The 72089-nt window shown below is 32.7% G+C and overlaps 4 protein-coding genes across 5 annotated transcripts; 2 read left to right on the top strand and 2 right to left on the bottom strand.

Moving 5' to 3' along the window:
• Positions 1 to 5602: 5602 nt before the first annotated feature.
• Positions 5603 to 9078, top strand: LOC131076084 (UPF0481 protein At3g47200-like). The gene is made up of 3 exons (XM_058013129.2): positions 5603 to 5687; positions 6057 to 6174; positions 7197 to 9078. The coding sequence occupies exon 3, from the start codon at positions 7308 to 7310 to the stop codon at positions 8898 to 8900; it is 1593 nt and encodes a 530-aa protein (XP_057869112.2). The 5' UTR covers positions 5603 to 5687; positions 6057 to 6174; positions 7197 to 7307; the 3' UTR covers positions 8901 to 9078.
• Positions 9079 to 22402: 13324 nt separating this feature from the next.
• On the top strand, positions 22403 to 27021 carry LOC131076086 (UPF0481 protein At3g47200-like). Of its 2 annotated transcripts, none has more exons than XM_058013131.2 (2): positions 22403 to 22469; positions 25044 to 27021. In XM_058013131.2, exon 2 carries the CDS (start codon positions 25811 to 25813, stop codon positions 26696 to 26698), a length of 888 nt encoding a protein of 295 aa, XP_057869114.1. In that variant the 5' UTR covers positions 22403 to 22469; positions 25044 to 25810; the 3' UTR covers positions 26699 to 27021. Both variants share the same exon structure in this region, with proteins under 2 accessions (XP_057869114.1, XP_057869116.2).
• Positions 27022 to 35354: 8333 nt separating this feature from the next.
• Positions 35355 to 39432, bottom strand: LOC131076087 (putative UPF0481 protein At3g02645). The gene is made up of 2 exons (XM_058013134.2): positions 39399 to 39432; positions 35355 to 36929 (listed from the first exon to the last, which is right to left on the bottom strand). Exon 2 carries the CDS (start codon positions 36896 to 36898, stop codon positions 35426 to 35428), a length of 1473 nt encoding a protein of 490 aa, XP_057869117.1. The 5' UTR covers positions 36899 to 36929; positions 39399 to 39432; the 3' UTR covers positions 35355 to 35425.
• Positions 39433 to 51208: 11776 nt separating this feature from the next.
• On the bottom strand, positions 51209 to 52639 carry LOC131076048 (UPF0481 protein At3g47200-like). Its single transcript, XM_058013073.2, has one exon. It carries the CDS (start codon positions 52637 to 52639, stop codon positions 51209 to 51211), a length of 1431 nt encoding a protein of 476 aa, XP_057869056.2.
• Positions 52640 to 72089: the final 19450 nt, after the last annotated feature.

Raw genomic sequence — 72089 nt, forward strand, 5'->3', positions numbered from 1 at the left:
TTAACATTTTGGTTCAATTTTATCTTCAAAGGATCCCACAAGTTTGTATTCATCAGTCCCCTACCTATGGGGATGCCCAACTAGATGCAAGGTAGATCACCCTTTTTACAATTGAGGATTCTTAAGATCTTGTTCTCCAAAGGTAGTGGCATGGAGAAGAAGAAAATATTTGAATTATCTTTGTTGACTATTTGGCCTAAAGCTTTGCCATAGGAATCCATAAGTGTTTTGAATTGACGTGCTTCTTTGGCTTTAGCTATTCCAAGCAGAAGATTATCATTAATGAATTGTTGATGCGTAGCTATAAAGTCAGAAGTAATCTTGATTCCTTCTAGCTCCCTATTAGAATGCTTTTCTTTAATGGCTCTTCCCAAGGTTTCAACCATAATTATGAAAAGTTACAAAGAAATTGGATATTATACCTGGTCTTTTCATGTTTTCAACTGTGTGAATTGCTTCTTGAGCCATTATCACTCCATCTAGAATTAACTACCCTAGAATGAAACCTGTCTACTCTTCTGAGATTTTACTTTCTAATAGAGGTTTCAATATATTTTTCATCACCTTGGAAAGGATTTTGTAGATAGTATTGAACAGAGAGATTGGTTTGAATTCTCCTAGACGGATGGCTTTCTCCTTTTTTGGAATTAGCACTATGGAGGTGTTGTTAATTTCCTTGAGGAGGTTGCCAGATCTTCTAGTGTACTCCAACGCCTCCACTAATTCTAACCCAAAAATATGTCAGCATTTCTTGAAGAAACTAGTTGGAAAACCATATGGACCTAGAGCCTTATCAGAAGGGAGTTGATTAAGAGCATTTGTTATCTCCTCTAGTGAAAAGCTTTCATTAAGCTTCGTATTTTGCTCTTCCGAAATAATTTTTGGGATGCAAGATAAAAGCTTTCTCTACTCCTTTAAATTTAAACCTTCCTCATTATTGAGGAGCTTTTAAAATTTGCTAAAAATTTCTATTCTCATGGCCTTAGGTTATTTAGTAAAGCTATTTCCTTGGAGTTCTAGCGCAGTGATTTTGTTGATGCTTCTCCAGAATTTTATAATATTTTGGAATTACTTAGTGTTCTTGTCCCCATATTGCAACCAGTTCTCTCTAGATTTATGCTTCCAAAATATTTCTTCTTTGGATAGAATATCCTCATACTCTACCAACAACTACTTTTCTTCTAAGAAGCTAGCGTGCGACATACCTTCCTTAATGATCCTATCATTCATTGCTTCAAGCTGAGATTCTAGGTTCTTTTTGGCAAATAATATATTTTTAAAATGTGAACCATTCCACTGTAAAAGCTTCTTTTTGATATATTTAAGCTTGGACAAAAAACAAAAAAGCCTCGATCCCTCAAAGTTGATCTCTTTCCACCATTTTTCAATCAAAGATATAAAATTAGGATCTTCCATCCACATGTACTCAAACATGAAGAGTGGCTTCAAGCAACTTGTGTACCCTTGTAGAGAAAGGAGGGGGAAGTGGTCAGAGCTTGAGCACGGTAGAATAGAGCACTCCAAGATGAAAGGGAAGAAAGAGAGATCCCCCAAACAAAAAATTATATTTTCTCTCTCCATAATATTACTAAAGCCTTGCCTCCGGTTATTCTAGGTAAGAATGATATCTTCTGATTCAATTTCAAGAAGCCCATTTCTATCTATCCAATCATTAAAATCATGTTGTGATCTACCAAGTCTTGTGATACCACCCCTTTTATCTCCCAAGCCTCTAATGGCATTAAAATCCCCTCCAATAAAAATATTTTTATCTTGAAGTTGGGAGATCACCCCATCTAGAGCGATCCAAAGATTACATCTACAGGAAGGGAATGGAGGTCCATAGACATTGAGCAAGAAGAAGGAAACATTAGATTAGAGGAGAAAAACTTGCACAAGTAACCAGTTTTTAGCAAAAGCTCTTCCCTCTATCTAGATAAAGGAAGGTTTCCAAACTATCAAAAGACCTCTCGAGGCACCATCTGTTGACACCACAACCTACTGCGAAGCTTGAAATTGGTATCCTAATCCTGTACCAAAAGACTTTGCTTGTTGGTAGTCTACTTTTTGATTCTTGAAGCAAAGTGATATCGACATTGATCAAGAGAATTCTTCTCTTTACCATTAGGGGTATTGAGGCCCCTAACATTCCATGATAATATTTTCATTGACGTTCCAGAAGGGGAAATCCCTTCCCTACTTTCCACATGTCAGTGAGCTTGGTCTAACTCTCATTCTCTCCATCTTTAACTAACTTCTCATTGAGTGATTTACTGCTTCTCTTAGGAGAAGTAAAGCCATAATCCAAATTTTCCTTTCCATCTATCATTTGCTTAATTCCCATCTTCCTTTTCTCTTTGATTTTGGAATACATGGAAGCAAGCGAGGTCTCCATGGCCAACTCTAGGTCCTCTTCTTCATTCATAAAGTAATTAAGAAGATGTTGAGGGTTAGCATCTAGGTTCACAAAAACACAAGGAACCTATAGGGGCAGAGACCATAAAGGGATTTGGAGATTCTAAAGAAAGACTAACAAGATTTTGTAGTTTAGGGGAGGTATGACATGAGTTAAAATGAGAAGCATTGTACTCCCCCTGCTGAACCTCCAGAATAGGGAAGCCTCTAGATTTTGGAAAGAAGAATCTTTGGCTGCATTCAACTCTTGAAAAATGTATTTTTTGAGAATATCTGCCTCTAATAGTAGATTGGATAATGATAATGATAAGAGTTCCCCTCATACTTTTGATTTTTGACTCGATTCCTTTTTTTGGAAACCTTTTTGGGTTTCGAAATAAAGACATTAAATGCTCCTTGCTTTAAGATAGTGTTTTTTTTTCTGACCAAAAAGTCTTCTTGAAGTGTTTTTGGTCATTAACTTCATTTTAGGAGAGATAATTAGATGAGGATCCTCAAAGAACACGTGAAGATCAAAGGGAGAAGAAGTAGCCAACCTACTTATCTTTCGGATTTCCCCAATAGGGTTTTGAAATTCGCTCTTCTCTGATACATCTTTCCCTTGCAAATCCTGTGGAACCAAGGCAATGTCCTGTATCTAGGATTCCACAAAAGGAACCTGTTGTGAGTTGCCATGAAGGGCAAAATGTTGCATTTACTCCCTTGACTGGAATAATGTGCCCCTTAAACCTTGCACATAATTCTCATTAACTATCTGATTTCTTAGAATGTATGTACCTAGAATTTCTCCAACCAATCTCTTAACTCTCTATTTTCATCTTCCAACCTCTGAGACTATTTCCAACTCTCCATAGAAGCCTCATTCCAAATTCATTTCAACATAGATGTTACCAACATCCCCTTTCAACCCATTCAAGCCATCCTCTTCAATACCCACTAGGAAGCCTAGTGCATCACCAATTTTAAAGAGCATTTCCGGACACCAGAACTCCAAGGGAAGTCTCTCTAAGGAGAGCTAAACCGGGGATTTTTCAATCTTATGAGAAATAAGGTCAAAACCCAGCTTCCAGTCAATAAAGTAGAAGGTTGAACCAAGATAGAAGATGGGGCTACCATTGAGAATACCATCCTTCAGACTAGAATCATTGCATTCAATGAAGAAGAAGTCATTTTGCATGGGATTAATACAGACCATACCAAAGAAGGAAGAAGATGACCATTCCATGATGTCTTGGCTACTACCTCCAATCCCACACCACTTAGCAAAAAGGGCATTCTCTTTGAAATGCCCTATCTTGGGGTTCAACATAGATGATGACATAACAAAGAGTTTACTTCTTAAGCCATTCCTCTTCCAGTCAGTGTGAAGAGGCATTGAGCTTATAAGAGTAGAATTCAAAGGAGGAAAACTTTTCCAACCTACCTTCAATCCTATCTTTCTAGATCCTACCGATACTTGCTTGTCTATGAAAGATTTTTGCAGGGGTATTGCAAAGTCCTTCAAAGAGTTTTGTGTTGCTGAGGGAAAGGCCCCAATATTTCTATCAAACCTTTTGGTTGACCATGTGTAGCCCTTAACTGGAAGTGGGATTTTGTTTCGTCTGGTTGCCACCCTACTTGTCCAAGAAGCAAGATCATTGAAGCTCTTCTAAGAGACTGCATTATGCAGGTGACCATTAGGTCCAGGGAGATTTACTCCAAGAAGCCGACCAATATTGCTCAGATGATTTTGGTTATGGAAACTCTTACCAGTTCACCAAGGGTTCAAAAATCTACTGTGTTGCCTCCAAGAGTGTTTAGAATCCCCCCCCGCAACGCCATGAATGCTGATAGCCTCTGGAAGCCATTCTACTTTGGAAGATCTCTCTTTTTATCCCGTAAAAATAACAACATTTAAAAATACATAAATAGAAAATAAAATGGGATCATACATTATTCTTATTTAAGAGGAATAATGTCTGATCCCATTTTATTTTCTATTTATGTATTTTTCTTATTTTTATCATATCATGTCTAGCATGGAAGTGATTTGTGGGGGATATGGTATATGTCTTATTTTGTCATAACTATAAGATTTCAAAAAAAAAGAAACAAATTTAAGTGAGAAATTCATGTTCTTAAATACATATCAAGTTTAGTAGATTCATACATTGCTTCATGATACAATTTGAAGTTAATCCTTTCTAAAAATTATATTACTTTTGCTAATGTCCTTCAATTTTATTTTTTATTATATGTTTGTTGATTTACCATCATTACTTTATGTTTTATTCATTTTAATTTAAAAATGAATATTAACAAACAAACTTTTAATAAGAATTAAAGATCTTCTAATGTATTTTTCTGGATTCGATTGTGTGTATTTTTTTCCATCAACGTTTTGAATCACACTCCGTGATTCATCATCTTTCATGTCTTTGGAATTCTTTTCATCCTGATGATGAATCACGGAGTGTGATTCGAAACATTGATGGAAAAAAATACACACAATCAAATCCAGAAAAATACATTAGAATACAAAATGGATTGTGGAAATCTCATAGCTTTAATTAAAGATCTGTCATAATTAAATTCATCAAAAATACTGTCAAAACAATACAAAAGATTAAAAATTAAATATATTAGAATTTATGGATCTCTATTTTTCAATGAAATTAAATAATTCAAAAAACTTTTTAAAAAACCATCTTAAAATCATACCCTTCGATGTAAAAGGAACAAATTCAAATATAAATCTTTATTACGAATTTACATTTAAAGCACTTTTTCTTTTCTCCTTCATGGTCTCAATCGTCTCCTTTATAAATTTGAGTAAGTTTCGCCATGATTATTGCCTCGCCACATTTATTTATTTTCATTTTGTCCAGAAAATACAGATTTAATAAGTTTTGTTCCAGAATATTTTTTCACATTAAAGAAAATATGGAAATAAAGTATCCAGTTCTCCAATGCTTCGTGGAAAAATCCTCAGAATTCCACCGTCGATTTAGCATAATCTTTGATTGAAGAAAAAGGCTTAACAGGTGTAGATTTCCTTGGGCATAATCTTTAATCAAAGTAGTTTGTGGGGATCAAAATAAATAAGTAAAAGATGGTATGTGGGGATTGCTTGTACGTGTGACGTGTAATTCTGCCTTCAAATCATATAAATTGATTGCGTGTCTTTCCATTGCTAATCGATGGGCGTCTCCTGCACCAAAAATTTGGGAGAAGTAAACGTGGGATTCACAGTTTTTCTCTTCATATTTTTTCTAAGCATTTCATTACTTCTGGTATTATTTTTATTTCCTCCATAAGACTATACCATACTATAACATTTACTTTCATTGTGTGATAATCAATATTTACAACCATTAGTTTTTGAAATATCCATAGATTTTTTTAACACTGTGTGATATCTTGTTAAATTGTGCTCCCAGCAATCACAAGATCAGTATTAATGGTTTAAAGACATAATTAATTTACATTTTTACAAATTCATCTTCAAAAAGATAGATTATTATATGAATTTATATGGTTGGTATGGTTTTATATTATATAGCGGCAGTGATTTTTTGGGATTTTGAAAGCATGATCTATGATTTTAGATAGAATTATGTTTATTAATTCCTTTCTGGCTGATTTCAACTGATCCCACGCAGGGCTGTTTATAGCAAAAATACCGATTTGAGGCATTGCCCACAAAGTGCAGCGAAATGTTTTGATACAAACTCCATTGCAAAATCAACTCTAAATGGACAGCTTTCGCCAATGAAATAGGTTGGTAGCTTCGCCTTCGTGATTTTATTTTTTATTTCAGTTGTGATTATCTTCTTTAAGCATCGACTTGCTTCTAGAATTCAAAGTTGTTGGATGTAGCATATATTTGTTTTGTTTATGTATTGAGAATGTCTGCATTGCTATGATCTCTATTTATGAGATAGCAAACCAAAACGGTTTCTGATTGAAGTAGGTTCATTGAATTGAATTTCACTACCCAAATTTTGGAATTTTGTTGAATTCATTTCATATCAAAAATAACAAATCAATTTTGTTTTCTTTTTTGTTCAAAAGGAAAATTAGTTTTTAATGATGTTTCAAAATAAAATTATTATAAAGGGTCATAGTTCAATTGAATGAGTACAACTGGTGAGAATGATGGTATGTGATATAAGACCATTTATCAAATTCAAACCTTGAAACGCGTTAGCTTAAAGTGAATTGTGGTTTATATATGCTTACTCAAAATATTTTAAACTGTTGTATAAAAACAGAGATACCGACATTTCTATATTCAGACTTATTTCCCTGCAAAAATAAAAGATTATTAGATAACGTAATTTTTACAGATTTAATAAGACTAACAAATGAATTTTAGACCATCTTAAAATCTTGACATCGTATAGAAAGGTGTGGACAAGACCGTGAGATACAGTTATTTTTTATTTTTTAAAAATGAACAGAACCGCTATTATAATTTACCTAAGGTTAGTTTAAACAAAAATAACTAAGGTGACATTCCATCAACACTCTAGACTTGGTTAATATATGGGGTAACTCAAGTATTGGGATCCTTCTCCCTGCCTCTCTTGCTACTGTTTTACCTGTCCAGGACGTTCTATACATTTCTGTGCTTTTATGCTCCAGAGTTTAGCCCCGTAAGATTTCTTTCCAACTATTTTCTTAAAACATTTATAATATTGCTTTACAAATGATATTTTATTCTTAATCATTTAAAAAATATCATATATTACTACATTTAATGGTGTTTTAACTTGTTGAAACTCGTTAATTTTCCACAGAAAGAGATCAGAGGAAATTCTACACGTTTCAAGAAACAGGGCAAGTCAGAGAAAGGGAAGAAGGATTTTCACATCGGGTATTGAGATTCAGCAATTGTGAAGGAGACAACGATGAGCGAGAAAGGAGGTGAGTCAGCAACTCTGAAAGAGACAAGCATGAGGGACAAAGGAAGTGAATCAGCATGGGTGGAAGAAGTGAAGTACAGATACACAGAGGGAGCTTGGAGTAGAAAAAAGATGAGAGAGTCTTTCGGAACTGTTTGCATTTACAGAATTCCCATGTTTCTCAGGGATTTAAATACTGCAGCCTATACACCTCGTGTTGTATCCTTGGGCCTTTTCAATCATCAACCCACTAAGGAGTTGTCTGAAATGGACCGTCCCAAAGTGGACGCCCTTCTGAAAATGTGGCAAAGGCTTCCACCACAAAAGCAAACCTCCTTATTCGATGTGTTTAATAAAGAATCCTCCATCTCTCGCATAACAAGCTGCTACGAAGAAGAAACAGATGCCGCGGATGATACTGTTGTTTGGAATTGCCTTCTGGATGGCTGCTTTATTCTTGAAATTCTTAGAGTTCTGACACGGCCAGAAGAGAAAAAAGATCAGCCTGGCTTTCCTCCTCCTTCAGATGCTGAGGAGGATTCTGATCCCATTTACAACAAGAACAGAATCAGATCTTGCCAATTTGATATCCTGGGTGATCTTTTCATGATGGAAAATCAGATCCCCGTTGTGGTTCTGGTAAAGCTATTGCAATTGGAGATGGATCCACCTCAGAATGCTGCGAAAGAATTGCACAGAATGCTTCGTGAAATAACTTTAATAGTTCACCCTTTCCTAGCCAGGGGGTTTCGCAAGGAAACACCAGATTGGATTGAAGAAGATAAAGATCTGGAGAAATACAATCACATGCTAGGACTGTTCCACAGCTTTGTGACAGAAGAACACCTAATTCGGGGTCAAAAAGATAAACCCCAACAAGAAGCTAAAAATGATTCTTCTACTATTTGCATTTCAATAAAAAATTGTATGGGCAAACCTCAGGAAGGAGATCAACTGCAAACTCAGGGTGATAAAAAACAAAAAGAGACCGAGGAAAAACATGATGATGAGCGGTTCCTCAAAGCATTTATAAAGTCTTCGGCTTCTGAGCTGTTTAATTCAGGTATGAAGTTCGTGCCTTACTATGGAGTCCCATCAAAGGAAAAACTATCTTTTGATAAGAATAAGAGGGCTCTTTCTCTGCCCACGGTTTTTATCACAGATTCTTCCGAGATGATCTTCAGGAATCTGATGGCCATGGAGGCATGCCGGCCAGAAAGTGCCAAACATATTTCATACTATGTATTGCTGATGAATACCTTAATTGAAGGAGAGGAGGACGTTGCCGTGCTGAGGAGAACAGGGGTTATTCAGAGCTCCATGGGGACCGATGATGAAGTGACCGATCTGTTCAATGAGCTTTGCAAAGGACTGGACTTGCAGGATATTGATGAAGACCCATTTGTGAAGGTAAAATTTGATCTGAATGGCTGGTATAATGACCGGCACATGGTAAAATTGAAAAAGTGGATGAAGAAAAATCCCAAGTTTGTCAAGAACGTATCTATGTTTTGGGCAATCCTACTTGTTTTAGCTGCTGGTCTACACACTCTTTTCCCAATATTCCAAAAATATATAAAAAGTCAAAACAATTCTTGAATGAAGCTCACCCTGCCAGCTCTAGTTTAGTTTTTTCTCCACCCTGTGATGTAGGGTGGACTCTTTTAGGTTCCACGCTAGCACGAGTGCACTGAATAAGTCTGTTTGGTTTTCCGCACTACTATTATGTATATTGACGACTTTAAACAAATTTCAAATCAATCTCGGTTGCTACATATATTTTATCATGTCTATTTACTGCATTGGGTGTTTGCTTCGAAGTCAATGTTATATGCATATGAAGAATATAGGGAACTTTTAAAACATTGTATAAAAAAATAATATTATATAGTGATATATATTGTGATTTGGTAAAAGTAGTTGAAAAGAAGGCATGTAATTGATGTGGTTAAAGAAAACCACTCTTAGAAAATAGAGGAATGAAATTATACTTTGAAAAGTTAATGCAAAATATCACAAATATAAGTAAAGTACTCATGTTATTATGGAGCTAAAACTATTTGAATGGGAGGAGGAGGAGGGTTATGGTAAGTGGATTCACTTGACAATTTGGAAAATCCAAACAATCAAGGATAGACTTATAACCTTTGATCATGTCCTATTTATCTTATTCTATTTCATGATCAATTGGAGTTGGGAAAATAAGAGAAAGTGTTACATTGAACCAAGCAAACTTCCTACTTTCATAATAGTCAAAAGGATGCCACTATCACACTAAGAAGTAGAATAACCACATGGTGGAGACTAGCCATGACATCTATGCTTAGGGGACATATGGGATCCACATCTGAAGGAAATAGTATGGTTATAGTCATGACAATGCCTATGTAGAGAGAAGGCATATGTGCTAGTACGTGAAAGTGACACATGGGAAATAGTACACAAAACACTAGCCTAATGCCCAATAAGAATCTACAATTGGGAAACTTTCAAAGCAATTCTATCAAATTTGACCTGAATCTATAACATATCATTATGTAACATATGATGATTGAATGATATAGATGAAAAAATGAACATTCATTACAACAGTTAAAAACAAAGTAGTATTCCTTCTTTCCATAAAGTAGATATAAGCTCTACTTTGAAAGCATGCCAAATTTGGAGAAATTGCAAAGGCATTCTAGGTTAGTGAGCTAAAATAATCATAGGATAGGATAAAATGTTTGGCAAAAAGTGTTTGAAGAAACTCATTAATCTAGGTCCACATACCTCTCCAACATGGATAGCACTAGCATGTTATGTTTGATAATATATAAACATCCACACAAAGGATAGAGTTGGTTAGAGACAATCAAGTGTATAATCTAAGATTCAATAAGTGGAATTTAGTAAGGGAGATGCCAAGAAAAATGAACTAGTTTGGGCTTCACATGATAGCCCAAATTATTTGAAACATACTTGATGTCATTGAGTATCAATTGATTTGAGACTCCACTTTGCAATGAGTTTTAAAACCGTTGGTAGGTCAAGAAAGAGCCATGAGTAGCCTTAAAAATGATTTTCATTTTATAAAGGAGTGTTTGTATACCATTCCCAATATTTCAACCAAAACCTTGTACAACTTCGAATATTATGGCTCATCTAGAGAGGATTAGATTTCATAATGGTTTAGAAGGGTCTTCAAACTCTTGATTTCTATATTTATATTTAGCTTTAAATTTTGGCCACTGTGACCAACAATTAATGGATTTGGAAAAGAGGTCTTATTTATATGAAACGGATCTTTTGAAAAAAATTTAAGTGTAAACATAAAATAATTTAGAAAGGGTTCTATCATGGAATGCAACCATATGAGACCACCAAAGAAAATACTAGTTTATGAAAATATTAATCTTGGAATCACTATCAGTCTATGTATGCGAAGGCTTAATGGCTTCTCAAGAGTTTTAGATACTTATGAAAAAAATTCCTTGAGCTTGCATAGGATCCTTTTATATTGAGAATGTAGTGAAAGCCTAGACCTTTCTAGGCCTATCTGCCATGTATAGTTTCAAATTAATACAATGTTAAAGAGGAATTTTCTAGGCTCAATTTCTCTTTAAGGATTTAATAATGTAACTTCCACACAAGTCCAAACCTTTTTGTGAGTATCAATAAGGCCAGGTTTAATGAATTTATGTTAAAGATAACAAAATTACAAGTAACTCCACACAACCATTATCCCTAATTAGAAGAGGCCTAAACAAAATGATTGATTAATATATGTAAATTTTAAAGGAACCAAGTAGGAAGACTATTACACATTGGTGGCAACAAGAAATTTGAAACATAATTTAAACTTAACCATAAGGATAAGAGGATTTAAAATCTAGAATTACAATTTATTTTTAATGTAAGATGAAGTAGACTATCAAAATGTTGAAGATGAGTATTAACAATCAAAATGAATACAAACAAAATGAATATTTTTTTTGATTAATTAATTTCTAGGAAAAATAGTCAAGTTAGGGAGGATTTGGTAAGTGTAATTGATGATAGCATTGATACATTTATCATTGTATCCTAGAGCCAAAGGCAAGGCAAAAGATATTTAGAAACTACAAGGATTTCACTACATTATCTCTCTACTCTAGGAGATTGCGAAATGAATCATCAATAAAGTTTCTAATAAAAAGATAGAGATTTGTGTTATGAAGGAAAATATCTTGTCCTCTATTGGGAAAGTACATTGTTAAACAAAAAGATAAAACCTTTTTCTACAAGAACATAAATAGCTAGAGTAAGAGACAATCTTAGGTTGATGAATCTAAATAACCCAAATGAAGAGGATTGTTTATCATTGGAGACGAGATAAGTTGTAGAATTCATAAATAACATTCGATTTGTGTAAAGGAATTAATGGTTAAGTACAAAAGCATAAGAATTTTTTTAAATGAACGTCCATTCAATACAATAATAAGCTCTGGGAAATTCAACTTTGATGATAATGGCTCCATCCTTTAGTCAAAATGTGGAAGCATTTTCTAGGAAAATCAAGGTTTGTTATATTTGGGATAAACCAATGAAGCACTTACACATAGAATATCAATATAGTGTAAAAATATGAAATATAGAATATTATTTATACTTTTAAAATATGAATTTACTATGATACCTACATGAAAACTTTCAATTTGGATACATAGTATATACAAAAGTGACCTTCTAAAAAATGTGTATTGACAACCAAAATATGCATGTGTATCATTGAAGTTCAATCAAGATATTTTTTTCACTTTTTTGATAAAGTTTTGTCAATCATTTTTTACTATGATTAAATTTTTTTTATAAATCCCTTATGTACAACCAACATAGTTTAACCTAATACAATTGTAACATATTTTTTCAATGTGTAAATATTGATAACTAGATTTGTTAGACATAATTTAAAGAAAAAAAATCTCATTGGCAACTTACATATGGCCTATATCAAATAATGGAGAGTGAGAGCCGAGGAGGATGGGATAGGATTTTTATGGATTGTGATGCCACAAGAGAGGATGGGGATGTAGATGATGATAGAGATCTTGTGCTTTGCATGTTGTAGGGAAAGACATGTGTTCTAGGTCTCTAGACTTCAGAGGATTGTTAAGGAAAATAGATGGAAAGAGATATCTATAATTGTATTTTGAGGGGTATGAATATGATGGAACAACCATTATACCATCTCAAATCATTCATAAATTACTTTGATATAACATGGAGAACAAGGAGCCGTATATTGAATTCCTATTGATTGTTTGTCATAATAACTAAGCTGGAATTGATAATTTAACTATCATTGTATTTTCCATTTGAATCTAGAAAGATCCAACTTGTCACAAAAGATATAAATTCCCTTTTTATATATGTGCATTCCTTTAAATTTGTTACAAATACCAAGAGGTTTGTGATCTCATTGGATGTGATTGTTTCAATAAATCAAGGAGGTGAAATTTTTTGGACAATAACTTAACGTTTGATTAGACCAAATCAACCTTTATGAGATGTAGATTGTCATGCTTTCTAGAAGCTATTGAAGAGGACCAAGACATGAGCTTTAAATAGTAATGCTAAAATAATCTTGTCATTCTATTTTAATGGTCTAATGGTTACCAACATTAGCAAAATGGATGTAAAAACAAGCTAGGTTTTCATATTGTGCCTCAACATCCGAAGATGTAACTATTTATTTATCTATTAAACACACCCTTGTTAGAAAGAGTATATTATTTTGAGTCTCCTTTATTTTTTTATTGAATATATTGAAGATATAAAGTGGTTGGTATACCCAATTTATTCCTCCACTTAGCCCACATAAGCTTCTTATAAGTGGATTTAATTGATCGTACTAGTTTTTAAGGGAAGAGAACATGATGAGATATTCACATGGTTTCCGATTATCTAATTTTGTTGGAAATCTAATTGTGATTAACCATAGATAAAATTCAATTAGTCTAGTTCATGATTTTTCTTTCAATATTTCGAGAAACCACCTCAATGTGTCTTTCAAAGAAACATCATCATTGAATAAGAAATGAAGATACCTAGTAATGGGGCCATGTTTAACCTCTTTCTATTCACCAACAATCCATGGGGGGGACAACATGAAAAGGTCTAATATATCCAATGTGTGAGTTACTTCATCTAATGAATTTTAAGCAAACATTGCCACCACCAATGAAGTGGGGTTGAGGAACTTAACATAGAGGAGAGAGGGGTAAGGTTGTACATGTTGGAAGAGGTATCCAAGAGCATCAATTGCAAGCACATATAGAAAGGGAATAATGGGAAGAGCTTGATTGATGGATTTTACATAGTTAATTTAGATAAGAGAGTCAATTATTGCCCACCTTGCACTAGCATCTATGAAAAACATTCAAATTTAACTAAAGAACGATAAGACAAAATCCCAACTAATGTAACATGTTAAAAATAAAAGACCATATAATGCAATAGTATGACTTTTAAAAGTCTAACTTGATAATATACACATATTCAAATATTTACTCTACCCACTCAACCATTTCAAAGCTGGAATCAAGTTTTTTAAAAAATCTCTCTCCGAGAGAGTGATCCTGTATAACATCACCTACTTCCTATGTATTGTTTATTTTCCTATGCATTGTTTATTCTGCATCTTCTTTTTCATTAAATTTAACATTAAAGAAAGAATGAAAGTGATGGAGAATTATCCCATTCGGCCTAATCATAGTAGTACTCAAGGATGAAAGAAAGCTAACAAGTATTTCAGTGGTAGGTTAATGGGAAGCACGGGTTGTACAAGTTGCGAATTTGTTTGAACAACCCATGGAAAAACCATTGAAGGAGAATGAATTGCTTTTATCTTTTCTTGATGACTTTGGTATAATCTTTAGTTAAAGTAGTCAAAAGAGAAAGCAAAATAGGCCTGAGAATTCAGAATTTCCTATTAAAGTAAAATTGAGCAACTACAGAGAATAAAAGGAAGGTATGACGTGTAATTCTACTGCAAATTACATAAATTGGATGTGCATATTTTCACTACCAATCGGTGGGCATTTGCCTCTGCAAACGTTTGAGGCGTCTGAGCAAAATATTGTATGATTGACTTACAATTTTTCATTATTAAATGTGAGGTGGGAAGATGCATATAAAAATAGAATAATAAACCAGAACAGAAAGAAAAACTATGCAAATGTTATATGACACTAACAAGATAAACTGATTTTTTCTCTATTGCATTACATAAAACATATTTACATTGCCTCTTTTTATAGAGAAACTTAGAAATATATGGAAAATTCTAGAAAGGTGTCGACTCACACAAATTTAGGAGATACATACAGATTTCATATACGAAAACTGAAGATTGCATAAATACATTACATGAAATAACTATGCATGAAATAACTAAGAGTTCAACTGCTGATTTTATGGTGATAGAAATTATCGGAAATTTTTAGAACCTTCTAACACTCCCTCTTAATTTATAGCACTAACTACATAAATATTTACAATACTCAAAAGATTTCTCAAATATTCAAATTGTTTTTGTGCCAAGGCCCTTGTGAATATGTTTGCAAGTTGTTCCTTTGATCTGCAATGTTGTAGGATGATTTGTCCATTATTGACCAACTCTCGAATGAAGTGATATCTAGTGTCAATGTGCTTTGTCCTCTTGTGAAAAAATGGTTCTTTGATAATGCACTGGTGGACTTGTTGTCACAATAGATTGTAGTAGGCTCCTCTTGCTCATGCATTAGATCCTTCAAGATTCTCCGCATCCATTCTGCTTGACATGATGCTGATGTACCTACTACATACTTTGCTTTTGTTGATGAAATCATGACTATTGGTTGCTTCTTTGATGCCCATGGTACAACACCTGTTCCAAGATGAAATGCATATCCAGATGTACTTTTTCTATCATCAATACTTCCTACAAAATCACTATTAGTATATCCAATCAACTGAAAATTATCTGAGGTAGAATACAATATTCCGTGATTCATATTTATTGAAATGTACCTCAATAACCTTTTTCCTGCTTGCCAATGTGAGATCTTTGGTGTGTCCATGAATCTAGAAATCAAACTAGCTCCATACATTATATCCGTCCTAGTTGCTATGAGATACATCAAACTACAAAGCGATTTTCAGAATATAGTTGAATCAAAATCTGTCTCATTATCTTCTCTACTTAGTTTTGTCCCTATTGCCATAGGTGTAGAAACTGGACTGCAATTTATCATTCTAAATCTTTTCAAAACATCTTTTTCATATTTACTTTGACAAATGAAAATGCCCTTATCATTTTGTGTGACTTCAATACCAAGAAAATATTTCATTAAACTCAAATCGGTCATCTCAAATTATTTCTTCATTGTAGATTTAAAAATGTCTATAGAAAGATTTCTAGTAAAAATCAAGTCATCAACATACAAACAAACAATTAAAATCTGACCTTGCTCATTGACTTTGATGTAAAGAGTGGGCTCACTAGTACTTCTGCTGAATTCATTTTTTATCATGTATGAATCTATCCTGCTATACCATGCTCTTGGTGCCTGCTTCAACCCATAAAGTGCCCTCTTCAACCTGTATACCTTGTCTTCATGTCCTTTTATTTCATATCTTGGTGGTTGTTGAACATAGACTTCTTATTCTAAATATCCATTCAAAAAAGCTGATTTCACGTCCATTTGGTAGACTTTCCAATTTTTTTGAGCTGCAATAGCTAGTACCATTTTAATAGTATCAAGTCTAGCTAGAGGTGCAAATGTTTCATTATAATCAACTCCATATTCTTGTGCAAATCTCTTAGCTACTAACCTTGCCTTATATTTATCAACTTCACCATTTGCATTATACTTAGTTTTATAAACCCATTTCACACCTATGCATTCTTTGTTCTTAGGCAAATCAACTAATTCCCATGTATCATTTTTCACAATAGACTTTATTTCATCATTCATTTCATTAGTCCAATGTTATTCTTTAATTGCATCTTCAAAATATATGGGATCTTGATCAAATAAAGATAAATTTGATTGCATATCTATCCTATCTCCTTCATCATAAATTTCTTGCAAACTTCTAATCTTCTTTCCTTTTAGTCTTGGTTTTAAAGATGCAATTGTAGGACATGAATCATTACTTACTTGTGGACTTGATGATTTTCCTTGCTCAACTTGCCTTGATGAGTTTTCTCCTTGTGGGCTTCTTGATGGACTTCCTCCTTGTTCATGTGATTGTTCTCCTTGTTCTCCTTGATCTTTTTCTCCTTGTTCATCATATGGTATTGTTATTGCACCTATAATTGTCTTGTCTATATTGTCATCCCAAGATTCTTCTTCTTTGAATACAACATCTCTACTTACAATGACTTTCTTGGTTATAGGATTAAACAACTTATATTCCTTACAGTATTCATCATAGCCAATAAAGATGCATTTTTCATTCTTATCATCTAATTTGCTTCTTGTTTCCTTAGGTAAATGTGCATATGTAATAAAACCAAATATTCTTAAATGAGAAACACTATGATGCTTACCACTCCATGCATGTTGAGGAATCATGTCCCTAACAATCTTTGTTCGACTCTTATTAAAGATATAAACTGCATGAGCTATTGCTTCAGCCCAATACTCATTGGGTAGATTCTTACCTTTCAACATGCTCCTTGCCATCTCCATTATTATCTAGTTCTTCTGTTCTGCAGCACCATTTTGCTGAGGTGTGTAATTTGTAGTAAATTGCTTCCTTATTCCATGATACCTTCAATAATCCAAAAACTCATTTGACTTGTATTCACCTCCTCTATCTGATCTCAATGTTTTGATGGATAGGCTATTTTGTTTCTCAACCAATGCTTTGAACTCCTTAAAATTTCCAAATGTCTCATATTTATATTTAAGAAAATAAACCCATGTTTCCTACTAAAATCATCAATGAATGTTAGAAAATAAATGCTCCTCCCTAATGATGGTGTTTTCATTGGACCACATAAATGTGTATGCACAATTTCTAAAGGTTCCCAAGCTCTATATGACACTCCTTTTGGAAAACTGTTTCTATGTTGCCTAGCCAAAATACAACTTTCACATGAACTTATTCGTGATTCAATAGGGGGTAAACCTCTTACCATTTCCTTTCTTTACAAAAAATGCAATCCTTTGAAATTTAGATGGTCATACCTCAAATGCCATACCCATGCTTGCTCTAGACTTGTTGCCTTGAAACTTGCTTCCATCTCCTCCATCATTTCACTTTCCCTGCGAAGTGGGAACATTTTGTTATTTGTCATCTCAACCTTTGCAATCACCATGTTACTTGTAGAAATATCAAATATAGTACAAACATTATTCTCAAAAACAAATCGATAGCCCTTTTGAATAGCTTGTCCAACACTTATAAGATTATTCTTCAAACTAGGTACAAAATAAACATTAGGAATATTTTTCTTAGCAAGTTTAGTTATCACATTAATTTCACCTTTGCCCATGACTTCAACAATATTATCATTACCCAATTTGATTTCAAATTTGATTGAAGTATCCAAATTCTCAAACAAATCCTCATTTCCAGTCATATGATTACTACAACCACTGTCTAGAAACCAAATATTATTTGAACTTTCTTGAGCTACATGGCATGTAATGAATAATGTTTCAGAACTACTTAGAAAAATATGCATTTTGCTTATTCATATCAACTTGTTTTTTTTGACATTCATTTACTTAATGACCATACTTCTTGCAGTAATAACATTGCACATTTGATTTTTCAAACCTTTGTGATACCTAATTGTTATTACGTCCCCCTGAGCTAAAATTTTGATTTCTCCTTCCTCCTAGATCTGGACTCCTTTCTTCTCTTTGATAATTGTTTTTTCCTCTTCCTCTGAATTTTGGATTTCCTCTTCCTTCGCCTCTACCAAAGGTCACTTGTGTTTCCAATTAATTCTCCAATGAGGTGCCAACATTCTTATTCAACCTATCTTCATGATTTTTTAAAGAACCAACCAACTCATCTATAGAAAATATAGTTAAATCCTTGGATTCCTCAATTACCACAACAATAGCATCAATTTTTTTAGGCAAACTCCTTAAAATATTTTCTACAACCTTTTGATATGTTAATTCATCACCATTTTGCCTTATTTGATTAACCAAATCCCTAACAAGATATGTAAATTGTTCTATTGTCTCAGAATCTTTCATTTGCAAATTTTCAAATTCTCTTCCAAGTGCTTGTAGTTTGACAATTTTTTCCTTGCTAGTACCTTGATATGTTGTTTCAAGGATGTCCTAAGCTTGTTTGGTTGTAGTGGTTGTCTTGATCCTTCCAGCAATTGTATCATCCAATCCTTGTGCAAGTATCTGATGCCCTTTCTATTCTTTTGCCTATTTTCATTAAGCTTTTTCTTATCATCTGGACTCAAAATATACTCATCTTGTGGTTCAATATAACCATTTATAACAATGTCTAATAATTCATGTGAATCAAATGTTAATTTCATTCTAAAAGCCCAATTATCATAATGTTTACAAAAAAATATTGGAATAGGTTGAAAATTACCAGTACCAGATGCCATAGCTTTAAAAAGTACACTTTTTCACTTCTTTCTCTTCAAACAACTATGTTTGCCTTCAATAATTTCCTTCACAATGCTTCGAAACACTAATTCAATTTTCACAAACCTCATATACAGTCTGATTGTAACTTGGATCTACAAAACAAAATTCACACGATGTCTTTTTTTGGCTTTGATACCACATGTGAGGGGGTAGATGCATAGAAAAATAGAATAATAAACCAGAATAGAAAAAAATAATGCAAATGTGCTACGACACTAACAAGATAAACTGATTTTTTTCTGTATTGCATTACATAAACATATTTACATTGCCTCTTTTTATAAAAAAACTTATAAATATATGGAAAATTCTAGAAAGGTGTCGACTCACACAAATTCCAGAGATACATACAGATTTCATATATGAAAACTGAAGATTGCACGAATGCATTGAATGAAATAACTATGCATGAAATAACTAAGAGTTCAACTACTAATTTTGCATGGGTCTTCCAAGGCTTGAAGCTAGTTTTGGAGATGGTGTACATGTAGTTCACTAAATTTATTTGGTCACTGTCAATTATTCCTTAATAATTATAGATAAGTTATTCATCTAGAGAAAAAAATCAAGACTAATTATTTGAACTTTGATCTCTTAAGAGAATTTAGAATAATAATGAAGTTTCTAAAGCAATTTGATAATGACATTATGTAATGCTAATAAACCTAAAAGAGTAGATTTCCAAGAACAAAAATATGAGATAATACTAAAGCTTATGGGTAAGTGATAAAAACTAGTAGCAAAGCTTTATAGATTTAGGTGAAATACAAAAACAAGGAGGTTTGTGATGGGTAGACAAATTTAAAATTGGTGTAAAATGGCACTTTATGATGAAGTGGTTGTCATGTGATGGTTTGTAATCATACATTACCTTTGGATTACCAAACGCGTTGCCATACCTTATTCTAAATGAACCTAAAATACTTGCACATCCACTTGGAGTTGAGAGGATGGTCAACAAAAATAGATGGATGAAGAAATATACAATGGGCTTTGGGGGGGTAAAATTGTTGCAAGGTGTGCGCCCTTGGTCTCCTTGTGTTATGTAGTGCAGCACTCAGATTTGTGACATGGCTTAACCACCTCCTATGGATTCTATAAGTCTAGTGGTTCTAATGAGCATTAACAAGCCGGTCTTTTGGTGCGATGACAACCACACTTGTAACAAGTGGTATCAGAGCTTGGTCACATGTTCAAACCCTTTTCTTCTGCTAGGGGGGATTTTCGGAAGGTGTGCACCCTTGGTCTCCTTGTGGTGTGCAGCATAGCGCTCGAGTTTTTGACATGGCTCAACCACCTCCTATGGATTCTATAAGTCTAGTGGTTGTATCGGGCATTAACATGTCAATCTTTTGGTGCAATGGCAACCACATTTGTAACAAAAATATGGTGCTATAATGATCGGCAATGCTAGATCATTCATAAGACTAATATAACATGAAGACCAAGATAGTAAAGAAATAAGGAGCCATATATTGAGTGCCTAATGATTTCTTATTGTAATAACTAAGATGTATCTGATAATTTAACTTATGTTTTCCATTTGAAGATAGAAATGTCACACCTATCATAATAGAGTCGAATGCTTTATTTTTTATATAAGCATGTACCTTTAAACTTGTTACTAATACCAAGAGGTTTTGTGATCCTATTGGATGTGATTGTTTCAATCGATGGAGGTGGTGGCTAAGCTTAGGCAATGGCTTAATATTTGATTAAAGCAAGTCAACTAATATGATATATGTATTTTTTATGTCTTTTAGAAGATATTAAAGGAGACCAAGCCATGAGTTTGGAAGAGTGGTGCTAAAATAATATTGCCATACTAGTTTAGTGGTCCAATGGTGACCAACATTAACAAAATACATGCAAAAATAAGTTGTGTATATTTTGTGCTTCACCATCTAAAGATCTCACTATTTATTATCTATTAAACACACCCCTATTGGAAGGGGTTTTTTCTTTGAAACCTCCTTAATTTCTTAGTTGAATATAATGTAGTGATAAAGTGGTCCGAATACCCCTTTTTTCCCCAATAATCCAATCAAAGGTTTTTTATAAATTGATTCAATTTATTGTAATAGGTTTTAAGGGAACCTAACATGATAAGATCTATATACATGGTTTCAATAATAATTTTGTTGGGCATCTACATGTGCTGAACCAAAGATAAAAGTCAATTAGTCTAGTTTATGAATATTCTCTTAATATTTTTAACAAACAACATGTCCTTAAAAAAAAAAAATAACAATATTGATGAAGCTATGTTTACCTTTCTTCGATTCACCAAGAATCAATGGGGGAAACAACAAAAAGAGGTCCAATATGTCCAATATGTGAGTTACCTCATCCATTGAATTTTGGATAAACATTATCACCACCGTTCGTGTGTGCACACATGCATGTGCGTGTGCATGTGCGTGTGCATGTGCGTGAGAGAGAGAAGGGTGTAAGATTGTGTGCATAGAAGAGGTATCTAAGAGCATTATTTGCAAACACAAATACAAAAAGGAATAATGAGAAACTTTGATTGTTGGATTTTAGAAAGGTAATTTAGATTAAAAAGAGTCAATTATTGCCAAACTTACACTAACATCTACGAGCAACATTCAAATTTATCTAAAGAACATAAGGTCAAATCCCACCCACTGTGACATGTTAAAAATAAAAGACCATCAGTATTGTAGTATGTCTTATCAGAATCTAACTTGATATTAAGTACATCTTAGACTGTTTACTAAGCCACAACAATGCTGTAAAGAAAATCTACCCCAAACAAAGTGATCTACCCACTGTGACATGTTAAAAATAAAAGACCATCAGTATTGTAGTATGTCTTATCAGAATCTAACTTGATATTAAGTACATCTTAGACTGTTTACTAAGCCACAACAATGCTGTAAAGAAAATCTACCCCAAACAAAGTGATCTTTTATTGCAGCAATATTTCCTGCGTATTGATTATTTTGCATCTTCTTTCTCATTAAATATAGCATTAAAGAAAGAATGGAAATGATGGAGAAATATTGGCCGGGCTAATCATAGTGGTACTTGAAAGAATTCTAACCCTTTTGTCAGCGATAGGTTAATGGGAGAATGCACAGGTTGCACGCTCCATAGAATAAAAAGCAAGAAGCACGGGTTGTACGGCTTGCCAGTTTCTGCCAACACAATCCGTAGAAAAATCATTAAAAGAGAAAGAAGCGAAGTGTCTTGATTCTCAGGCAATGAACAAAATACAGCCCATCCAAAAGAATCTATTCTCCATCTTTAAGTAAAGTAGTCAAAAGAGATCAAACAATTTTATTGAAGATAAACTTTAATTGAAGTAGTCAAAAGAGAAAGCAAAAGAAGCCTGGGAATTCGGAATTTCCAAGTAAAGTAAAAGAGAGCAGCTGAAGAGAATAAAGGGAAGGTATGACGTGTAATTTTGCTCCAAATTACATAAATTGGATGTACGTGTTTCTACTGCCAATCGGTGGGCGTTTGCCTCTGCACAAGTTTCAGGCGTCGGAGATAAGATAGAGTGAGGTCTATTTACATTGTTTATTATTATGTTCATATTCTTTTTTATGTTCATATTATTTATGTATGAAGACATTAAAAAACAAACATGTAGTTTTCGTGTTGATTCAATGATTAAATGATTTGATAATTTGATTAGAGATCAGAGATGAAGGATGCATTACATTAACTTCTATATAATTTCCTTATTGATTCAATGATTAAATGATTTCATCATAATGTCTAGAGATCAGAGACAAAGGATGCATTACAATGATTTCATCATATAGAAGTTTTGGATAAATTGAAAGACAACTAAAAATAGTCGCATGCATTCTCGTCCTAGAATATAAGAAATTATTAGATATTCCAACAATCTTGTTTTGAACTTGTCAAAGACTTAATCTTAAACTGTACTTAATCTTAAACTGTATTAGAAGATTACTTTTAGGATTTGAAGGTGATCTGAAACAGGATGATGTATATTGATCCGAAGGAAACATGAAATCAAGAAACCAAGAAACTGTATACATAATCCAATCAAGAATATGTTTCAAATATGAAGCATTAAAACATTTGTTTCATAAAACTATCTGTTCTGAGCGTGAAAGTTTCTGCAGAACCATTCCGTGCCTTGCTTGAATTGATAAATATTACAAAATTGCTCTCCTTTGTAATTCAGGAATATTGCATATGCCCTTTATAGAATTTATATAATTTTATAGAACCTTTTTCCAAGCAGTAATTTATATAAATATTGAATTTTATAAGCAGTTACTTTTTAAGTGAATTAAACGTGGAGATTTTGGAAGGGTCTCAATTCATTAGTACAGGTTCAAGTAGATATGATAAAGAAGTTTAGTAAGTATAAATCAAATTAATTGTTAGTTTCAAGGTTACTATCTGGTGGGTTAGCTTTAAGGTTTTTTCGGGGCTTCTGGTTGTGTGATGTCAGTTGCTGTTTCTGTTGTTGTTTTTTTGTACCGTGTGATATCTTAACTTTGTGAGTGATCAGGATTGACTTTTAACTACCTTTACTTTGAATTGAGTGTTTATAGACTTCAGTAACTGTTAATGATGAACAACGAGCAACCAGCTCAATGTGACTTGAAGTAAAAGTACTTTAGAATGCTCTGAACCCTCGCATCATTCCTCCCCACTACCTTATTGATACAATTTTTTTGGTTCTTGGAAAGAACTTCCATTCATTTAAACCAAACTTGAATTACAAATAAACAAGGGGCATGAAGAGAACCTTTCCTTAGATCTCAACCTCTTATTTAAGCTAAAAGAGCCCTGAGTGGAGACGAGGGAAACTCCCTGCCACTTCGAACCACGGGTAACTCCACATCTGATCAAGGGAGAGATGGCACCATTTGAGTCTTTTTTTCTCATGGATTTTGCTTATTTGATTGATCTTTCGAAACATACCTGCATGATTATCGATCTTTTATTTTTTATTTAATTTGAGAGATAGCACTACAAAGTGATAGAAGCACTTTACTAACAACCACATTAACATAGAATCTAGCAGACAGTAGATACTCTTTGGTTTAATCATCAATGTCAAGTCTGCCAGAATGCCCTGAATGAGTTAGCTATACCATCCAATACCTCCTCCCAATAATCTAACGCCAAGAAATCTGACCAAAAAAGCCTGCCTAAAGATCTCATTGTGGAGAGAAAAACCCAGATGCCAAATTTTCCCTGGTAACCCAGCTTTGCCAAGGAACCAAAGCCCATGCAAGATAGTCCTAGCACAATCATCATGATTTTTCTCCAAGCCTATTTCTTGAACACATCTATATTATTAAGATTAGGAGCCTCAAGAATTCTATAAAATCTTAATATGATATGAGAATTAAACCAGTCTAAGAGCCCTACGCATTCTAGAGCGGCTTGGGGTGTTAGAAATAAATTTCAATTAACCAAAGACGGACTGGTCTTAAGAGGTCAGTATTTCGCATATATTAATAATAAATGGAAGATCTTAGATTTGTATCCTAAGTGATCTAAAATTAAAAACAAGAACTATTAAAACATAAATCTCTGTTGTGATGCATTATTCAAGGGCACAATCTTTGGATTTCTTCTTTAACGAATGGCTATAAACATCAAATTCACAATCAGGCCTTGGTGATTGTATTAATTCCATTAGTTAAAAATGAAGCTTAAACATTAGTCTGTAAATTAAATTCTTTAACATCAGAAATATTAGTTGTGGTCTCTTTCATTGTGTTTGCCAAAAATTAACGATGAAATGCCATTATAAATTTTCTCGATTTCATCTTCAAGTGCTAACGCTTCCACTTTCTGCAAATGAAATTTGTGGCTACAGTGCGAATTGATCAGTTTGGGGAACGCGAAACATACATAACTTATAAAAACTCTGTTGTAATATACTTGGTATGAGGGAAAACAGAGAAAATGACATTTCAATGAAATAGTATTGCATTTAATGGTGCTCGGCTTCACGAAAATCCTGATTTCTCAGTTATTGTTTACTTGATATTAGGGAAAACAGAGGAAATGAAATTTCAATGAAATAGTATTACATCTTATGGTGCTTGACTTACGAAAGTCTTGACTTTTTCAGACAAAGAGATGCAAAGAGGAGTTTCGACTCCTGTGAAGCAAGAGAGAAAATCCGAGGCAGCAAAGAGGAATTCCCGCATTGCGGCGAAAGCGAAAGCTCCAATAATGGCGGGGGACAAGACGATGAGTGACAAAGAAAGTGAATCAGTATGGCTGGAGGAGGTGAGGCACAGGTTTAATGAGGGAGCCTGGACGCGGACAGCGAGAAAAGAAACCTCAAGAACTATTTCAATTCACAGAATTCCAACGTATTTCAAGGATCTGAATGCCAAAGCCTACATACCACGGGTTGTGTCGTTAGGCCTTTTTCATCATCAGCCCACCAGAGCATTGTCTGCAATGGACCGTCGCAAAGTAGATGCTGTTCTGAGAATGCGTCAGAGGCTGCAACCATCAAAGAAAACATCTTTAGTCGATTTGTTCAAGAAATCAATCCCTGAAATAGCAAGCTGCTACGAAGGGGAAATGGATGCTGGGGACGAAACTATTGCCTGGACTTGTCTTCTCGATGGCTGCTTTGTTCTTGAGATTCTCAGAGTTCTAACCCGACAGGAAGATCAGATCAATCGTCCTGACAATCTTACTTCCCCTACACAGGTAGAGGAGAATTCCGATCCCATCTATAATAAGAATAGGGTTAGAACCTGCCAGTTTGATATTCTGGGTGATTTCTTCATGATGGAAAATCAGATCCACATTAAGGTTCTGTTGAGTCTATTGCAATTGGAGATGGATTCACCTCAGAGTGCTCAGAAATGATTGTACAAAATGATTTGTGAAATCGTTTCAATAATTCATCCTTTCCTTCCCAGGGGATTTCCCACCGCGGAAAAACCAGATTCATTTGAAGAAACTGGAGATCTGGAGAAATATAAACACATCCTGGGACTGTTCCATTGCTTTGTGACAGAAGAATACTTAGCTAGGCGGTTAGAGGGCAAACACAAACCAGACATCAAGAAAAATTCTTCTGCTATTTGCTTTCCAATAAAAAACTATAGAAGCAGACAAGAAGAAGAGCAATTGAAAAAACAGAATGACAAAAAACAGAGTGATGAAAAGATCGGTGATGAGCAGGAACTTAATACATTTATAAAGGGTTCGGCCTCAGAGCTCTTCGATAATGGTATGAAGTTCAAGCCTTACTATGGAGTCCCATCGAAGGAAAAAATATGTTTCAGGCACAAAACCCTTTCTCTGCCCACAGTTTTTATCACAGATACTTCAGAGATGATCTTCAGGAATCTGATGGCCATGGAGGTGTGCCGGCCAAAAAGTATGAAATATGTCTCATATTATATATTGCTCATGAATACCTTGATTGAGGGAGAAAAAGATGTTGCCGTGCTAAGAAGGGAAGGGGTTATTCAGAGTTCCATGGGAACCGATGATGAAGTCACCGACTTGTTCAATGAGCTATGCAAGGGACTCAATTTGCAGGATTTTCAGGAAGACCCGTTTGCGAAGGTAAAGCGGGATCTAAATATGTGGTACAATAATCAACGATGGGTAAAATTGAAACGTTTTTTTATCAGGCATCCCAGGCTTCTAAGGAACTTCTATATATTTTGGGCAATCGTACTTGCTCTGGGGGCTGCTGTACCCACCCTTTTACCAATAGTCAAGAAATTTTTGGACAATCAGATCAACTCTTGATCGAAAGCCACCATGCTCTGTTTAATTCAGTTTGTACTTCTAAGGTTCTGGTTGGATTGTGTGTGCTTGTTTAATACTGTGATTACCTAAATAACTCATATAAGAGATAATAAGTTTTCTTCCATAGGGAGTCTGAAATTGTCTCGGAGATAATCGGAAACCCTGTAACCAATCACTCTCAAATGTTTTCGTAGATCCCAGTGAATGGGATTGCATGGTATGGCCTTTCTGAAAATGAATCAGGTTAGTGTTTGAATTTGTCGGTCACGTAGGGCTGTCAAGTAAGTTTTTTAGGATGTTTTTCCACAGTGCATACAGTTGTATGGTTGGCAATATTTTTTTGAAATATAGAGGCGCCCACTATTTATTTCTTCATATTCTATGTTTTCATATTTCTACATAAAAATTGACAGAGTTTGTTTTACAACTGAAAGGAAGGACGGACAATTCAAAATATTAGAAGTTTCTTATTGGTTGAAAAGACAAAAGTATCAATGATCGCAAATTTAAAAGTTTAATTCATATATAAAATAAAATATTTTTTAATATACATTACAAAATGATTCTGATCATTATTTTTGTTAAATTGATCTTTTGAACATATTGATGTGTATTGATGATTTAAAGTTCTTTTACGGATAATTAAATATAAATATGAAAGATACAAATATAAAGACGTTTCATGATGAAAGATACAAATATGGACATGGCTATGGAACCCTAGAAGACCGTCATTGCTAGTCCATGTAAGAGAACGAAAGGTATGAATATCATAAGCATCGTCTAAAAGAGGCAGGTCTATTGTGTTGAAACCCTCACACCTTTACCACTATCATAGAGAAAAAGCCTATAGTCTTTTACTATTGAGTATTTTTTGAAGATCTCCATTGAGTTTTCAAGAAAAGGTGTTTGCAAGGAGTGATAGAGGTTTTATATAGTAAGAAATGGTGAAATGAATCCTATAATGATAAGAAGCTAGAAAGTTATTCTCAATATTGAGAGCCCATTTTTAGGGATGGTCTACTAAAATAAATGTGGGTAGCTTTATTATAGAATATAAGCAATTTGCCAAAACCATATGCATTTAAATATTCCTTAAACCATTATGAAAGCCTCTTCATAAAACCCTTAGCAAGACTTCATAAACCATTGTTGTTAATATTTAAAACCTTGTCATTTGCTAAAACCACTATAAAAAAGTCACTTTAAAACCCTTATCAAGCAGGTCAGGATCCCTAGAGGCAATAAAGATGACTTGCATGATGAGTAAAAGATAGTCTCGGAGAAAGACAGAGAAATCATTTTTGAAGATGATAGTTGAAGTAAGGAAAATGTGTGGAAATTAAATCATTGTTATGAGGATTCACAATCATATAGTAAGAAAAGGAAGTGATAGTGACAATGTTAGATTTCATATCTCTCATCATACAACGATAAAATCATGAACTAATATGACAATCACAATAATAAAAAGTCATATGAATACACTAAAAGCATTGACTGACAGCAAGTGATTAGGAAAACTAAGTAAATAAGTGAATGGGTAATTTACAATCCTAACATGACATTGGAAAAGAAAGTGCACTATGATAGTCTTGTAGGAGGTGAATACTTGTGATAACGAGCATGAGAAGGAGGATTCCCAATGAAATAATAGTAGAAGGTGAATACTTGTGATAACGAGCATTCCCAATGAAATAATAGAAATATGATAATCATTGAAAATTAGATGTTTTCAATAGATCATGATAGTCCACTAAAATTTGACAATTCACTAAGAGATGGCGGTCAAGGATAGTGAGTAGACCATAAGGATACGTACATCATAGCAATGTACACATACAAAGGGTTTGTGGATTTTTTTCAGAATGGTAGTGAACTCATTTACAAAAAATACAACATGAAATATAATGCAAAAGAAGAAATATCTCATGAAATATAATCTTAAAAAGTTAAAATGTAGTCCAAAAGATGAAGAAATGAAAGAAAATCATGAGTGTTGCAAAGAACTCATGGGTTTTCTTACAAATTATTAGAAATGATAAAGAATACTGCCCTTAAAAAAAGGATAATTTCCATTTTGTCATGAAAAAGCTATTAGGATATAGTGACATTAATAATGCAATCCTAATACATTCACATGTCTCCATGTTCCTTGGAAAGTGTTCTCTAGGATATGTGAGGAGAATATTTTATATTTGTACTTTATGGCTATTTTGTAATTCCATTTTCAAGAGGTGATAAAAGATAAATTAAAATGGAAAAACTATACTCTTTTGCAAATCCACTTTGAGAGATGAAGGGTCATTCATTAGGCATCGGAGTTTAGGAAGAGAAACAATGTCCATTTGGGGATTTGAACAATCATTGAGAGTTACAAAGCACTTGTAATGTCAACAGTCTAATTGGCTTTGGGTTTGGAACCCAAGGATGAGTCACTTGAATAATTTTATTAGTTATTATATTTATTGTCTAATCATTTTCCAAAGCATGGTTTTTTGCAAGTGGGTTTTGCCCCTTGTTACAAGAAAATAGTAATGGTTCCTTCTCTGCCATTTGGTTATAAATTGGAGCCAAGGCATAGTTGTTTCATTATAAGTTTCTTTGAGGTATCTAAGTAGTTCTAGGTTTAGTTGGAGAAATGAAGTGAAGTGTATTATTACTGCATTGTCTCTTTTGAAGACTAATAATATACTTGCCCTCATTTTATGGTGAACTTTTTTCCGAAAAGGGTTTCTCCATGTAATTCTAGTGTCTTTTACAGTATAGTGGTTTTATATTTATGTGGGATTGTGTAGTCACATGTTTAATTGAGATTTATATTTATGCAAAAATGTTTTTTAAATTTGTAATTGCGTAAGAAAGAATATCGCAAGAATTCTTCACCTCGTTTCTCAACATTTCATATTAGAGCTAATGGTTTTGTTGACAGGGGTAAGCCTTTGTCTTTAAGTGTTGAATATTTCTCCTATAGTGAGAGATATTTTTGTGTTACTTTATATTTGAGAAAAGGATTAAAATTTATGGCTTCTACTTCTAGCACATATATTGGTAAATTCAATAGCACCAGCTATGAGATGATGAAACTAATGATGGAATATAGTTCGGAAGAAAGAGATAAGAGGTTTCCACTTTCAAATGAAAATAAACCAAACTATTATACTATGATGGATGATGTTTGGAATAAATTGGACAATAAGGTATGAGGAACCATTCACTTATGTCTTACAAAATTTATCCTCTTTAATGTCTCAATGGAAGACTCTGCATTCAAGTTTTGAAAGAGGATATGTGATAGTTATCCAGCCAAAAGTTTGTCAAATAAGTTATTTATTAAGAGGAGGTTGTATTCATTGAAAATAAATGATTGTGAATCTATTAGTGTTCATTTGAATGCATTTTATCATATTTTAAGTTAGTTTACATTAATAGATGTTAAATTACAAGAAGAAGATAAATACATATCCTGTTTCTTTTCTCTTTTCCCAAATCTTGGGAAAATATAATTGTTCCATTAGTAGTGGTAATGAAGAGCCAAACATAGAAAACTTGATTTCCATACTTCTTTTAGAATATTTGAGCAGAAACTCTATGGATATTGGTTCCCAAGATGCCTTGCATGTGAGAGGAAGGTCCAAAGAGAAAGGGCCTAAAGGGGATAAAAAGAGGAAGAACTATAAAGGATATTAAAAGACCCCTAGAATTAGCAAAGTAAAATTTTTAGATTGTGGGAAAAGAGGGCAACTAAAGAAGGAATGTAGAACTAATAAAAAGAAAAACTTTTCTTCCTCTGAAAAGTCCACAAATGATGATTGTGATTCTTTGTTTAATTCTACTACTAGTGGGTTTTTTAATATTCTTGGCTTATTGATTCAGATGAATCATACCACATAACTCCACATAAGGTGTAGTTTTCATCTTACAAAGAATACGATGGGGAATAGGTTTTCCTTGGTGACAACAACACAAAGAAGATTGTTGGTAAAGGAAAGATAAAGTTTACTTTAGTGGAGGGGTAAAAACCATTAAAGACACCAAAAAGATGGAAGACCATTCTTATATTTAGTTAACTTCTTGATTAGAGATAGGATTATTTAAGGGTTTGTACAAGAAATTGAGTCCATTTTTTGGTCAAAAAGTGGAATTGTTTTCCGTGATTTTTAGATTTGCCTCATTTGACCTAAACATCTAAAGCACTTAGAGATTTAATATTGTAAAATGTCATTACTAAAAAATGTAGCACTCAAATTCTAGTTTTCAAATATGTAATTTATTATAATACCCAACTAATAGAACTTGACTTTCAAAAAGGATTTATGAAAATTACTATTTCAAAGTCTGCATTTTAGGACCGAACCATGCACGTGTATGGACACCACTTTTTGACACAAATAATTATATTTTTTTAAACCCTTTTGGAAAAAGATTTTTAACAAATTGAAGATTGACAAGGATAGTTTTTTGTACATGATTTTAATATTTGTTTTTTTATTAATTTTATATTGGTCATATTTGTTGTTTTAAAAACCCCTCATGTATGATCACCATAATTTGACCTAAACTTATCATTTTTTGAAGGTTATTTTTAATATTGAAAATAGTTCTTTGTAGATTGATGTCATATAGATTTTTTCCCAAAAAATATAAAAAGCAAAAAGTTATTCAATAAATAAGAAAACTTAATATTTCAACTTTATGGAACAAATCAAGTACAAATTGATTAAAAAATAGAAAAAATAATTAAAAAATTTTAAAATTATAATTTTGGAATCCACAAAATATAATCTCTAATGGGTTTTAATTTCGTTTGATAATTTTATAAAAATGGGCATCAAAGATATGCCAAAAGCTAGTATTTTGTTACTCACATAGTCCAACCTTGTACTTGTAGGTCCAAAGCTTAGGTTTAGGAATTCCAAGCCTTAATCGACACAAATCCTGATGGATGTGATGGGATTGGTTTTAAAATTTTAAATAATAGGGTCATTGTCTATAATGGGTCCCAATTATTTAAATGTAACCAGTGCCCATTATATAAAGTGCAAAAATGAGCTTGTAGGAATTTTATTTTTAAAAAATACTTTGACATAATGAGGTCCCATTTTTTAAATAATGGGGCCCTTTTTTTACATAATGGGGGGCCCTATTTTTTAAAATTATATATTTTAAAAAATGGGGCCCCATTTTGTAAATAACAAGGCCCCTTTTATAAATTTTTGGATTGAGATCTCAAAGAATAATATGTACCCATTTTTAAAAAAATGGGTCCCCATTTCTAGTGGCCCTCTTCCCAACATGAAAACCTCCCTTAATTAAAACCTAAATTCTTGCACTCACCCGTTATTGAGAGGAACAGTTCAACTAAAAATAATTCTAGAATACAATAATTAAAGAGTTGTAAAATGGATACAGGGGCTTCAAATACTCTTAAATCACTAGATTTGATAAATGGGTATTTGAAAATGATGAAGGTTATGTATTTGTATCAAATTGGGAAGACCCTCTCTCAGAGAATTATGATGGGGATTATTCTATAGATTAAATAAAGGATGTATATTTGTAATTGATTATAATTTTCAATAGCCACAAGTGTTGTAGCATCATAATACTTGAATATGTGTGTATCTTTCTTTATCATATTAATGATTGATAGTGTTTTAGTCCCTATCCATATTTATTATAATATCATGGATACTTGAGTTTGTCCTTCTCTTTTATTGAGAGTTTAGTAAATTTATTTCCATTGAGGTGAACTACTAAGTAAGCTCCATTCAAATGAATAATTGATTGTAACCTTGTTCACAATGATGTAATTCATGAGTTATAATTTGTATTCCAATGAATAAAATTTGAATTAATTATTGAACCATTAAATGTACTAAAATTCAGCAAACGATTGTTTGGGGTAGTGTGTTAGTTCTACTCTACTGAATCTCTAACTATAGAAAACATGATGTAGTAATGCAAGATTACTAGAACTATTAGATTATGGGCATTTTATGACTGAAATTTTACCATCCCACATGATATATTTAGTTGAGTATAGTTGAGTAACTTGGATAAGCAAGTAGCTGAGTACGAGAATTGTATTTTGTGTAAAAGAATTTTTTTCTAGAGTAATACAAATAACCAAATATTTTTAACCTAACATATTATTATATGAATATCTTCACCTTACTAGATGTTACTATGTGCAAGCAATAAACACGATATGCACAATATTTAGTGTATGAAATCATACATGTTATGGGGTATTATCATGTATTCATTAATATACAAAATTATGCACCACGTGGTTAGAGTGAATGAAATCTTGGAACCATATTTTTATTTTTTTTAAGGTTCTCAAGGATAAGAGGGAATTTTGTGAAATACTTAAGTTTGAAAGAATTATATACTTTTTAATATGTTATTATAGGTGATCTCACAATAGTATGTCTTACATTTTTTGTAAAGTAGGATATTCAAATCATCTTTTTGATAAATTTTTTTTTTCACTCATAAAAGCTAAACTATTAATAATCTGAAGATGATGTAAACTAGTAATTTTATATATTTTGTTTGGATAATGTAAATATTTTTTTATATTTTGTTTCAGTCATATAATGTAAGTTAAATAATTATTTAACTTTTATTGTTACTAGTATTTGTAAAAGTGACATTTATTCCATAATGTATAATTTTTTATATTAATCAAATAAAAAATTAATGTTATTAATTATGTTATTAATTATAGTACATCCTCTGTGATGATTAATAACAAATGTAAAAGAAACCTTGTTTATATAGGCAAAGTTGAGAGATAGGTTCAAACAAGATCATTGCAAGTTTCTTAATCCTAAGATATAAAACAATTAACATTAAATGACCCGAGACATCATAAGTAAATGACATAAAACAAGATCTCATGACAACTATGACGTTTAGAAGAATTGCTAATACTTAATTAAACTTGACATTTGAATAAGACCTAATTTTTGAAGTAGTTAGATAAAACAATTTATTTAAAATAAAAATCTAGAGGATAGATATCTTTTTCTATAGGTTTTTGTTGCATTTATTTATTTATTTAAGTTTAAAGTGAGATTAGCTATAATTTAGACATCAACTTATTATATATGACATAATTTTTTATATATGTACTTGAATTAATTTTATTTTCTTATGAATCAAAAACATCAATGCCTAGTATAATAATATATTTTTTAAATATCTACCATTTTATTTAAATTCCATATTTGTGGAATTGAGAATGTGATGTTTGGTGAGAAAAATATGTTCACTAGAAAGTATAAAATAAGTATAATAATGAAATTGAATATATAAAAAAAAATGCATTTCTGAAAACTTAATTGAAAGATATATTATCTTGTAATAACCTCCTATTATTTTGATTCTATTTTCAAATCCAACTTAAGGCTTGAAACATGAAATCATAAGAAAGATAGAAGAACCAAAAAAAGCCTATCAAAGGGCCTTTGTTTGAGATACCATTGAATGAAGTCATCCAAGAACATTGGTTCAAAGTTAACTTCTAATCAAGCTCTCCACCATGCTAAAATAATATTAACATATTAAAAAACTATATGACCTTTGAATAAAGGTACACTTTCATTTGAATGCAATTATGTGAATACCTTTGAAGCGAATTTGTGTCATTTTTCTTTCTCTTCAATCATGGTAATTCTAGTGTCAAACAAGTGAGACACACTATTATGATTCTATCTACATATAATACTATTGACAAGAAAAATAGGCTTCTTTATGTTAATTAGCTAACTAGATACAATTAAGTGCAAATTGACCTAGAAGAATACATATAAGGGTTCTACATCAAGTGGAATAGAATGGATTAGGTTAGACAAGATAGGTGTTGGACAAGATCATGTCTTAAATAATGAAAAATAAAATAATTAGGTCTATGAGTGAAAATAAGTGTGAAGTAAAGAAGATAATGAAGTTTTTGTACCTTGAGGTATGTATATGCTCTAAAAATTCATGTATGTGCAATAAAATTGAAGTTTTTTCTTCTCAATCATGTTAAATTTACCTTAATTGTATGAATCTAAATCATGGCCACAAATATATTTTCAACTATTGACTTGAATTGTGATAGTCCTTGTATTTTGTCTTATGCATTCATGCTAAAAAATAAAGTGCTAGATAGTGAGAATACTAGTCATGTTGCCAAGTTTTTCTATGAAGATTGTGTTATTTAAAACATTGTGATGTGTTGAGAATTGTGCAAAGTTGGTATGTGATCAAAGTATAATATTAATTTAACTAGTTAAATGTTTGATTTTGATTTTTAATTTGAGTAGATCAAAATTGTGGCTACAAGAAAATAATTCACACTTGTAGACACAACCTATATTAAATGACCAAATTAGATTAGTGTTGAGGAAAATTGAATTGGATAAATAAATAAATTAAACTAAGATTACATGCACACAAACATATGAATAAATGATAAAAATAAGACTACATACAAATAAGATTTGATAAATGCCTAACTATATAAAAGAATATACTATTCATTGCTGTATACCTATATTAAAATATTATTTGAAGTTTTAATATATTAAATGAAAATGGTTTTTTTAAACCATTACAAATATATAATGTTTTAAAAAGCAAACTTGCTAAATGAGCATTTCTTCTCAGATACTTTCACTAAGAGGAGGTAGCAAGCAATCTAATGAAAAGCATCCATGTATGACACAAGCTCTATTTGATCTTTTCCCATATTTTGACAAGAGTCGGTATGGCAGCAGATACCAGAAGTGCGAGGCCCCAAAAGATGGAAAAGTTCCGCCAGAGCCTCGGATGCTTGTCTTTGTATTCTCTTATCTGGATCTGAAAATTGCCTCGATACCAGTGATTTATCTCCACCTTCAAGTTCATGAAGGGATCGTCTGATGAATTGAAATTGATTCCCTTGCCAAGATTATTCAGCATGTAGGACACTTCTTTGTCCGTGCCCATGGAGCTCTGGATAATGCCAGCCCTCCTCAGTATAGCAACATCGGCTTCGGTTTCCACCAAGCCATTCAGAAGATGCACATAATATGAAATCACAGTAAGCGCAGATCCCTGGCACACCTCCAGAACCATGAGATTCCTCAGAATCACTTCTGTACTGTCAGTGATCCAAATTGTGGGGAGCAAAAGAGTCGTCCTTCTGAATGTCATCCCTCCTTGGGATGGAATTCCGTAATACTGTCTGAACTTAATTCCTGCCTTGTGCAAATCTCTGGCAGAGGCCATGAGCGTTTGATGATGCTCCATTGCCTTTTGCCGAATTCTCAGCTTTCCAAGAAGGCCTTGTATTGCAAGGCGAAATCTGCTCCGTTCAACAGGCGCTGTCTCTTCTATATCTCTTGGGTCTGCTGCAATTAAACTCTGGAGTAACCCCAGAATATGTTTATAACTCTCAAGATCTTCATATCCCTTCAGGCGTGATTCAAGCAAATTGGCTCTGTCAAGCCAATTTGGCAAGAATGGGTGAATTTCAGGTATAATACTGCTGCATAGTAATCTCAGAAGCTGTTTCTTGGCTTCTGACTCTGAACCTGTTTCCACTTCCAGTAACTTTATTAGGACCATTATGGGGATTTGGTTTTCAAGCATCAAAAAATCACATAGCAGATCAAATTGACAGGACTTGATCCTGGTAGTGTTAAAAATGGGGTGGGAATTCTGTCCTCCCTGTCGTTGCTGCTGCTGTTCGGCACTCAAAACTCTTAAGATCTCCAGAACAAAGCATCCATCCAAAGTGAGAATCATGGCTACTGTTTCGTCCTTGTATACAGATTCTTCTTCATAGCAGCCTCGAATTTCACAAACAAGGCCCCTGATGGCTTCTTTCAAATGCAAGTGCGCCTCTTGCTTGTGTAGCCTGTCTGCCATTCTCTCTACGGCTTCTGCTTTGAGGCGCTCCATATGAGAGAGTGGCTGCCCTATCCGATGGTGAAAAAGGCCAAGGTGCACGACCCTAGGAGTGTAGGATTCCTTTCTTAGAAAGGACAGAAACTTGGGGACCCTGTTTATCGTCACCACAGGATGCCCTAAATCTTGCTTGCAGTTCTTGACAGTGGTATCTGTAATCCTCTCTGTAACATCAACAATCCATTTGTCTTCATCTGGTATTTCTAGAACTGTGGTGGGAATTTCGTCAATCATAGCATTGGCTTCAAACATCCTTCCTGTTCTCCTACACAAGAGTTAAGGTCTGCAAAAGAATGTTGCAGGTACTATTGGATTAGGCACAGAACTTATTGGTTTCCTAGTCAGGCCCGCTGTAAATCCAAGCAATTATCTCATGAGATGAAATTTCTTTTCTTCTTTGATGAATTGAAGCTTAGTGTTAAAAAACCAGCATCACTTAAAGACAGATAGTAGAGTGTGTTCTTGCATGGATGTGATGATCTCTTTAGCCAGGAAAATGGAAGAGTCTCACATCAAACATACCCATACCACACCATGTTTTCTAAATATGAATACCCAATTTGTCTATTGCTTGTCAAAGATGGAATTTCAAACTATTGTTTTATATGGATAACATGACATTGCCCAGAATAAAATATAAGCATCCATGCAAGTCTCCATCATTTCTGTTGAACAAGAGCAGCGGTACACCTACACATATAGGTCTTACATATGGAGCTTAACTAGCCAGATTTGTGAAGAACGTAAAAGACTACAGAGGCTATAGCTGCCACTACATCTACCACTAAAGGCTAAGATCGAATCTGTGCAGGGCCCGGGGCTACGGTACAAATATGACTTATTGTCTAACAATGGAATAAGCTGGCCATTCTTTAAAAAATTGCTAGCCAAAGGATGCGTATTGTCTTTGTAGATCACAGGATTCAATTAGCCAAAGGATGGGGCTATTCAGAAAATAAACCTGTAATGACAGTCAATCTCATAAGTTTTTAAAGTGGATAGTCAAAAGAGGTTCTTTCTTTATAGTCATCTTTATTTTAGACATTAATCAAAATGTGTAATTAAACTTTTTAATTACAAATAGTGATGGTGATTATATTATTCATTAATGTTTAAACTTCATCTATGATATGATATATATATTTTTTTAAGGCAAAGAGGCGAACCTCATAAATATATTTAGAGTAATAAAAGAATGCAAAGCTGTCTTATGGTCGAACCCAAAAAGTGCTAAAAAAATAAAAATAAAAAAAAATAAAAGTTAAAGATTCAAATATACACAATCTCATCAGTCCAAGACATAAAAGACCCATAACATTAGGCTAAAACTAAATACAGCAAATCCACAAAGAGACAAGCTCCTCAGGCTTGAACATTAGCATAAAACATCCCAAAAGACAGGGGAAGAGCATTGTGCTGATCTGAAAAATACATGAGATGTAGAGACAACCTCCAAGCGCTCCAAAAGCACCAAAAATAGCAGGACACCATCATCGTTAAAGTAAAGCCCAACCTCCAAGTGCTCCAGGAGCAACAATATTGCAGGACGCCAACAACATCAATCTTAAGAAGCAACAAATGCATTTTCTAAAAAGTTATATGAGTATTTGATAATTTTGATAGAATGGATAATTTTAAGTCCCTAGTTCTATATGAAGAGGTATCAGTATATGAAGAGGTATCAGCATAAGGTTGTGTAATAAATTTTTGTTGGTCTAAATCATCAATTATTTCTAAATATTAGATTTTAGTGATCAAATGTAAATTTTCGTAAAGATGAGACATAAAACTATGATGTTTAAGAAGAATGGACACTCACCAATATTTATAATCATAGTATATTAAAAATAGATACCTATCAATCCTTTAATCTGACTTCAAATATATCACTTTACACATAAAAAATTATAAAAACCTAAACAATAAATCTTTAATTATATAAAATTTGAACACACAACTGCAGATATACAAGCCTACCACTTTATTAACTCAACTGGTAGATGTACTAAATAAACATTTTGACCATTTTGACCATCTCTTATGGGCTGATCAATTGTAGGTAGCCCCAATTTCACTTCCGAAAAGCTAAAATTACAATCAATTGTGGGTAGCCCCAATTTCACTTCCAAGAAAAGCTAAAATTACAATTCACAAATCTATTAAGCTATTCATAAAATGATGAATCTGATATTATAAACTCATACTATTAGAGTCCAAGCGAACAATATGTTTTCACAGTTGAACAGAGACTAATCTAGTTAAATTTTATATATGAAACCTGATATTCTATGTCCAGAATTGTATATTAACCCAAAGCGAATCAATTAAATTTAGAGTTCAAAAGGACGGCTGAGAAATCATTTTGAGACAATTATGCACAACCAATTCAAATCAAATTTATTTCCTATTATGATGAATGATTAAATGCGACCTAAAATATTGATAAAAGCCTATACAATTGATTAGAAAAAACAATCTAGTGAAAGACATAATATCAAACAGAAATATATACGATCGTAGAAACTTCGTCCCCTTAGAAAACAACTTTGTAAGATCTATACTACAAATAACCATGAGCTAATTTTCAGTGAAATGCAGAAAGAGCATTCCAATTTTTCTGAAATAAAAATGTATTCCACAAGATTAAAGAGCTAAGAAGACATAGCAATGGCATTCAATGAACTCTTGCAAATAAGAAACTTCTCACATCAAACATTTCACAATCCTCATAATTAAAAGTATAGAGACTTACGCGAAATCTAGTCCTTGTCGAAGTTTGAGGGGCGGCAGAACCAAGAGCCATAATTTAAAAAGGCGCCCAGATATTCAATCAATGTATCCATATTCCCTTCTTTTACTTTTGATTTATTTTATGTTTAAGTATCTTTAGCTTTTAGTTACTTATACAGCAAGAATGGAGAAGAAATTGAGTTTCATGATTGTTGTTCTGTTAAAAGCTTTTTGCCTTGGCGATTACTCCAACAATCGGATAAAGATGATCTTGAGTATCCAGGCCATCCTGGTTTGACTATGTTTTTCCTTTGAGAATGAGTAAGCTTTCATATATGGATTATACTTTGCGTCCTTAGGACTAAATGCTATGGTCCACCAATATAATATTGCAGAGGACAACAGGTCGCTCTCTTCGTGAGAAGGTAAGTAACTCGCGGGAGAAAGCAATTTCTGTAAAGCGGCGTCGGTATTTTTTCTGAAAGAGGATAAAAATTTATTGAAGTGCGCTATAAGGAGGACTAACAGTTCTATCTTTTACAATTAATTGTCCATGTGAGATAAATCCATAGACAAAAGTTGAGCATCCAAATTAAAATGTCATAAATTATAGAATAAATTGTACATGTGTTAAGATAGACAGTTTTAGGATGACAGTGAAGAATATTTTAGACATTGCACTAAAATCTTTTTATTCAGAAGTTCAGAAGAATTACTATCTTTATTTTGTCATGCAATTATAACTATTTGTAATGGATAAATATTATGCTTTCACGAGTGACTTTCACATGCATAAATTTGCTGTGTTATATTGATTTGATATCATTAATTCTGCAGTTATGATGTCTAATATGTTAAACTACTAATATTTTTTGAATTATCAAAACTTGTGGTGTTTAAAAGCACTATTGTAAGAGTGTAAGAGTGCGAGATCACAATGATTTTGTTTTGCTAGGTCAAGTATCTTGATGACACCAACTTTAAGGTCATACTAATGAACATCGAAAACACTTTACAATCATGCAAATGGTTAAGAACTATGATGCAAAATAAGGTTTCTTTTAGTTAAAAAGATTCTTGGAATGATTCTTCTTTTGAATGTATAGAAATTCAAATATGATTATATTTAAATTAGATAATAAGTGAAGATAAATTGAATGCCTTAAATATGAGCACATACTAACAAATCGTTTGAAACATGGACCAAGTTTTCTCATTGAGGGAATGAAATGGATGGGAGTTAAGAAAAGGAAAAAAGAAAAATTCAATTGTCAACTCTTTGTAGCCTAGGATTTACTCATACCATGGAATTGGCCCAAAATAATAAAGCATTATTATTTTTGGGTTGGCTGTGGGAAACCCTTTAGGAATTTCAGTCATTGTTAGGAGACAAAGAATGTACAATAATAAAATGAGTATGCTAAAAAGTTTAACGAAAACAAAAGAAACAATATAAAATATAAGAGAAGAGGAAAATAGGGGTATAAAGGAGTTCCATTATTTTTTTAAAACATATGTATTTACAAATAAATTTGTGTATGCAGGTGAAGAGGAAAAAGAAAATATTCCAACAACATGTCTCAATGATTGCATAAAGAGAGCAAAGGTTGAATTGTAGACAGTGAAAAAGAGGAGAGTGTACTAGTACATGCAAGTCCTATGGAGGATGCAAAGGTATTTCAAGGTATTGCAAAAGTGATAGAGAAAGAGGTTGATGAGGACAAGGATGTCATCATATTGGAGATTCAAAGAATCAATATCTTCTCATAAGGTTAATCTAAGAAGAGGGTGGAAGAGATTGTAGCAGAGACAAGTCTTTGCGAAGGCTTGAAAATATTCATAGCAAAAAAGAAACGTGGATAAAATGTTGTAGTGGTGGATGATATTGTGCAATAGTCAATGAAGAATAGTTGTCATCAATTAAAGATAAAGGAGTGTGTCTTGGGGAAGGAATAAAAGAAGAAAAGATAGAACTTGCAGTTATGGATGGTATTGAACAAGATGAATATTTAATAAAATTTGAGAAATATCTTTTTCAGGGCATAAGGATGATGGAAAACCTAGAGCAACCAAGCACAAAGAGATTGGATGTAAAGAAAGAGGATGATAGACAAGTGTGTTTTAAGGTGGTCAACATAGATGATGTTACAAAATGTTATTTTTGGATGTGGTCAGACTGGGGACTGGGGAATGTTAAAATCCACAAAGAAAAGAAGAGGAAATTTGAATGGTGAGATGAGGAGGGATGATAAGAGGAGAAAAATTTGGTAGAGGAGGTTAGTTTAAGGTGGAGGTAATTCCACATTGAGGAAGACAAGAGTTGAGAAGAGTAGTTAGAGGAGGATGCTTGTTCTAGATAGGTATTTGATTAAGAGAAAAAAGAACCAGTCGAAGGTACAAGGTGCAATGATGAAGTTTGTTGAAGTTTTTTGGTAATCTACAAGGATGGCTTTACCATTCAACTCCATTTTGTGAGACCAATTTAGTAATTTTTTAATATTTTATGTGAATATTATAAAGACATTTTATATTAAAATTATTTGTGAAATATTTAATATCTAAATTAAATAATATTTTAATTTTAATAGTCATTTCTATTATTTATGTGACATTTATTCCATGGTGTATAACATTTGTATTAATTAGATAGAATTTTAGTTGTTAAATATAGATTGTTAACAATAATATATATGTAGGAGCTAATAGTGAGCTCACACACCCTAGGATCATGCACAAAATAGAAATAGCCTTCCTAAAAAAAAAAGTATGAAGATATGATAATTTGCTTCATTATGGATGCAATAATGCACAATGATAAATAATAGATCAATGATAGTACATCCTCTGTAAGGATGTATATAAAATGTAAAAGAAGCCATTCTTATATAGGAAAAGTTATGAAATATTATTAGACAAGATCATTGTATGTTTCTTAATCCTACAATATAAAACAATAAACATTAAACTACCTAAGGTATAATAAGTAAATGACACAACATATGATAAGATAAGATAAGATAAGATAAGGTAAGATGAGATAAGATAAGATAAGATAAGATAAATTCTGAATACTTAAGTAAAATGAAAATGTGAATACGACATAATTTTTGAACTACTTAGATACAACACCTTATTCACACCAAAAATCTAGAGCATAGATATTTTTCCATAAGTTTTTGATGCATATTTTATTTCTAATTTATGCTTGAAGTGAGATTAGTTATAATTTGGACATCAACTTATTATATAATGCATAATTTATTTATTTTTATATATGTATTTGAATTAATTTATTTTTTATGAATCTAAAACATCAATACCTAAGGGAAACTACAAGGAGGACTTTGACCAATTTTTTCAACCAGGTGAAGTGGCCTCCAAATTGTAAAGTAGCTACAATTGTGAAATGCTTCTAGGTATATGGAAGGAAGTCGCCCTACTCTTAATGAAATACTTCAAAGCAGATGGAAAGAAGAGGAGATTGCACCTTGAGCTTTTCCCTATGTTGAACCATCTGTGCCATGGGGTAAGGATGAACTTCCCTTACTAGGTTTTGTCTTTCATGACTCAATCTATTTCTAGGGCTATTGCTAAAGGAAAACCCTCCTTGCACTAAGGTCTTATCTGTACATTGTATTATTTTCACATTGACAAAAAGCCCTCGTGTGGGTCACTACAAGTGAAACTGGGCCCACCCTTGATCCTAATCTGTGTGTTGATCTCATTGTGACTCTATCTAATTCTATCAAATTGTCCCACTTAGACCTTAAATTGCCCACTAAAAAAAAACTTGCCTACATGCCCAAATTTAGGGCCATTACCACTTCTAAAAAGGACCTTATCAAGGAATCCCCATTGGAGCAGCATAAGGAGGTGAAAATTGTTGAGGGCTCAGAGTCTAATTCCATTTCCTCAAAGGATTCTGAATCCTCTAAAATGAGAGGTTTTGTTTGGTCCCCTGCCAACATTTTTACCGATTATGCTAACACTCCATTGTCCCCTAAAAATCCTTACCCCACTAAGCCCTTGAGTTCTATTACCATCCTCACCAAGATTGTGAAGGATATCCACAATTATGTGCAAAGACAGGATGACTTGCTCAAGTGGATTTTTAGGTAGATGAATGTTTCTATTAGGAAGATCAATAGGCTGGAAGCACCCACTAAAGTTGAATCCAAGGCTAATACTTGGGTTGAGGGAGTGGATGATGACAGTATTTGGAAGGTGGAAAATGATTTTATTGGTATTTTAGACAACTGGGACAAGATGAAAGGAAAATTTGATGACCTAGATGCTAAAATGAAAATAACTAGAACAAAAGCTGAGTTGGAAGAAATTCAGCATATCCAAGGGGACCTCAATTCTAAATTTGAGGTGGCTAATTCAAATTATAAGAACGTGGCCAATTTGCACCACTTGTCTCTATAAGCTATTAAGACCATTCATGCTGATCTCAATAGGAAAAGAGAGAAGAAGCACAAATAGACAAAGGCCATGACCATTGGTTCTGGTCTTTTAGAGTCTATGGTGAAAGTCACACTAGATTCAATTCTAGTTCCTTCTAGCTCTAGTTTAGAGTGTTAATGTAGGTTTTTAATTTTCCTTATGTTAGGGGGTATTTATTTTTCTTACACATATATTATTTAAGATTTCTTAGGTTAATAGGAGTGGTTTATATGAGGACATGTGGCAAAATACTACAACTACATGTGTAACTATCAGCCTCACATGAGTAGTTGAGTTACACACACTCTTTTGGCTTGTTGTGCCACCTCTCATAACCACTATTTTGTCATTTCCTAAGTGTGTTATGGGGTAGGTTTTGTCACCCTCTTTTGGCCTTATGTGCCAACTTTATCAACTCCTTTCCTATCTTCATGTAAGGATGTGATGCCACATGTATTGACATTTACCAAAGAGGTAAAACCTCCCACTTTTATGGGTAATAGGAGTTAATGCACCCCTTAGATGTATATGCTTCTATTTTCTATATAATAAGCACTATACTCTTACCTTCACTAGTTTAGTGATAGTTAGGTGAGAGTCTTCTGCAAATTCTCTTCTTCATCTCTATTTTTCTCTCATATCACAATTATCTTCAGTCAACTATTTTGATCTTTGATCATCTTTTTCTTGGGGAGTTACTTGTGATCTAAGACCGATATCAGATCCTTGCTCGGTTCTCGCTTCTCACAGAATCTAACATGGTATCAAGTCATGTCATCTAGTATAGCTCATTGTTTTTTCTTATTTATTTGAGAGATTTGAGAATTCTAGATACCTAATATTTTCCTTAAAAACCAAGTATGCTCTTCTCCTACATTCTCATGTGACCTAGAGAATCAAAACAATTTAAAGGAAAATAACTTCTAGTTAAATCTGGTTTATATGTATCAAAAGGGCCTAGTAGAATAATCTCAATATCAAGGAAAAAACCTTCATTATTTTTCAATAAGATGATCTCATAATAAGTTCAAGGTAGTATACACTCAGAGCAACCTGTTAGTAGTCTCCAAACAAAGTTCATTGTTATTGAGCAATGAAAGATGCATCTAAAATAGATATATTAAAGGATGATAATACATATATGCAACCTATACACAGTGACCCAAATGCAATTTTGAGATATCAAGAGAAATTCTTGGCAACTTTAATGATTAAGAAGTCACAAGAGCAAAAAGTCTAGCTGATAAAGAGAATTGTGTATGAACAACTCCAATTGACCATACCTTGATGATTAACTGCAAATCAATAGAGAAATACAACCATGTAAGGGAAATGAATAAAGAAGCAATTTTCAATGCTATGGAACAACAAAAGTAGGGTTACAAGGATAGGTTTGTAAACTTGTTGATAAGGTTTCTAATGTGAATCTAATATAGTGACACGTCTACTATCAATTTACAGTCAGTTAGGGACATTATCAAACTCCAAATGATAGTTGATGATCAATCAATCATTGATAATCTCAAAAACAATATACAAAGAACAACATATAACCTTATAAGAAGCCACGCTATAATGAGGACAGTGCCTTAACCAATGACAACCGAGCAAAAGTAATATGAAATGATAGTGGATAACAATGAATGCAAACCACAATGTCTTATGCAAGATACAATGTCTAAGAGGTTGTTCCATCACAAGACATATCCAAAGAGAAAGAGATTTCAATAAGCAGAGATGGTCATTCAAAGAGATTTTACAGTAGCTCATTCTTATATCCGAACTTGCAGCCTACCAAGGGGCATTAATAATGATAAGATATATTATGTATGAAACAACAAGGAGCAGCAATAATGAACTAAGCTTCCAAATATGCAAAGATAGTATATACCATGCAGTGATCCATTTCTACAAACAATGTTATTGTCATAGGATTGTAGAGGTATTCATGAATCACAAAACTTCAAAACTATCCTATTAATGACAGAAGAAATAGCAGTCATGAGATAGTAAATGCAGTAGTCACTATAGAGTCTGACACACCTTAGCATTGGTAGTCATCACATAAGCCAGTAAATAGCCCTCTACCCTAGACAGTACATAGTGTTTCCAAAGTCTAAAAGTACAGTCATTACAGTGTTTTCAACTTCTGTCCTTTTCGATCTCTCAGAGATTAACAAACCATGAATGAAAGGAAGTAAGAAGAATGTCTATCATAATATTTTACAAGAGGTTTAATACCTTCAAAACATTCATGTTCAAAAAATAATATTATGTGCCCAAGAATAACAGTTGAAGATCAATATGGCAGCGAATGGACCAAAAATAAGAAATGCTACAAGAAGGTGCAGTCCAAAGGCACAAGGATGATAACAAATGTGTTTTGATAGACAAAGTACATAGTCACAAATTAAGTACAGAGATCACCCACAATGAGTAGTAATAGTCACAATCATCATGCAATAATTGCAAACCTACAATCAAGGTAGAAAGACTTCAAATTATCCAAGGCAAAATAAGGTCTCATATTTAACAATAATATGCAGGAGTAGCCCCAGGTCAATAAAATAGTTAATAACTGGATATAGTCCATCAAAAATCAAAGTACAGCATCAAAAGACAAAAATATTTCCAAGCATTGAAGATAAGATAAACAGAAGTCACATAGTAGCTTCAAAAATATATACTGTTAAAATAACATTGAAACCCTCATGATCAACAATCATGCATGAAGCTATAGGAATACATAAACCCCAGCTAAAGGCAGTGAGCAGGTAACAGAGGTGTGTAAGAACCTTTATGTTAACAAAGAGATCATAGCCATAGTGTGCCACAAGAGCAGTGCATAAGTTCAATGGTTTTGTAAAAGAACCATAGATCTACAAAGCCCAATATTATGACAGCCCAGTAAATAGAAAATTAAAGGACTATATTGCTAGTGGATGCCATCCTAAGAACAAGTAGTAAAAGGGTGTATACACAGAGGTGTCGTATCATATATTGAAAAATCACACAAGAACCATCTACAGTTATAAACCCTCAGAGTACAAAGATGCACATTATTACGGCTTTATTTTTGGTCTTCATCCAAAAATAGTGAATGCAATTACAGGTTTTTTTTCAGCTTTTCTTCTAAAAATTGTATTTAAACTGAAGAAAATGCATGAAATAAAAGCATAAGTTATGCCAATATTTTTCTAAATTTCTTTCAGAGTATTGCATGATAAAAGAAAGTTCTCAAAGTTTTAAAAATAAGAGTAGGATAAGGAGAGAAAATCATGCGTACTGTGCTTGCTTTCAAAAAAATCCATTTCAAAAGTCCAGTTGAAACCCTCAGAAAACCCTAGTTCTAGCCAAAAAAGGAGATGCAAAATGGCTAGAGGAAAGACTTCACAGTGAAGACAAAATGCATTGTAAATGATAATTACGGTTTGAACTTCTATCCTAACTTGCATGCCCTAAGTATTGACTTGATATTTCTTTTATTTGTTTTATTAAAACAAACATTGCATATAATGAAGCCTCGAGGTCATGACTTTATGTTATGCAACCTAGGCTATTTTTTTTTGTAAGGGAATATTTTAAAGGAATTCATCCTTTATATTATACAATATAAAATAATTAAGACTTCTTTTCTTTATCAAAAGTCTTAATTATTTTATATTATATAATATAAAAAAGAATTATTATATTAAAAATAATAGTTTGACTTTATAATTTATTGAAATTAAAATAAATAAATACTTCAATAAATTCTAAAATAAAAGTATTATATAGTTTTACCTTAACACTCAAATAAAACAAATTGTTTTAATTTATCGTATTAGAATAAAACTAATTTCAGAAACCCAAGATAGAAGATATCATGTACGTTTTCACATGGAGGTTTTTCTTTTTGTTTTTCCGAGTGCTATATTTGGTAGAGGGCATGCAATTTTTAGCGGGGAGATTTTTGTTTTCTCTCAGCTCTATATTTAGTAGACTTGGCATGCAGATTGTCAGTGGAAGAGGTTTACTTTCTTTTTTAGTGCTATTTTGGGCGAGTATGGTAGTTTTTTAGAGGATGGGTTCTTTTTTTAGGGGTATATTTAGTGGTCTGATAGTTCTATTTACAACAGAGGGAGTCTTTTTCATGCACTATTAGTGGGAGACCTATTTTTGGTAGCATAGACTATTTTTAGCAGGGTTACGCATGAGTTTTTTATGCTATTTTGGGGAGATTCGCCCAGGCTTTTTTCTCATGTAATTTTTCATTTTTCAGGGTTTTGGAGAAGATATTCTACATGGCATCTATATATTCTTCTATTCTGCATTTTTACCTCTGTTTTTTTCTTTTTTGCATACAGGTTTTTGCAAAAAGCATTGTATCTTAGCACTTCAGTTTTTTAGTTTTATATAGCAGCATTCCTTTGATATTACAAAGTTTCATATGTCTGCCATGGTAATAGTGCATGTTCATTTGCAAATTTGATAGAGATTTACTGTGTCTTGATCTAGAAACCTTTGAATTTCAGTCTATTTTATGTGCATGTATTTTCTGCTTTTCGTATAATCATAGGTTTTAGGTTGTGTAAAAGGGGTATTTTGTCAATTTGGTTGTGAAACTAGTTTTCCTTCCAAGTTTACAACCCCCTTAAATCCTTCTCGGGAAATATTTATATGGTTGAAGAGTAAAATTATTATGTGTGGGTGAAGTTCTGTCATATTTTTGTGGGTTATTAGGCTATTATCATAATAATTTTGGTGTATCACCTCCTAGTTTAGTTGATGCTTTCATTATTTTCAGAATTATTTCTCACTCTTTTCCACACCAGTCTTTTAGTTTTAGGAGGGATTCAAGGGAATCCATCCCATAAACCGAAGATTCACCTTCACTTTGAGCAACCCAAAGGCTCGAAGGTGTTTCCACGTTTCACATGATTTCTTGGTTTCACACTTGGCATCATCGGTGCAATCCTTCATGACAACAAGAGTGATTGCAGTTTAATGTGGCTATATGAAAGATTAACAAGATTGAGGAAATGGTAGAGGTGTATGCTAAGGCCGATAAATGGGCAATGGAGGAAAATGATGAACTGGTCTGGGAGGCTGCTAGTAATATGGTTAGAAAATCAAAGAAGGGGGACAAGGCTGAGGGGATGCTAAATGACCTTAGTGAAAATTTGTCTCAGAGGGATGAGAGTAAGGTAGTGATCGAGCTGAAGGAAAGCCAAGAGACCTTGAGATGAAAAATTGAGGATATGTCTATGCTGAGCCAAGAGATGGCCTTGAAGAATTTAGCCTCCTTGCAAACTATTTAGAAAGAAATTGATTGCAAGAAATTAAAATGCAAGAGATATGTGATGTCTCCCTCTGCTATGATGGAGCTCTTTACCTTAGTGTACAAATCTACTTTGAAATCTAGTTATCCGACCTTTATTAATAATTCTAAGAAAAAAATTATTTTTTGATTAAGTCATTGGATTGTGTAAAGATTGCCAAGATGCTAACACCTCTACCCAGTAGACCACCCCTTTGTGTCTTGGCTAGTGATTTTGGTGTTTATTGTTTTTTCGGCTAGGTGTGCATTCCTCATGTGCCCTAGGTGTTGTTGTTTAGCAGTTATGTAAAGGTTCAGGCATATCCTGATTTTTATTAGTTACAACAAATAATGGCTAGTAGAAATAATACATCACATGCTATAAAGCTTGAAGGGGCATAAGAACATAGGAAGAAATATCTAGGCCCAAGGGTTTCTCAAACCACAATACTCAAATTATAGTTCAAGGCATCAAGGGTCAAGTGATCATGTAAGGAACAAAAATTTTGAATTTTAATTGAATACAATGGTGAAAGTCTTGACAAGATGAAGAAGTCTAAAATCTTGACATGAAGAAGGGAAAGACAGAGTTGGAAGAAAAGACATGGCATGATGGAGAACCATAAAATTATGAATGGAATAAAAGACGACAAGAGTCAAAAGAATAAGCATAATCAAGAGGGTAAAACACATAATAGATGGAAATTGGGAAGACATAACTATGAACCTAATTTATACAAGCTTTGATTAAATTTGAAATGGGATATATATATTTTTATTTATTCCTAAAGTGAGCAAGCATCAAGAGACTAGTGACTACCATCTACACCCAAAAAGAAGTAATGTTGTAGAAAGAAACAACTCTATTGTTATAGAAGTATTACAAATCATGTTGAAGACAAAGAAGCTATTTATAGTTATTTTGTAGAAGCACTAGTATTGATAGTATACCTAAAAAATTGTAATCTCACAAAATCAATGAAGAAAAATATTCCAAAAAAATATTGGAATGATCATAAGAATTTTGTAGCTTATTTTCATGATTTTAGTGATATAAAATTGTATATATTCTAGATCAAGAGAAAAATATGTTAGATGTAAAATATAACCTTTGTACTTTAATGTGATATCTTGATAAAAATAGAGTCTTATAACAAAAAATAAATTGTGAGTCAGGGCAAGTGCTTTACATTGAAGGTGGAATTATAGTGGTAGGAGGATGTGCGTTAAACAACAAAAGTATTTCAGAAAAGAGAAGATGCATTGTTCATTTTCTTCTAGTAATCTTTAGTAGTAGCTAAGTTCAAGTCATTCATACTTATGTTTTCCAAATAAACCAAGTAGTGTTGCTAGTTCAGTTTCTTCTTCATGAAATTCTTTAACGATTTCAATTGCAAAGTCTTCAACAAACATAACAAGCTTAATGAGTGAAATTTATGAAAGCAATCTTAATATGAACCAAATTATTAATTTGGCTTTACATTGAATTGATTGGATTTTAAGATGTAATGAAAGAAAAAAATATAAATTGATGCTATGAATCTAGGGGTGGAAGTGATATATAAAAAAAAATACATGATAACCAATGTAACTTTGAAAACATAAATAAGTGGTTCAGGTCAAATGGTTCTTTAAAGATATATAAAATGTCAATGGTTATATGAAATGACATAAGGAAAAACTTATTGCCAAGATCTTTGTATAGACAACTAGAATATTTAAATAAAAAACAACCTTGCTCCAATTGCAAAAATTAATAGAATCAAAGATTATGTTAGCAGTTATTGCACAATACAAATAAAATGTGTCTCAATGAATTCTATATAACTCTTCCTTTACTACTTTTCTAATTATTTTCTTTCTATAAATAATATGACAACGTGTAATACCTTTTATACGTACAAACACTCAAATGCTCAATCTTTCTATTCTATTTCTGTATACAGTTTAAGTGCAAGGGCACAAAGCTGAATGAAAAAAACAACAATTTGGAAAATACAAATGCATATTTGCTTTCACACAATTAACTAAGAGTAGGCAGCACGCTATCTAATTAAAAACTATAGCCGTGTGATGTACGTTTCTTCCTATACGATCTTTTGCCATATATTGACGAGAGTGGGTATGGCAGCGGATACCAAAACCGCGAGGCCCCAAAAGATTGAAGCGTTCCGCCAGAACCTTGGGTGCCTGTGTTTATAATCACTTAACAGGATTTGAAAATTGCTTTTATACCACTCATTGATCTGCATCTTCAGCTTCATGAAAGGATCCTGCTCTGATTCAAACTTGATTCCCTTGCCAAGATTATTCAACATGTAGGCCACTTCTTTGTCCGTGCCCATGGTGCTCTGGATAATTTGAAACTTCCTGAGCACAGCAACATCTGCTTCGGTCTCCACCAAGCTATTCAACAGATACACATAATATGAAATTGCAGTGAATCCCTGGCAGACCTCCAGAGCCATCAGATTCCTCAGAATTACTTCTGTATTGTCAGTGATCCAAATCGTGGGGAGCGAAAGAGTCCTCCTTTTGAAGGTCATCTTTTCGATGGATGGAAGTCCGTCGTAATGACTGAACTTCATTCCTGCCTTGTGTAAGTCTCTGGTAGAGGCGATCAGAGTCTGATGCCTAATTAACTTGGGCTCTTGTGGTTGAATGAGGAGCTTTCGCAGGAGACCTTTTATTGTAAAGCGAAGTTTGTTACCTCCACTAGGCGGTGTCTCTTTTGAATCTTTTGGGTCTTCCACAATTAGACTCTGGAGTAGCCCGAGAATATGTCTATATTTCTCAAGATCATCAAATCTCTTCAAATCTGGATTGTCAGGCCCATTTCGCAAGAAAGGGTGAATTTGAGGAATAATACCGTTGCATAGCAATCTCAGCAGCTCTTTCTTAGCTTCTGCCTCTGAGCCTTTCTCCACTTCCAATAACTTTATCAGGACCTTAATGGGGATTTGATTTTCAAGCATCAGAATATCACTAAGAACATCAAATTGACAGGACTTGACTCTATTACTGTTGAAAATTGGATGACAATGCTGCTGTGGCTGTTGTTTATTCTGCTCTCCAGTAGTCAAAACTCTTAAGATCTCTAAAACAAAGCATCCATCCAAAGTGAAAACCATCGCTATGGTTTCGTCCTTGTATTCAAATTCTTCTTCATAGCACCTTCTAATTTCACAAACAATATGTCCGACTGCATCATGTAAATGCAAGTGCTCCTCTTGTCTTGGTAGCCTGCGTGCCATCATCTCTGCGGCTTCTGCTTTGAGGCGCTCCACATTGGATGCTGGCTGCGCTATCACATGGTGATAAAGGCCAAGGCGGACGACCCGAGGAGTGTAGGCTTCCTTCCTTAGAAACAACAGAAACTTGGGGACCCTGGTTATGGTCACCCCAAAGTAGCCTGAACCTGGCTTGCAGTCCTTGATGGATCTATCAGTAATCCTCTCTGTCATATTAATTACCCATATACTTTCCTCTTCCATAAACATAATATTGCCTTGCGACATCTTTCAGATTCTTCTATGTTAGAAATAAGATCTGCAAAAGGATGCTGCAGTCACTAATTGATTTGGCCCAGAAACTACTGTCAAGAGAATGATATTATTATTTGTCAAGAGAATGATATTATTATTTGATAATGATAGTAAATTGTGTAACTTTAATTTGAATAATTTCATGAATGTCGAAAGACATGACATAAATAAATTTCAATATATATATTGTTGTATAGTTTAGGATTCTATTTGGTTCAATTCTAGATTTATAATTATAGTTAGGATTGGAATCAAAATAGTAGGCCTAATTCAATAAGGATTAGGGTTCATTATGGTTTACTATTAGGTTTAGGATTTGATTTGGTTTAAAATAGTAGGCCTAATTCAATAAGGAATAGGGTTCATTTTGTCTTGCTATTAGGGCTAGGGTTATGGTTGTAGTTAGGGTTTACATCATTGTTTAGGTTAGGTTAATGGTCAGGATTTGGATTTACATCATGTTTAGTGTTATGGTTAGCGTTAAGATTGTGATTAGGCTAGGATTTAGGGTTATGGTTAGATTATGTGTAGGGTTATGGTTTATATCATAGAGCTATGATTAGGGTTAGGATTATAGTTAGGGTTTACATCATTATTAGGGTTAGGTTAATGATTAGGGTTTGGATTTACTTCATGATTAAGATTAGGGATAGGGTTAAGATCATGGTTAGGGTTTTAATTTATCATTATGGTGAGGATTATGTCTAGGGTTAAGGATAGAGTTAGGATTATAGTTAGGGTTTACATCATTGTTAGGGTTAGGTTAATGGTTAGGGTTTAGATTTACATCATTGTAGGGGTTAAGGTTCTAGGTAGGCTTAATTTATAGGTATATGGTTAGGATTATCTCTATGATTAGAGTTTATATCATAAGGTTAGGGTTATGATTGTGGTTAGGGTTAGGGTTAAGGATTAGGTTTAGGATTATAGTTAGGGTTTACATCATTTTTATGGTTAGTTTAATGGTTAGGGTTTTTATTTACATCATGTTTAATGTTACAATTAATGTTAAAATTGTGGTTAGGCTTAGGATTTAGGGTTATGGTTAAGATTATATGTAGGGTTAGGACCTTTATATCATCGGGCTAGGGTGGCTATGGTTATGGGTTAGGGTTAGGATTATAGGTAGGGTTTACATCATTATTAGGGTGAGTTTAATGGTTAGGGTTAAGATTGTGGTTAGGATTAGGATTTACATTTATGGTTAGTTTTTATGTTTAGGGTTGTTTATAAATCACCGTGTTAGGGTGAGGGTGAGCACAGTGGTTAGGGTTATGGTTAAGTTTAAGATTATGGTTAGACTTAACATTTATAATTATGGTTAGGGTTATGTCTAGGGTTAGGATTTATATCATAGGATTAGGGTTAGGGTTAGCATTATAGATAGATTTTACATCATTGTTAGGGTTAGGTTAATGGTTAGAGTAAGGGTTAGGGTTAGGGTTAAGATTGTGTTTAGGCTTAGGATTTATGGTTATGGTTAGGATTATGTGTAGGGTTAGGATGTATATCATAGGGTTATACTCAAGGTTAAAGGTTAGGGTTAGGGTTAGGGTTATAGTGATGGTTTGTATCACTTTTAGGGTTAGGTTAATGGTTAGGGTTATGGTTGCAGTAAGGGTTTATATCATTGTTAGAGTTAAGTTAATGGCTAGGCTTAGGATTTAGTATTATTGTTATGATTATTTCTAGGTTTAGGGTTTATATCATGGGATTAGGATTAGGGTTAGGATTAGGATTTAAGATTATGGTTAGTTTTACATTTAGGGTTAGGGTTTATATCACAATGTTAGGGTTAGGATTAGCATCAAGGTTAGGGTTATGGTTAAGTTTATGATTGTGGTTCAAAGGATTAGTATTTAGAATTATGGTAAGGGTTATGTCTATGGTTAGGGTTAGGATTATAGATAGATATTACATCATTCTTAGGTTTACGTTAATGGTTAGGGTTCGGGTCGGGGTTAAGATTATGTTTCGGCTTATGATTTATGGTTATGCTTAGGATTATGTGTAGGGTTAGGGTTATAGTTGTGTTTTGCATCACTTCTAGGGTTAGTTTAATGGTTAGGGTTTGCATTTACATCATGGTTAGGGTTAAGGCTAGGGTTAGGGTTAAGATTGTGGTTGTGCTTAGGATTCAGGGTTTATATCATAGGGTTAGGGTTAGGATTAGGATTATGTTTATGGTTTATATCATTGTTAGGGTTAAGTTAATGGGTATAGTTCGGATTTACAACATGGTTAGGGTTTGGCTAATGGTTATGGTTTGCATCACTTTTAGGGTTAGGTTAATGCTTAGCATTAGGATTGTAGTAACGGTTTACATCATTGTTAGGGTTAGGTTAATGGTTAGGTTTTGGATTTAGGGTTTGAGGTTAAAGTTAGGGTTAGGGTTACGATTATTGTTAGGGTTAGGATTTAATGTTATTATTATGATTATTTATAGGGTTAGGGTTTATATCAGGGACTTAGGATTAGGGTTGGGATTAGGATTTTTGATTATGGTTAATTTTATGTTTAGGGGTATGGTTTATATCACAATGTTAGGGTTAGGGTTTATATTAGAGGGTGAGAGTTAGGGTTAAGGGTTAGGGTTGGGATTATAGCTAGGGTTTACATCATTGTTAAGGTTAGGCTAATGGTTAGGGTTTAGATTTATCTCATGGTTAGGATTAAGGTTGGGGAAAGGGTTAAGATTATGGTTAGGATTAAGGTTAGGGAAAGGGTTAAGATTATGGTTAGGCTTAGGATTTAGGGTCACATTTGGGATTTTTTCTAGGGTTATGATTTATATTTATTGTTATGGTTATGGTTTGGATTTATATTTATGGTTTACATCACTTTTAGGGTTAGGTTAATGGTTAGGATTAGGATTGCAGTACAAGTTTACATCATTGTTAGGGTTAGGCTAATGGTTAGGTCTTGGATTTAGGGTTAAGGTTAGGGTTACGTTTACAATTGTTGTTAGGATTAGTATTTAGTGTTATTGTTATGATTATTTCTAGGGTTAGGCTTTATATCATGGGATTATGATTAGGGCTAGGATTAGGATTTATGATTATGGTTAGTTTTGTGTTTAGGGTTAGGGTTTATATCACAACATTAAGATTGGGGTTAAGGGTTTAAGGTTTATATTAGAGGCTTAGAGTTACGGTTTTAAGGGTTAGGGTTAGGATTGTAGTTAGGGATTACATCATTGTTAGGGTTAGGCTAATGGTTAGGGTTTATATCATAGGGTTAGGGTTAGGATTAGGATTATGTTTATGGTTTATATCATTGTTAGGGTTAAGTTAATGGGTACAGTTTTGATTTACAACATGGTTAGGGTTAGGGTTTGGCTAATGGTTATGGTTTGCATCTCTTCAAGGGTCAAGTTAATGGTTAGGGTTAGGATTGTAGTAAGGGTTTACATCATTGTTAGGGTTAGGTTAATGGTTAGGTTTTGGATTTAGGGTTTAAGGTTAGAGTTAGGGTTAGGGGTTAGGATTTAGGGTTTTATATTAGAGGGTTAGAGTTAGGGTTTTGGATTAGAGGGTTAGAGTTAGGGTTAAGGGTTAGGGTTAGGATTGTAGTTAGGGTTTACATCATTTTTAGGGTTAGGCTAATGGTTAAGGTTTGGATTTATATCACGGTTAGGGATAAGGTTAAGAATATGGTTAGGCTTAGGATTAGGGTTACGTTTAGGATTATCTCAAGGGTTATGGTTTGTATCATAGGTTAAGTGTTAGTGTTAAGGGTTAGGGTTAGGATTGTAGTAAGGGTGAAGTTAGGGTTATATTTAAGTTTAGGGTCAAGTTATGGTTTAGAGTTCAATCAGGTCTAGATTAGAGATATTGTCAAGGTGAGGGTTTTATTATGGTAAGGTTTTCATTATATTTAGGGTTTGTATTTTTTTAATGTTGTTAAATGAATCAATAATTAGTTTTAGAATAAATTTAAAACTAAAACAATGATTAGAGTATTCTTTTAATGTTTATCAAAGCCTAATGGTAATCAAACCAAAATATTAATTAAGGGTTTAACCTTTATGATATAATTTTAAAAATTTAAAAATTATATTGTTAGAGTTAACTTTAAGGTTAGGTTAGGGTTGGCATTAAATTAGAGAGATTAGGTTTAGGGGTTAAGGTTATAGTGAATTAGAGTTTAGTTTGAAGGTAAGGCTAGTAGGTAACTATTGTAGGATAATGCATTCATAACACTTATAATCATTTTTTATAAAATATTAAAAGAATCTTTATTATTATGTACTTTTCTTATGAATATTTTTTTTCCTTATTTATAAATTTTAAAATAAAACTTAAACTTATACTCCATAGGCATTAGTAAAAGTTAATTGATAAGAAATTGTTAGATTATGCTTTTAGTTGTCAAATTGAAAAAAGAAAAGAAATTAATCTAAATATATTAACAAAATTCCTATTCTACCCTTTGTTTTTGCATGAAAAAAAATTCAAATTTTAAAATTCAAATAATGGTAATCAAAACAAAAAATTAATTAAGGGTTTTAAATTTTATTATATAATCTGGAAAATTTAAAAACTATATGATTAGAGTTAACTTTAAGATTAGGTTAGGGTTTGCATTTATTTAGAGAGATTAGGTTTAAGGGTTAAGGTTATAGTTAATTAGAGTTTAGTGTTATGGTAAGGCTATAAATAGGTAACTATTGTAGAATAATGCATTCATAACACTTATTGTCATTTTTTATAAAATATTAAAAAAGTCTTTAATATTATGTAATTTTCTTATGAATATTGTTTTTCCTTATTTGAATTTTTTTATGAAATAATTACCATGAAGCTTTGTTCTAATGAAATAAATACATTTTAAAATAGCTTCAAAGTTTATTATAATTTAAATATAGACATTTTAAAATAGTTCAAAGTTTCTTATAATTAAAATTATCTTACTCATAACCTTTTATTAATTTAGACATATAACATTTTTATCCTACCTTTTCTATTTGCATGCAAATCATTTCAACTAAATTCATTGTTTTTAATTGTTAAATGAATCAATAATTAGTTGTAAAATAGATTTACAACTCTCACTGGCATCTTACATTCCTTTTGCAATGCATTGATATCCTCATTTGCAATTCAAACGAGTTTATTAAAATTGAAAAAAGTTATTCATAAAGATAATGAAAACATACTATGCAACATATACAAAAATATAAAATGCAAAACCCTAAATTAAATACAACAAAACCAAACATTATATAAAAACCCTAAATCTTTTGAAAGTGAATAAATGTCAACCTAGAAAAATTCACAAATGTAACTTAGTTAAAATGATGCATTGAAAATAGGATATCTATTTTTTTAGTTTTTAATTTCTTACTTTTCTTTTTATCATTCTTAAGTAAATTAAAATTCTTTAAAACTACTCATTATTTTCATTCAATCTTTTTGGTAAATTTGGACTCACCTTCATGGATCAAAAGAGATATTAAAATAAAATGATGCATTGAAAATAGGATATATATTTTTTATTTATTTTATTTCTTACTTTTTCTTTTTGCTTCTTAATTTAAAAACTACCATTAAAACTTTTTTTTTTTTTTCACTATAATTGCCAGAACAAGGTTTTTTACAGATACTTTTTTCTGCAAATCCATTTATGGTATAAAAATATGTGCTTTCGTCCATGAAGCAACATCATCGTACATGCAGGTAAACACCTTAAAAATCTATGGAGAAACAAATAGCAGAGCAGAAACCCTAATCTCTAGGGTTAGGGTTTCAAAATCCACTGCCTTGCAAGTTCAACGGGCTTAGTTGTACACGAAATGCAGGTGGAGGAGTTTTCCCCTCTGAGTTACAATCATTTAGACCATTTTCTTGCCCTTCCAAGTTACAATCGTTTAGACTATTTTCTTCACCGTTTTCTAGATTTGTATGCTACAAGATGGAACAGACAAATATTAGTGTTACAAAGTTTAGCTGGAATTTGTATCCTTTTCATATTATTGATTTTGTAATTCTTCTGAAGATATCATCTGACTATAAAAATCTAAAGTCTTTAACCGAAGGAATGAATTTGTAGGTAATAACCACCCATTCCTTGAGAATAAAGCACTTATCACAACCAAGATCAAAGTAAACACATTTAGGAGTTGAAGACTCAGTATGTGTAGATTTTTGGATTAAGTTTTGCAACATTTTATAATATCAATATTTTGGATCGTATTTCCATGATCCTATAAGATAAAATTGGTTTCATTTATTTTCATCTTTGCAATTTTAGATCTTATATTACAATCCATCAGTAACATGAAACTGATTTTATTTTGTTTTCATATCGAAAACATTGATGTTGGTAAATATTAAGAATCAAAACCAGAGATCAATGCATACTGAAATTATAAAGTGTGGAAAATTCATGTTGTTAATAGATAACAACTATTTTAAGAAGAAAATTAAATGCTTGTGTCAATGTTACCTTGCTTTCTGTCTTTGGGCGTTCATATTTTAAGACTTCTATCTGTTTTGAAACACCAAGTAAAAGAGGTAAACTGATCAGTATACAGTATTTTTTGTTCAATTCATATACACGTATTAATATGTTTGCCTTTCTCTCTCGAACTTTCTTTTCTAGAAGCACAAGATTTTCTTCAAGATAACCCAGTTGTTTTGGTGTAAATGTCTCCACATCTTCACCCGTCACACAACTACACAGAAGAATCAATCCAGATAGCTTTCCAAAAGTTGAATATTAATATGTTGATGATTCTGCAAATAAAATAGATTCAACAAACCTACAATATGAAATCTATAAAACAATATTACATACCTCTATCTCACAATGAAACTGCACAATTGATCCCTTCGAAGAATGGTGCACTACCGTTTTTGCAATTTTTAATTATCGAATGGAGTGAAACTGTCTCATAACCATTTTGAAAACCAAATCTATTAATCTATTAATTATTTTACTTTCTTTATTAGTTAATTATATTTTAAACATTAAATAATTCAAAACCAAATGACCGTCAAAATTAATGTTGACGCATAAATTTGCTGCCATTGTAGAAGCCTCTCAGCTTAATAACATAATTAACATAAATAATTCGTACCTTATTTCAGCTCAGGGAGAGGGGAAACACCACTGATTAGCAGTAGAAACGCACGCAATCAATTTATCTTAATTTGGAGACAAACTTATTTGCACACTTTTCCTTTATTCTCTGAAGCTTCTCACTTTCACTTTTAACTTCTCATTTAAGATTCGGAAATTTGGAATTCCCAGCCTTGTTTTGCTTTCTCTTTTGGCTACTTTCATTAAAGATAATGCGTAGGTTATGGAATATAGGCTGAATACAATTTTTTATATCATGTAGAATTTCTTTTCAATTTTCTTTACTAAATTACTATCATTCAACCCCCCAAAAAATCCATTGTTTATAATTATCCTCCAAATATATTCATATATCTATTTCCTTTTTATAGTTATCCTCCCTAAATTTATATTTATCTATTAATATATTAGATATTTCTATTCTTTTGTTTGAGCATCAAAAATGTTATTTTAGGTTGATTACTATGCCCAGTCTCTTAGTAGTTGGCTAGTCAATTCGAATAGGGTACGACGATAATAATGGAAAAAAATACTGATGGGAAGGATAAGATATTAAAGATAAAGTTTGTAAAATCACTTCAAACAACTTGTATTCATACAGTAATAGTACATATGATCAGAACCTTCAACAATTACTGCAGAGTAAACACGGTGGAAAACTATATACAATAAAAAACTGCTTTAAGAAAGAAAAAGAGGAAACATAGCATTGCTGGAAAATCGAATCAGCAACTTCAAGAAAAACGAGTGATCAAAGATATCGTCAAGGCATTGAATCATTTTAATTTCACTGACAAGAAAAATGGAAAAACTGTTGATTCATTTTGTTCTTGATGACAAATCAGTAAAGCTACGTGTGTTTAAATTCATAGGGTTGTCGTGGCAAAATTTGACTTCGGGTTGACAGTTAACTATTCACTTTGGTAATATGTACTCAATACCTAACTCACAAGAGTTAGTGATGGACGTAAGAGTAAAATAAATTATGACAAAGGATGTTGTTTGAATTGTTTTGTTTATTTCACATTTTTGTGAAACCCTTTCACGGGTAACTCAACAAGGTCTCAAAGGGCAAAGATTTGTTACCGCAGTTTAAGCTTTGAGAAGGTGCTTTGTTACCACAGTTTAAGCTTTGAGAAGGTGCTTAACCGCGACAGTTTTCGGTAACTACTGGTAAATCTTTGTGATTTGTCATTGCAAAATTTTTATGATTTGTTTATGATAGTTGGCAGTTTATCTACAGGAAGAAACGGATTTTTTATGGCAGTTTTGTTGAAGATAAACAAAGTTGTAAAATGAAATTTGTTTTAAACCCTAACGGGTATACCAGGAAGTTATTGAAAATAGTTTTTGGTTGTGACTGCACATACATCTATAGATGCATAGTGTGTATAAATGGATATGAAATGGCATTGTGAGAGAGAAAATTTTGAAAGAAAAGATTGTGTTGTGAAATAAAATTGAATATCTTATAGACTATAATAAAAATCTGTGATTGTATAGCCTGCAAGATTGCAAATATACTATCATAGATCTTGTTGATTTTCATTGGAAGGTTAGGAGTTGGACTCCTTGCAGCAGGGCTGCTAAACTGGATGTAATCTTGGATTTTTTTTTTGGACTGGTTAATATAATAACGGAGTAGTTTTCTCCCTATGACAAGATCTGGTTGGATCTTGAGGGTTTCCACTCAACACAAAATCGTGTCGAGTTTATTACTTTTGTGTTAATGCTCTGATATTTATCTGTCCTATTTCTATTTCAGTTTTCTTATCTTGGCAAATCACTCTCAAACATATTGCTACATTTGTACAATTCTGCTCTTTGTCTCTATTTTTGTAAAGCTTATTCCAATCTTAAAAAGCATATTTATTTGGTGTATTTCAAAGTTCATAGTACTCTAATTCACCCCCTCCCCCTCTCAGAGTACATCTGCTTTCAACAATTGGTATCAGAGCATAGGAGTCTTTTAGGTTTGCCCTAGGACTGATCCTGGTACTTGAAAGAGATGGCTCAAAATGAGGGTGCTTCACTCACCAGAGAACCTCTGTTTGATGGCACTAATTACACTTTTTGGAAAGTTAAAATGGAAGCTTTCATTCATTCTCTTGATATTAAAATGTGGGAGGTAATGGCTAAGAAATACAATGTACCTTCTACTGTGCCTATTGATGCAGATGAAAAGGCAAAATTTGAATTGGATAAACGTGCTCGCTTTGCACTACTTTGCGGGTTATCAAAGGAGGTCTTTGTTAAAGTTATGTACTTTAAATCAGCGAATGAGGTATGGACAAATCTTGAATCCATTTACCAAGGTGATGAGAAAGTGAGAGAATCTAAATTGATTACTTTGAAAACACAGTTTGATTCTTTAAAAATGAATAATGATGAATCAATAGCAGCTTATTTTCTACGAATTTGTTAATGCTCAAAAGGGCCTTGGAGAAGAAATTGATGAACATGATGTAGTTGCTAAGGTCATTAGAACATTATTGCCTAAATTTGAAACTAAAATTTCTGCTCTTGAAGAAAAGAAACACTTTTCTAAAATGACTGTTCACAAACTTCAAAGCATACTTACAGCATATGAAATGAGGATTGGAAATGTTCCTTCAACCTCTACTGAAATGACTTTCAAAGTTGAGAAACATGAGGATAGTGAGTCTGAACTCTCTGATGTCTTTGAAGCATTACTTGTCAGAAAACTTAAGAAAAAGTTCCAAGGAAAGTTTAAATGTTTTGGATGTGGAAAAACTGGACATTTTGCTGCAAAATGTCCATATCTAGATCTAAGAAAAGATGATGAGAAGTCAAAAAAGTCTTTCAAAAAACCTTGGAATCCTAATAAAAAATTTAATAAAAAGAAAAGTCTCATGACAAAAGAAGAGTCTGATGATGACTCTGATGAGTTAAATGGTGATAATTGTGAAACACTTTTCATGACTGAAGTTGAACCCATTAAGATCCATTCTGAAAAACCAGAAACAAATTTTTGTATTGAGTTAAATGAAGTTAATTTTGAAGAGGAATTGCTTTGTGCTCTTCAAGAAGTGAAATGACTCAAAAAACTTGTTAATGCCTATGAAAATTCTAGTCAAATTTTGCAACTGGATCTAGCAAATACAAATAAGGTCATTGAAACCCAAAAATGTCTTATTGATGAGAAAGATGTAGAGATCAGAAAACTAAAGGAACAAGTGTATGTTCTTGACAGCCAAAAACAATCTAAAAATACTGCTGAAAAGGGTGAAACATCATATCAAAACACTATCATAGCAAACAGTAATTAGTTTTTGAATAATAGATTCTTTCATGGTTATTGTCACTTTTGTCATTTGTTTGGACACAAAGTGAGTACCTGCAGATTTGCAAAAAAATCCGCTTATGGATACAAACAGGGTTTTGGTTTCTTAAGAAACACAAGGTGTTTTGCATGCTATCAATATGGACACACCTCTAATTATTGTAAAAAGTTTAAACAACCGAAACAGGTTTGGAGACCAAAGCTAGAACAAACTATGCTTGTTCAAACAACATTCATTTCTACAAAATCTGCTATTTGGGTTTTAGATAGTGGGTGTTCCCATCATATGACAAGGGACAAAAGAAAGTTCTTAAACTTAAGGGATCATCCAGGAGGCTTTGTTAAATTTGGAGACAACACTGGACTTTATATAACTGGAACTGGTACTGTGATGATAAACAACAATACTCTAATAAATGATGTTTATCATGTGGAAGGTTTGAAATATAACTTACTAAGCATCAGTCAGATATGTGATAGCGGGTATCAGGTCATGTTTAATGCTTATGGATGTACTATTAAGAAGAAATCTGGGAAAACAGTAGCAAATGGTTTTAGAACACCTGAAAATGTGTATAATCTTTCAGATTCCACAGGTCAAGAACAATCTATAGGCATGTGTCTTATGAGCCATGTAGATGAAAACTGGCTATGGCATAAAAGGTTTGGGCATGTGAACTTTGACAATATAGTCAGAATTAGTAAGCATGAAAATGTTAGAGGTTTACCTCTAATTAGTAAACCTCCAAACATAGTTTGTAGTGAGTGCATTAAAGGCAAACAAACCAAATCATCATTCAAGACAAAATAATTCTTGTTGTCAAGACCTTTAGAGTTGATTCATATAGATTTGTGTGGTCCAACTAAGACTTGGTCCTTAAATGGAGAAAAATACTTCATGCTATTTGTAGATGACTATAGCAAGATGGTTTGGGTTACCTTTCTCAAAAACAAATCAGAAGCATTTAATAGGTTCAAAGTTTTCAGAAAATTGGTTGAAAGAGAGACTGATCTAAAATTAAAATGTTTAAGATCAGATAGAGGAGGTGAATTTACCTCTCAAGACTTTGTCGAATATTGTGAAAAACATGGTATCAAAAGGCAATATTCTGCAGCACATACACCACAATAGAATGGAGTGGTCAAAAGGAAAAATAGAGCAGTAAAAGAAATGGCTAGGACTATGTTAAATGAGTCAAGATTACCTGATAAGTTCTGGAAAGAGTTAGTACATACTGCTATTTATATTCTTAACAGAGTTCAAATCAGAGTTAGAACTGGATGTACCCCTTATGAATTATGGTATGGAAAAACTGCTTCTGTTAAACACTTTAGAATTTTCGGTTGTAAGTGCTATGTTAAAAATGACTCTGATAATTTGGATAGTTTTCAGTCAAAATCTGATGAAGGCATTTTTCTTGGCTATTCCTCAAATAGTAAGGCTTACAAGTGCTTTAATAAATGGCTGAATAAAGTGGTCGACTCTGTAAATGTTATTTTTGATGAAAATTTGAATATGATAAAAAATGATTTGACTATTGAAGAAGAATCAGATCTAGATTTTGGAAATACTTCAACTTCTATTGAAACTGTTGATCCTAAACAAGTTTAACTAGTCCAAACAAAGATGAGGAACTTACTGATATTAGCACAGATGTACCTTCAAAAACACCTTCTAGAATTATTTCTAAAAGGCATCCTAACACACTTGTCATCGGTGACAAAAATGTTGGCATACTGACTCGTGGAAAGGCAAAACATGCAGAACAGGCTCAAATGGATGAACACTTCTGTCTCATAACTGATTTTGAACCACAAAATGTCTTTGAAGCTCTAAATAATCAATCTTGGTTAAATGCTATGAAAGAAGAAATCAGTCAAATTGAGAAAAACAAAACTTGGGAACTTGTTCCTCGTCCTGATGACAAAAATGTGATTGGCAGAAAATGGGTTTTCAGGAACAAACTAGATGAGTCAGAAAAAGTGATAAGAAATAAGGCAAGGTTTGTGTGTAAGGGATATGCTCAGCAAGAGGGTATAGATTTTGGTGAAACTTTTGGTCCTGTGGCTCGTTTAGAATCTATTCGAATGTTTCTTGCATATGCCTCGCATAAAAAGTTCACAGTTTACCAAATGGATGTTAAAACTACATTCTTAAATGGTTATCTTGAAGAAGAGGTTTATATGGAGCAACCAGAAGGTTTTGAATCTTCTGAATTTCCATGTCATGTGTATAGGTTACGAAAGGCATTATATGGTCTTAAACAAGCACCTCGTGCATGGTATGCTAGACTTGACTCTTACTTAATTTCAAAAGGCTTTACTAAAGGCAGTGTTGATAGCACACTGTATACAAAAGATGCTAATGGTAATCTTCTAGCTATTGAAATCTATGTTGATGACATTATCTTCAGATCCACCAATGATTCATTGTCTAAAAGTTTTTCAACTATTATGGAATCCAAATTTGAAATGTCTATGTTAGGACCTCTAACATTTTTCTTGGGAATAAAAGTGTCTCAACTTGATCATGGTCTCTTTATATCTCAAGTAAAATATGCTAAAGAAATGTTGAAGTGGTTTCAAATGGATCAATGTAACCCTGTTGGCACACCTTTGGAAACAGGATGCAAGTTGGTCAAAGTGGATGACTCGCCCCTTGTTAACCAAAGGGAGTATAGATCCATGATAGGTAGCCTATTGTATCTTAATGCATCTAGACCAGATTTGATGCAAGCTATGTGTTTGGTTTCTTGGTATCAATCGGCTCCTAGACAATCTCATCTTAATGCTGTCAAACGTGTATTCAAGTATATACAAGGAACTCTTGATTATGGTTTGTGGTATCCAAAGCATGATGATTTTACTTTGACGAGCTATACTGATGCTGACTGGGGTGGTTGCGTTAATTATCAACGTAGCACCCGTAGTACAGCATTTTTCCTTGGAGATAGGTTAGTTGCGTGGCATAGCAAAAAGCAAGACTGCATAACTTTGTCCACTGCTGAATTTGAATATATTGTAGCTACTGCTTGCTGTACATAGTTGTTGTGGATGTCCTACCAGTTATCTGAGTTAGGCATTACAGTATCTAAACCAATGTCTATATTTTGTGATAATACTAGTGCCATTCAGATTTCAAAAAATCCTGTCATGCATTCTCATACAAAGCATATTGCTTTAAAATTGCAATATTTACGGGACCAAGTTTCCTCAAATGAGGTCAAGCTCATTCATGTTTCATCACAGGCACAAGTTGCAGATATATTTACTAAAGCTCTTCCCAAAGAACAATTTGCTCGGTTACGTGATAGGTTGGGAGTCTACTCTCAATCTTTTATTAATGCCTGATTCTTCTGACATATGGGGGAGCTTTTATGCTAGCTCCCAGTTCAATCCTCTTTGTCCTTGATGACAAAAAGGGGGAGAAAATAGCATGATGTTGGTAGGTATTTTGGCATTCATCATTTGATTTGGTTCTGATCTGGCAGTTGATCTACATTGGTATTTTGTGTTGGCATTCATCATTTGAATTGGTTCTGATGTTTTGACAGTTGATATTGGCATATTGGCATTTGGTTCTGACAGTTGATATTAGCATACATTAGTATTTTGTGTTGGCATTCATCATTTGAATTAGTTCTGATTTGGTAGTTGACAATTGGCATTTGGTTCTAAAAGTTGATATTGGCATACATTGGTATTTTGTGTTTTGGCACACTTGGCTATTGACATTGGTTCTATATTTTCCATCAATATTCTTTGATATATTTTCAATTGGCAGATTCATTGGTCGGTCTCATTGGCACACTTCATCAGTTTTTTTTTCATTGGACATTGTAGTTGATATCTTTGTTGAGTTGAAAGTTTTGAACAAGAAAGATTGTTTTTTCATTTGTTCTGATGGTTAGTTTTTTTTCCATCAAGGACAAAGGGGGAGTTTGTTGATTCATTTTGTCCTTGATGACAAATCAGTAAAGCCACGTGTGTTTAAATTCATAAGGTTGTCGTGGCAAAATTTGACTTCGGGTTGACACTTAACTATTGACTTTGGTAATATGTACTTAATACCTAACTCACGAGAGTTAGTGATGGACGTAAGAGTAAAATAAATTATAACAAAGGATGTTGTTTGAATTGTTTTGTTTATTTCACATTTTTGTGAAACCCTTTCATGGGTAACTCAACAAGGTCTTAGAGGGCAAAGATTTGTTACCGCAGTTTAAGCTTTGAGAAGGTGCTTAACCGTGACAGTTTTCAGTAACTACTGGTATATCTTTGTGATTTGTCATTGCAAAATTTTTATGATTTGTTTATGATAGTTGGCAGTTTATCTACGGGAAGAAACAGATTTTTTATGGCAGTTTTGTTGAAGATAAACAAAGTTGTAAAATGAAATTTGTTTTAAACCCTAACGGGTATACCAAGAAGTTATTGAAAATAGTTTTTGGTTGTGACTACACATACATCTATAGATGCATAGTGTGTATAAATGGATATGAAATGGCATTGTGAGAGAGCAATTTTTGAAAGAAAAGATTGTGTTGTTAAATAAAATTGAATATCTTATAGACTGTAATAAAAATTTGTGATTGTATAGCCTGCAAGATTGCAAATATACTATCATAGATCTTGTTGATTTTCATTGGAAGGTTAGGAGTTGGACTCCTTGCAGCAAGGCTGCTAAATTGGATGTAATCTTGGATTTTTTTTTGGACTGATTAATATAATAACAGAGTGGTTTTCTCCCTATGACAAGATCTGGTTGGATCTTGAGGGTTTCCACTTAGCACAAAATTGTGTCGAGTTTATTACTTTTGTGTTAATGCTCTGATATTTATCTTAGTCCTATTTCTGTTTCAGTTTTCTTATCTTGGCAAATCACTCTCAAACATATTGCTACATTTGTACAATTCTGCTCTTTGTCTCTATTTTTGTAAAGCTTATTCCAATCTTAAAAAGCTTATTTATTTGGTGTATTTCAAAGTTCAAAGTACTCTGATTCACCCCCTCCCCCTCTTAGAGTACATCTGCTTTCAACAAAAACATCATGTCAATTCGAGGGAAGGAATTTATTTTTCTTAACTATTCTTAACATCATCATTGTCATGCAAATCTTTTGGCTTATACGATAAAGTAGCCTAAGGTTGTAGATTTCTCACAATACACAAGAAATTAAATTTTCTAAAATAGACCTAAAAAGAAAAATCATGAATCATACGAGTACTCTTCCATTTTCTAGAGAAAGGGGATTGTGAGACAGGGAGAACCAAAGCAAGAGGAAAGCTTGTTTACTGCTTTTTACTTTAAAAACAATGGTAAGTGATGATTGAGGTGTTTGATACTTGATTTTTGCAGTTGAAGTGGGAGTCAGATTCTTACAGCTAAAGATAATAATAATTGGACAGATTTTCCGATCGTAAACCAAGATAAGATTGCATTCTTTCTTCCCTGGTCTCCTTTTTTAATCTAATCACTTGTGGAAGAAGTTAACAAAAAGCAAGTTTTAAGAGTGGGACATTCCACTGTTTCGTATGATACAGTTTTGCTATAATTTTTGTATAGCAAACAGTACACATCAACATTAGAAGTTCTAAATTTGTAACCCTTCTGCATGAATGCCCAGTTGGACATTACACCATTTCTAGATGTAGGCAACTAAAGACAAATAGGGACAACTCAAAATTATGTATAGCACATTAGAATTAGTTTTGTCCTGCAACCCTTTTGCATGAATGCATAGATAGATTTCATTTGTAGGAGAAAACCTGTCATAATAGAAAAAGAACATGTGCAAACTATTGAGTCTGAAGAGCTAAAAATAATATCAAACAGTAAAACTAAAAATAGAGATAATTAGACAAGAACACATAATACAATGAATTATGTGGTTTATTATTAAAGACTATCTACAAGAAAGTAGAGGAATATCTTTATTCACTATTTGTCTCATATCAATATATAGTCTACATTCATTCTTTTATACAAATATTTAACTCTTCAAATAAAGAGATGGAGGAAAAGAATGGTCAGCTGATCATTAGAAAAACAATAGTCCTTACTATGTGTCTCCTTAATAAATTGGAAACAACAACATCATTTGAAAAATTATTCTAAGAAATATCTCATTGCAGTGCTGAATTGATTATTTAAATTACTAAGTTCTAAAACAATCTCTTATCAACTTTTTTGTGTGTTGATGGTTCTTAATGGATCTGGAACTGGTTTATTATGAAGTTCAAAATGGACAATTATGTGGTTGTGGATTAAATTGGTTAAGGAGCTTTTGGGTCAATAGTTATTGAGTCAGTCAACTTAAAAATAAAAGAGTAAATATATTGTTATCTTTTGATTTCATATGTATTTCTATGCAATAATGTTGAATAGTATGTATTGTTGTTGAAATTACATGTTCATGGGATTTCAATAAGAATAAGTAAATATATCTATTTTTATATTAAAAAATTTATGATTACAAATTTCAGAAACACATACTAAAGAAACTTGTCTTTTCCACCAAATGAATAGGTCTAGATGATCAACACATCAATAAGTATGGATTTTTCAACTTTTTTTAATGCATTCTCTAGAACTAAACAATAACTTCTTATTTTTATGAAAGATTTTAGATGGTAACTATCAACAAATCTAATTATATTAGGCTACCTAATTTAAATTAAATAAGACAATTTCAGATTGTGTGAGTTCTTGTGGGTTTGATATGTAATATCATGTCATTATCCCTTTGGATATAAGTATAAAAAGTTATTGAGAACATGTAGAACAATCTTGATAAAATAGTGTATTTTAAATAAAATTCTTCTAAAAAAACGTAGTTTCAACATATGCATAAAATTGTTGGGATTAAGGTGTCTCAACCTTTGAGTACTAAAATTGATCATTAATTGAACTAATTATTTTGGTGCATATTTATTTGTCCTAAGTTGATTATTTCCTAATTATTTTGTTCACTTTGTGGGTCCTCTTGGAAAGGTGGCATCCTACATGGTAGATGAAATCAATGACATGTTTCTTATTGTGTAGGAAAGAAGATACAATGTAATCCCTATTTTCTAAGAAATGGGTGCCCACTTTGGAAGTCCTATGATTTATGGGACTAAAGTCAAAGATTTCATGTTAAAGATAAAAACAAATTTGATTATCTCCTATGTTTATAAGAAAGACTTGTTGTGCAATTTTTATTCCTAATATGAAAATAAAAGGAGGAAGTTTTTTTTCTTTTATCTTTTCTTGAAGGCTAAGTTAAGGATTGAAATTCTTTCCTTAAGATTTATTTTTAAAAAATAGGATAACCTTTTTTGAATATGCAAGATGAAATTAGAACCATTGATGATGTGCTTTATTTAGCTCTTTTGCTTTGTTGAAGATGGATTTTCTTTCTTTGGCACCTAGATTATATATTATTAAATATCTATTGTAATGTTTATTATAGAAGGATTAAAAGATGATTATTATAGAGATACTGTTATGTTGTTATATATAAGCTTTTCACTTAGAGATACATTGGTTTGATTATTTGGAGTGTGGAGCTTTTTACTTGATTTTTTTCACACACATATTGGTGTTTCTTCTCTTCTGTCTAAGTCTTTTTGCATTCATGTTTTAAAGTATTAATTTACATGGCATTATGTTACATAAATTTACATTGATATGTGAGCTAAAGTATCTTCCATTAAATTATTAATTCTTGATGAGAAATTAACTCTATCTATTTATAATTTAAAGGAATATTATTATGTTCTTGTATCAAGATATTAAACATCTAATTAAAAGAAACAAAGGATATTGAAGGATAACAATGATTCCTAGAGGTCATTCTAGGATGCCCTTTTCCTTTCAAAAATAAATTTGTTAAAATTTCTTCAAAAAAATGAATTAAATGCAATGTATAGGTGTAATACCAATCTTAACAACCTTTACTAGAATTTTTCTAGTTTGTAACATAATTAGAACTTTGGAATAGAGCATGAATGTCTAGAGGGAAATAGCAAGGGAAGAACCTAGTAACTTCACAAGTTAATATAGTTGCAACCATGCTACAAGCACCATTACTTTATCCTTAATCACTAATGCATAAGTAAAAATAGAAAGAGAATAAGTATAATAACAAGTATAATACCTAAGAAATTTTTTAGACAATGAAATTATCATTAAATCACACGTATAGATAGTGACCTACTAGCAAAATTAAGTTGGTTCCACACTATTGTATGTATATACCAAATGTATCTGGTTTGCTATAACTTTCTCTTTAGGTACATCCCATCTAGAAAAATAGAATTTTAGTGTCTCATCCTTTTCATTACTTTTCACACTAAATATGATTATATGTAAGAATATCATACCACCTAAAATCATTACCAAATAAGGTGTAGATTCACCAACAAAAATAACATAATTCCAATAATAATATTTTTAGAACATATTAAGCATCTAATTCAACATGCAATCATATAGCCCACTTAACGAATATGTCTTAAGTTATTAAGACATACTAATATTATTATTCAACTAGACTAAATTTAAAATCAAAATAATGAATACCATACCTCTTGGAGACATTAATTAGCAAGCATGATGAAACACAGTTCTTCTAGCACACAAATGACAATGTTGATTTACTAAGATGAGTAGATCTTGGAATAATTCACCTAATAAGAGTTGTTGACACCCTTCAACCCTAATTGTCTTAATTAAACATCATCACTAAATTCAAGGTTAGTATGCTTGCATAATATATTCATATATCCAAATCATGTCCAAGTTTATCATGCCTTTATTTATTTGAAGAATGGACATCACTAGGTTTGTAGGCTACCTTCCAATACTACTATCTAATCCTTGACATAAGGCCATAGGGCTCAATCCATATTTTATTTATTTAAATTTTAGATATAATTAAAGGAAAAATCCATCATTCACCTTGATGTAAACGGCAATGATAATGACTCTAAAATTTCATCCAAGGTGAAAGAGGATTGTCAAAATCCAAGACCTTAAACCTTAGACTAGATA

This window comes from Cryptomeria japonica, chromosome 10, assembly GCF_030272615.1.
Source record: "Cryptomeria japonica chromosome 10, Sugi_1.0, whole genome shotgun sequence".
Taxonomy (NCBI): Eukaryota; Viridiplantae; Streptophyta; class Pinopsida; order Cupressales; family Cupressaceae; genus Cryptomeria; species Cryptomeria japonica.

Bases quoted from the DNA above. Each gene is read 5' to 3' on its own strand.
- LOC131076084 (XM_058013129.2), top strand. From the start codon at position 7,308: ATGAGCGAGAAAGGAGGTGAGTCAGCAACTCTGAAAGAGACAAGCATG.
- LOC131076087 (XM_058013134.2), bottom strand. From the start codon at position 36,898: ATGTTTGAAGCCAATGCTATGATTGACGAAATTCCCACCACAGTTCTA.
- LOC131076086 (XM_058013131.2), top strand. From the start codon at position 25,811: ATGATTTGTGAAATCGTTTCAATAATTCATCCTTTCCTTCCCAGGGGA.
- LOC131076048 (XM_058013073.2), bottom strand. From the start codon at position 52,639: ATGTCGCAAGGCAATATTATGTTTATGGAAGAGGAAAGTATATGGGTA.